The sequence below is a fragment of the Diabrotica undecimpunctata genome, chromosome 1 (assembly GCF_040954645.1).
Source record: "Diabrotica undecimpunctata isolate CICGRU chromosome 1, icDiaUnde3, whole genome shotgun sequence".
Lineage (NCBI taxonomy): Eukaryota > Metazoa > Arthropoda > Insecta > Coleoptera > Chrysomelidae > Diabrotica > Diabrotica undecimpunctata.
Window position 1 is genome coordinate 198034245 of NC_092803.1, and position 72089 is coordinate 198106333.

Below are 72089 nucleotides of genomic sequence, written 5' to 3' on the forward strand. Positions count from 1 at the left end.
ACTGCAGTATTATCAAGTTTTTAAATATTTCTTTAAAGTGGAACGGGTACATTCTGGAATTAAAATTGAAAGTTTAGTAAAAAATAAATATTTAATGATAATAATAAATAATAATGATAAGTGAGTTCTGGAGAAATCAACTTTCAACGTCAGCTACACATAACACCAATGCTGGATAGATTGAAGACACAACTGTCAACATTACAATAATATTCCTTACGAACCCTTCACCACTGAAGAAGTTTAGAATACTATCAAAGAGCTTCATAATTAAAAATCTCCTGGACCAGACGGAGTTCAGAATTTCTGGTTAAAGAAGTTTTGGATTGTTCATGAGTGTTTGTCAGTATTGATAAATCATCCTATCTCCAATCCGCGGGAAATACCATCATTTTTACACAGGGAACCAGTTGTCTAATACCAAAGGATCAAAAAAACACCCAAGATTCAGCCAAGTATCGCCCAATTACTTGTATTCCAACTTTGTGCACAGTGATCACATCCTGTGTAGCCCGGCGTATCTACCAACACTGTGCTCTAAACAATATTATAGAGCCTAAACAGAAAGGATGTGCTAAGGGTCCCATGGGTTGCAAAGAACAACTTATTATCGACTCAGTCATTGTTCACCAGGTCTTCACCAAAAAAGGAACCTTTTTACTGCCTTTATTGACTACAAGAAGGCCTTTGATTCAGTGGCACATGAATGGCTTATAGATACATTGAAAATATATAAAGTCGATGATAATCTAGTGACCTTTTTGAAGTATATAATGAAAGACTAAAAGACTAAAATTAACCTTCAAATATCTGGTGAAACCAATATCGAAACTGAAGATATCCCAATTAACCGGGGTCTTTTCCAGGAGAACTGGTTGAGTTCACTTTGCTTCTGTCAGCGATGAACCCACTATCACAGCTACTGATCTCTACGGTCTCAGATTTTAGCATGAAAAATAACAATAATGTTTTGGTGAAGCTTAATCATCTGTTGTACATCGATGATTTGAAATTAATAGCTTCCACTCGAAACCACCTAGATCAGATGCTAAAAACTGTAAAAACTTTCTCAAATAATATCAGTATGCATTTTGGATTAGACAAGTGCCGTATACTAAATATAGTCAGAGGAAAGGTACAGCCGGAAGGTTTCGATATGCAAGATGGCCAAAACATCGAGGCAATGGGTGAAAATGATATGTACAATAGTACAAATGTACAATACAAAATATCTCGAAGTGAAGCAAACGCGGAAAATCGATTACAAATAAATGAAAATTGAACTAACTTCCGAGCTAGTACGATGAGTAAGACAACTAAATCGGACAACTATCGGTTAATAGTAAAAATTTGTATAAGGCATTCAATACGTACGCTATCAATAACTAGACTCATTGATAGCATGCTGACCGACAGACCTTTCCAAGTCACAATGGGCAACTCAAAAAGTGTCCAAATGAAGCTCAGCAATGGACTGCCACAGGGATCTGTTTTGGCACCCTTACTGTTTAATTTATACATCGCGGACCTACCTAGGACAAAATCGCAGAAATCGCAAAAAACGCTGACGACTGGGCCATTGCAGCAAGACATAATAACATGGCAGTTACAGAAACAATACTAACGGATGACCTTACCATTATGGGAGAATACTTTCGCAAATGGAGGCTACGGCCTAATGCGACGAAAACCGAAGTGTGCTGTTTCCATCTAAATAATGCCCAAGCCAACAAAAAACTGTCCGTTCACGTCTGACTGAAGACAGACTACTAACTCATAACTCAACACCAAAATATCTTGGAGTGACTCTTGACAGAACTTTAAGTTTTAAAGAACACCTACAAAGAACGGCAGCAAAACTGAAAACGCGAAATAATATAATCCAAAAGCTATGTGGTACCACATGGGGGTCCTCAGCCTCCGTACTCAGATCATCTGCTATCGGACTTGTATACTCGACAGCTGAATATGCTTCCCCAGTATGGCTCAATAGCAAACACACGAAGATTATTGACACCCAATTAAACCAGACAATGCGAATGATTTCAGGTACAATTAGACCAACACCCAACTATTGGCTTCCCATCCTGAGTCACATTCCACCGCCGAAACTACGAAGAAGTCACTCCCTTCGCAGAGAATATCGAAAAATCCAGTCTAACCCTCAACAGACTGCGCTCCAGATATCCTGTCATGTTAAGGGCCACCTCCTTACATCAGGAACATTTCGACCTCACCAACGCTTGGAGAAGACAATGGGAGCGCGACTCACCACAGGAAGCACAGCAAATGGCCTGTATCGATCAGAAACCGCCAGGCTTTGAACTGACCCGGAGTACATGGACAACGCTAAACAGAATAAGAACAAGAAGCGGTAGATGTGCTGACAGCTTACATAAATGGGGAAAAGCCCTTACTCCGGAGTGTGACTGTGGTGCGCAACGACAGACCGTCCGTCACATTGTTGAAGAATGCCCCCGAAGGCGGTTCCGTGGAGTTTTTGACGAGTTCCTGAATGCGACCGAAAATGTTTTAGACTATATTAATGCATTAGATGTTCGTTTGTAATACTCCATGTAATGTTTTATATTGCTTTTTAAATACGTGTTCTTATTGTATGCCATACGATAAATAAAATGAATAAATAAATAATACGTACGCTTGTTCCGCGCTGAGCTACTCATTTGGTATTATAAAGTGGTCAAAAATGGATATAGAGAGTCTTTAGAGGAAAGTCAGAACACTTCTCACAAAGGTGCAAAAACACCATCCACGCATTGCAGTAGAGATAACATCATTACCGCCGCTTAAACTGAGGGAACAAGAAATGCGCATAAACCGCCTAAATAAGCAAGAAAAAATGCTCACCTGGATGAGTAAATCTCTGCATGGGCGACATCTCAATGAGATCAACCAAGAAGTAGACCATTCAAGTATGGTCCCACCACAACTGCGTTTTATGGTGGGAGACGCCTTCTTGAACAAGTAAGTTGGGATAGCTTTCAAGTTACTTGACGTGCTTTGCTGTTTGTTCAAGTTCTTTGTCAAGCGCTTAAATATTTGTCTACAGGACTCAAGTTACTTGCTAAGTAATTAGAAAAGCTACTCGACCCATGTAAACCTTACTTTATAGATAAAAAATGTTTTGCGCATTTTATATTTGTTAAAAGTTCCTGAACAGTGTTAGCTCTTTGTGAAAAGTTAATTTAAAAAAATTTACTAACAAAAATTACTCTAAAAACAAATTTCCGTTTTATTACCGGCTAACAAATCATGAAAAATTATCCAAAAAATAATATTTACAGTTTACTGTTGCGAAAATATATGAATTTAAATTTACTACACACCGGTAATATTTAACACGAAAACATTCAGACTATCAAATATTTAAAGTTTGATACGGATTGGGAATCATATATCTCTGAAAGCAATATGCCGTTGACAAGTAGTTGTGAATTATCGATCAGACCGGTATAACGTTCCAATAAATAAAATGAGTTGTAAAATTTGCGAAATTCTACAATACAAAAGTTATTCACTGCTCTCGAAATTCGCATATTTGAACATCTATCACTTATAGAAGATTGTCGAACAATTGGCGCATTTTATTCACTCGGGTGCAAACGTTGGCGAGGAACTATCCGCTTATTCGATTTCTTTCGCTTCATTTGGCAGCGAAGTCGATTATTAACATCAATTTGTCTGTCTATTTGGGATTTAAAGTAGCTATTAATCAATGAGAGACGACAAGTGTGGTCTTATCCTGGTTTCAGTTATAACTTTAAAAAGGAGATGTGTTATAAGAAGATTTATGTATGACTTTAAAAAAACTCAACCATGTGGGTATTTATCTACATGCTTATATTCTACTTTTGGTAAATATGCATGTATTAAGAGTAATTAAAATGCCTTCGGCGTGTTGATCTTATAAAGGCGAAGATGTATGGAGCTATGTTTCACTTCGAAATAAATAAAGATTGTACTTTCCCTTTCTTTATTGATAGACAACAATATATCATCACTGGTAGTCCAGTCGTCAGAGAGTTGACGCCTGAAAATCATACGAATAAGCTGAAATTTGCAGAGAATATTAATTTTGGGACTAAAAACAATGCAAAAAAGTTAACCATGTTTACCCCTAGGCTTTCCCCTAAAATCCCCCTCGCAGGGGAGCAAAAACGCAAAAAAATCGATTTACCAAGAATCTGTACACCATTAAGCGCGCGAAATCAATGTTCGATAAAATTTGTATCAGCGCTAATATAAAGTCTGCGATTCGCAACTTACCAATCGAAAAGCTGAAGAAATAAGGACAGAATCAGCGAGAATTCTGCATAAAGCTAAGACACCAAAAAATAACCTGAGCCACCAAGACATCCGTGCCATAAAATAATTAAACGCAGACAAAGATGTTGTAATTTTACCAGCAGACAAGGGAAACGCCACCGTCGTAATGAAGACAACCGACTACAAAACGAAAATACAAATTCTTCTAGATCCTGCGGTCTATAAGAAACTTAAAAAGATCCCACAGCAGTCACCCTACGGAAAATCAATAGACTTATGAAATCTTCGTCCATACCGGAGGATATAAAGCCAAGAATATGCAACAGCGAAGCAGTCCCACCACGCTTGTATGGCTTGCCGAAGATCCACAAAGACGATGTACCTCTACGCCCTATTGTGAGTTCCATAAAATCTCCGTCTTACAGCCTTGCTAAACATCTGGCCGATATTTTGCAATACATATAGGAAATAATAAATAGTATAATATCGTCGGTAGGTAGACTTTACGGGAAAATTATTAAAGAAAAACTAGAAACTGAAATAATAGGAAAAATTGGAGAAGACCAAGCAGGGTTCTCAGTAGGAAAATCATGCCTAGATCATACGTACACATTAGAACAACTGATAGAGAAGAAAATGGCAAAAGGTAGACCGGTCCATCTGGCCTTTGTTGATCTAAAGAAAGCATATGACTCAATACCTAGAGTCAAATTATGGGAAGCAATGAATGATCTCGGAATCCGACAAACACTAATAAAAGCAGTTAAAGCACTATACAAAGAAAACAAAGTAGCTATTAAATGTGGAAATAAAGCCTACAATCCATTTAAGACGACAAAAGGACTTCTACAAGGCTGTGCTACGTCCCCTACTCTGTTTAAAATATTCTTGGAAAAGACACTCAAACCATGGAGGAGAAAGTGCGAAGGAATGGGCATACCAGTAAGAGACGAATACCTATACACCTTAAGTTTTGCCGACGATCAAGTAGTCATCGCACAAGATGAAGAAGATCTCAGCTTTATGCTCAGAAAACTAGAAGAAGAATATAAAAACAACGGAATGGAAATAAACTTAGAGAAAACCGAATACCTAACAACAGAAAACAAGGATATGAGAAACCTAGAGATAGACGAGGGAAGACAAATAAATGGAACAGATAAATTCAAGTATTTAGGAACCATAATATCGAACCAGGGAACAACAGAAGAAGATATAAACAACAGACTGAGACAAACAAGAAACTGTATAAGACAACTAAACTCAGTGTTGTGGGATAAGAACATTACGATAAAGACAAAAAAGAGAATATATAACACCCTGACAAGAAGTATCCTGACATAAAAGTCCGAAAACTGGAAAATAAACTAGAGAAATAGAGGTAGAATAAGAGCAGTAGAAATGGAGTTCCTGAGGAGAAGCTGTAGACTTACAAAAAGAGACAGAATTGAAAACGCAGAGATTAAGCGGAGAATGGGAGTGCAATCAGACATAATCGACTATATAGAGGAGAAGAGACTATCCTGGTACGGCCACGTCAGAAGAGCGGACAGAGGACGCTGGATAAACAAAATCACAGAATGGAGCCCGATTGGAAGAAGAAAGAGAGGAAGACCCCGAAGGTCATTCAGAGATGAAATCGACGAGGCTATGGAGAAAAGAACCCTGCGAGATGGAGACTGGAATGACAAGGAAAATTGGAGAAAACGGTTGAGTGAAGGAAGACAGTGAAAACTGTGGAAATCCTTAGTAGTAGTGGTATATAGGAAAAAATGATGCCTTTGTAAAAGACTCCGCCCGTTTCATTCAGAAAATCAAAGGGATAACTTTACAGGAATCTGACATTCTTGTTAGCTTTGATGTTGTTTCCCTATTTACAAGAGTTCCCCTAGAAGACGTTCTGAATTTAATTGAGGGACTAGGATATGGTAGAATTATATCGTATTTGCCTCACTACCACCTACTTTTTATGGCAAGACCAGATTTATGAACAGATAGATGGAGTAGCAATGGGAAGCCCACTAAGCCCAGTCGTAGCCAACCTTTTCATGGAGCATTTAGAGAAGAGGGTAATGGACTCAGCATACAGGCCAAGGGTATGGTTAAGATACGTCGATGACACTTTTGTGATTTGGGGTCACGGGGTTTGGAAACAGAAAAAGATCAACAACTAGCGTTCCTAGATGTATTAGTAAATCGAAAGGAAGGTTACTTAGGACATAAAGTGTATCGAAAACCTACACACACGGACAGATACCTAAATAGGAACTCAAATCATTATCCAAGCCAAAAACAAGGTATCATCAAAACTCTGGCGAAGAGAATTTGTGAACCACAGCATCTCCAAAGTGAACTTCTTCATATTGAAAAAGCGCTTACCTCTAATGGTTATACCAGAAGAGAAATACATAAAGCGATGAACAACATCTCTAGAAGAAAGGACGAAGAAACAGAATGTAAAGGCAAAGCGTTCTTGCCTTATATATCGGGGGTAACGGACAGAATTGGGCGAATACGCACACAGCTGATTTCACACAATTGGGTGATTTAAAATTTCAAAAAAATTTTTGAGTCATGTCACACAAAGAATGTGTTATTGCCGCCATGATGAGTCCTCTCGAAGTATAAGATAAAATTATAAAAACAAGTAGGTACTTAAAGCCAGATAATAATAAAATACTGAAATATATTAAATAAAAACTATTTTATTTACTGGGTTTGTTCTGTTGTAAATAAAACTACTTAATTATTGCTTAAACATTTCCGCAAATTTGCCATTTTAAATAAGCACTTTTCTAAACATTACATTATAGAATTACACTTTATGTTTACACTTTCTAAAAGTTTAACATGCATTAAGAAATTGGTATCTGACATTGACAGATGACATCTGGCAGGTATCTTAAAATAGAAGTAGTTTAGAATCGTACCTCAAATATCTGCCATGATGCATTTAAAATCAACTCCATTTATTAAATTATGATACATATTGAAAAGATCTTTGACGTCAGTCTTATTAATGATAGAATTTAGATCTTTTTTATGTGAACTATCTCCAATATGCATCTTTTGTTGTAATTTTGTTCTTTTTCCAAAATCTGTACATTTCAAAATCAAAAGAATGGCTATTGTCTAAAGAATGTTTGCCTAGGGCTGTTGTGTTTAATGCATTGGTCTATACACTATGTTTGTGTGCAACAACTCTTCATGCAGGTATTGGTGTGTTTGCCCAATATATATTAAATTTTAGTCTTTACATTTTGTGCAGGAAAAAAACCCAGAAAATAAAAATGTTTTTATTTAAATATTCACGGTCAGGAAATAACAATTGAAAAATATTAATGTTATTTGATTTCATATATTAATTTAAGTCTGTAATGGGTGCAATATCTGTAATGATGGGAAAGAAACTGGGTTTTTGAAAGAGTGCGTCTTAAGAAGTGTTAGCCTCTAATAATGTGGATTTTAATATTGTGTTCGTGAGTCTTTTTTATTAAATAGATGTCTATATGATAGTCAATTGCTTGCAATAGTATACAAACCAAAAATATTGTGGTTTGATATATTTTGAATTACACATTTTGAAGAAAAGATGCCACAAAATATACATAAGTATGTCAAAATAATAAATCTTTAACATAAATACTTAAAGAACTTTCCTTTTAAAAGGAAAAACATCAAAAATGATGTTTTTATAGATAATGACAAAATCAGTATCTGGAAATCTATCAAAGAAAGAACAATATACTTTTAAAACAAAATGCAGAACTTAAATCCGATAGAATCTATAAAACTATAAGCTTAGAATAGTTACTGAACTTTTTATTTAACTTCCATCTGTTCCGAACAATTTTCAATCGGGAAATGCTCACAACGCTCGATTGCTTCCGTTTTTGAGGTCTTTAAAAACAAATGATCTGGAAATATTGATCTAAACAAAATTTTCATTCGGGACACACAACGTTTATCGCATGACTCATAATTCATATTTTTCTATTTCATTTTATTTGCGAAACAATAAAAATAATGACCGAGATGTTCCGAACATCTAATAAAATGAAATAAATCTCCCAAGCGGTAAACGGGAACTTGGGAATTTCTTGCCCGGTTTTTTCTTGGTGATTTTCATTTCCTGGCAACGCACCAGAAATGTGGATGTTCATTGTCTCTTTTTTTCGTCTGTATTCATAGACTGTAATAATACATTTCGTTTTATGGTCCAAGTGTCACCAAACTCGAATAATTTTAGTTACTTTACATCAATTCCTTTAAATTATGTTTTCAAAATTTGTACCACGAAATTTCATGATGCTGCAGCAAAAAGGACATTTCACTTCTACGTTGGCTTTATAAATATTGTTATACACTAACAATTTTTAATAAAAAATAATTTAAATAATCCATGTAACCTCGTAAATTCGTAATTAAAATGTATGACAAAATACCTTATTTTTAGAATACCATTTGATCTCGGCATTCGTGAACCGTTATCAATGTAATATCACAAAAATACCTGAATATATTTTTGGATATTTATTTATACCTCATTATCTATTTTAATTAATAAGAATAAACCATAATTTTAATTGAAAATACTTTTATTTTGACAAATTTAAAAAATTTTTTTATTACCTGTTAATACAAAAAATAATTAATAATTAAATTTTAAATCCGGAAACTAACTGTCGAAACCAAATTCAGATTTCTGCTTTAATCTGTGCTTTCTAAGAATTGCAAGGCAAAACAGACGTTGATAAAGATGTAATTAGAGACATGGGGAATCTAAAATTGCATTTCAAAACATATCTCCTCAACTAAGCAAAAAATCCTTAGAGAATTGGTTTCTAGTACTCATAAAAAGTATACCGAAATAAAAGGAAAGACAGTTAATATTTGATTTCACGTACAGTGCGTTCCGAAAATCAATACTTTATAACATAACATTTCTTTTGACGTGACAACGTCTTAAATTAGGTTGTGGCTCGGAGTCACTCATGAAAAAGTGTAACGCCCGCTTACGTCTGTTACGATGAGTCACCGAACGAGAGAGAGGCCCGCCGGACCGGCGAATGCCTTGCGTCTCTCTCCCAGTCAAACATGATCGGTCCGCTGAGACAAAAAAGTTGAGAAACTGAGTTTATAGGTTATGTCATACTATTGACAAATGTTGATAGTGTTAAGTAAATTATTAGTTTAAATCACTCTGCAATCAATCGTAATTCAGTCGATTGAGAAGAAACAGCGCGTTTCAACTGCAAACAACTATTGTGCAATTTAATATTATTCATATCAATAAATATTCTACCGAGAAAAAGACGTTGTCACGTAAAATCTTCGCCCGTAAAACCGACTTTACAGGCAACCGATTTTTTTTGTGTTAACAGGCAAATACGTATTTGTAAAAACAACGTCTGGTTCGTACCATTACCTTAGAGGAAAATAATAAAAAAGGCATTGTCTATAAAATATTAATTTGAAATTCTTATCTGATACAAAACCAAAACGGTTTGTTTATTAATCCTAAACTAAGATATTTTACAGAATGACGGTATTAGATTTTTGTTTTGATACAGTGCAGCGACAACCGCTGATACGTATTTCGACCTTCTTAGGTCTCTTCAGAACGGTATAGTCACTGCTCTGAACCAAAAGAAAAATCTCTCCCGTCCTAGACAATAGTTATTAAAATAACTATATACGGACGTAACTACGCCATCTAAAAACAAAAAGAGAAATCAAACGATTTCTACTTAGCGAAACCGAATTTGTTTCGCAAATTTTAGGAAACACAGTGGTTAAGATTTGAATTCGGTTTCGCTAAGTAGAAATCGTTTGATTTCTCTTTTTGTTTTTAAGATATTTTACTTAAAAGCCTGTGTATAATTATTTTTAAGTTTTTAAACAGTTTTTAGTAACTTTCTAAATAACCCGAAATGTTTTTCTACATAAATTGTTCTTAAAAACTAAATCATTATAAAAGTCCACTCTTATGCGAAACTACTTGTTAATTCTAAATCATTATATTTACAAATGTTTTACCTATACAGTGTCTTAAAAATTTATGTTCCCGTGGTATTTTGCATACAAATATTTATTCTACATATCTTTGACCTATTTTAGAACTACAACAATATATATACATTCTGTGGTTCGCGCTATCTGTCGTTACAACATCAGTCGTTCGTATTTTTTATTATATTTCTGCACAATCCTCCACTCCGTCCATAGCGCCATGTTAAAAGCAAATAAAAACATTTAAATAAAAACCTTAAGAGCAACAAAATTAAACACACTGTCTCTATTTAAATTTCCTCCAAATATTTCTCTATGACCGCTATATCTCGCTAATTATAGTGCACAAACTGTCGCTTTTAGTTTGAGTTTTCACTAAAAACATCCATTAGTTTTCAGCCCAGCTCATTGAAAGTAAAGCCTTTGAAGCGCCGACTATAGTATTAAGCATCACAGCCCTCTTCTGTGACTACTGTTATAACTTATGCAAGCCATTCGTTAAAATTATAAATGGAGATGGAAGAAATTTTTAACCATTGTCTCTAGAAAATGAAGTTGTTGCCGTTGGTGCATTTAAGCCAATTGAAAATTTCCTTTATGATGATTTTGAAGGTAATTTGGTACGTTGGTTTGAGTTATTTTAATATTACAGGATGAGTTGACGTATTAAAATTGATAATAAATTTGAACTAGGTATATTTTAAAATATATCTTCAGCATTTACTATGCCATGATTTACTTATGATTCACAAGAGAAAGAACTATGGTCCATTTCCATCATATTGATAGCACATTATGTATGCAAATCCCTAAACTGTTGATACGGGTGACTCAATGAAAAATAGATATTTGTCAACAAGTTTACAGAAGTATATAGGAAAACAATTTTAAATTGAGTATGACCACTAGGTATAAAGGTTGAAGCAGAATAGAATACAATAGTTTTGAGGGTTACTAATCCCTAAATAAAGTTGCCAGTGTCGGAGTGATGGAGATTAACAGGTACTAATGAATTTGCAAGAAATGTAAGATGTTTATTTTATTGGTTATATATAAAATAATTTGTGGCCGTAACAGGGGCCGATTTGTAAAAAAATGAATATTATTTTAATCAAATTCCATAATCAAGTTCCAGCATTGCATCAGTAATATTATCCAAATTCCACATTTTATTTTCTTGGTTGTGAGCATGACGAACAGCATTTTTCCAATTTTCTGGAGTTACTTTTGATAAGGAATGTTCTAATAATTCTTTTAATTTAAAAGTTTTGTTGTTGCGTCCGACTTCACCCTTTACTTGAGACCATATATTTTCTATCGGATTTAGATCACAGTGGTATGGGGGTAAACGTAAAATAACTACATCACGGTTTAATGCCATTTCATCAATTATATATTTTTTATAAGCTGCTTTATGTTGCCTTACAACAGGTAATAATTCCTTTTTTGTTGAATTCTCCTTGTACTCAATTGCGTGTTTATCCAACCATTCGATTATCTCTCCTTTTTTCCATGCCGTTGTTAGCAATTTTTCTGCTAGTCTTGAATGGTAACTAGCATTATCCATGACTATGACAGAATTTTTTGGAATTAAATCCAAAATTTTCTCAAAATATTCTTCAAAAACGTCAGCAGTCATTTCCTCGTGATAATCTTTGGTTGATTTTGAGGCAAAACTTAATAACCACCATTGACAAAACCGTATTCGTTTCCAATATGGGTTATTATGATATTATGAGTCTGCGTCCTTTTCTAACGGAAATATTGTTTATTCCAGTAGATACACCTTCGATGAATGCCTGACGGGAACTTTTCACATTTGTATCAACCCATAGATATGGTACAGTATGACCTTCTTTTAGCCAACTCTCGTCAAAATAAAAAATTGTTTTCCCTTCTTCTCGGTACTTTTTAATAGTTCTTAAACAATATCGTCTCCAACATACAATGTAATCTTTTTCAATTAAAACGAATTTTCTTCTATTCTTTTGCCAACGAAATCCCATCTCTCTCAATAGTCCCCATAATTTCTTGTTGCTTATGATTGGTAACTCTTCGTTTTCTCTAGTTAATGTTTGGATTTTGTCCAATGTTGGAAATTCTTTGTTAAAAAAAATGAGTGGACGCTGCGCCTTATCATGTTTTTATGTATTTCTTCAATTTCCAAGGGTTTACTCCCTCCACTCTTCTTGGGAGATGAAACAGTTCCTCCTTTTCTTTCTTTTAGGAATCTATAAATTGTTGCTTCTCCAACCCCTGTCACATTTGAACACATGTTAAGGATTTCACGAATATTACTTAAAGAGCGTTGATGTACAAGTGCATCGTGTACACTTAATATTATATTTTTCTCTCTTAGACTGAAAGCACCTTTAAAACTACAATTAACTGGGATAAAACCTGTTGTCGACGTCATTTTTAAATGCAAATAACAAAATATCGACACCAAAAACGTAGGTAGGTAAGACATAAACAATGTACATCTACAAACTAAATGGAAGATGCAAACAATTTCTAATTTATATTATTGGCATAAGCTGTAATGTGGCATAAAAACTACATAAACTATCATTAGTGAAGCCTTATCAGTAATTCCAGGTAATCGTTCAAAGAAGGTATTCTTTTTGTGTCAGGCGATAACTTGTATAGAAAACAATAATCACCTTTAAATTACTGTTTACATTAATTTATTTCGTAAAACATTGAATTCTCTCGTTAATCACCCGTGTATAATTAACAATATTTGTGTGGCATATATACCGACGTTTTTTACGCACAAAAAAGGTATAGTGAGATTAGTGGACACTTATTTTACAGAAGATTTTTTAAAAGATAATGAATTGTTGACGGTATCTTAAAATATTGATTTTTTTTTAATTATTTCAAAACAAGTATAGGGTGACGCCTATGGTTTTTTGACCTGTTGAGGATTTGCATACATAATGTGCTATCAATATGATGGAAAAGGACTTACAGTAATTAAAAACACTTATTATCAATTATCACCAAAGAGACTTATACATGGAGTGCACCACGAGATAAGAAAGATATTGTGATAAGAAACCAAATCGATTACATTCTTGTTAAAAAAAGATTTAGAAATGGGTTTGAAAGCGTGAAAACATGTCCTAGTGCTGATGTAGACTCCGACCACAATTACTTTTTGCCAATGTTAACATTAAACTGAGAAAACAACACAGAAAAAAGTCAAATTCACACTTTGATTTGTCAAAGTTTAAGGGTGAAAACTGTCAACAACAACTAATTCACGGGTTTGCCTTTTCCCCCACTATTACGGAGGCAGAAGCCATCACAAGATGAACGATTTTTTCAATTGTAGCGAAGTGCTTCGATTCAGTAGGTTTCCTGTCACCTTTTATACTGCTCGGAAAATTGTTAGGCCAAAAGGTGTGGACGCTCCGCGTAGGATGGGACAATCTAGTTACTAATATTACAGTACGGACCGAGTGGAATAATACTTTGCTTAAAGAATTGCCCCACATATATAATATCAAAATTCCTCAATACGTTCTACATCCATTTGATACTTCTACTATCGAACTGCATATCTTTTGCGATGCTAACTCGATAGTATACTTTATACTTATATGATTCTGTATCTGTACGGATGTTAACTTCACGAAACAAAGTAGCACCCTTAAAAAATCCACTAACCATTCCTCGTTTGGAGTTAAGTGTCATGCCTTTGGGAGCAGAATTAGCTAGTAAACTTATATACATTTTCAAAAATAGAACTCAATTTTTATCAGTTCATCTGTCGATGGATTCTAAAATCGCCCTACACTGGTTAAAGGGCTCACCTCATACGATGCCATTACAGAACCAAAGTTGTTCGTATCTTGCAAAACGGTCTTATTCGATTAGGAAATAATTTGCCAGTATTACAAGATTCAATTTTAGGCTACATTGTTTCCGAGATGTTCCCACTTCCAGTTTACACTCGAAGGACCACAGGGTCAAATCTTATTTCGGTAGTCTATTTCATTATAATAAAATATATATTCTCGTAACCAATTATATTTCTTATATCACTAGTTTGGCAGTTAACTAAAGTTTGGCCCTTAACTAAATTCAAATCAAACACATGTAAAACAAGTTTAAATCCAATTTCTAAAATTTCTGTGTGTCCTTATGCCACACCTAAAATGAAGAAGATTTAACATACATGATTTAAACAGAGAGACAGCAGAGCATCATAAGATATCCTCTCATCCCCACTTAATAGTAACATTGGACTTCTACTCACTAGAATCCTTCACTCATTGAAAGGGGATCGAAAACTGTGGGGTGGTATTTCACTTCGGGCCAATATTAGAGCTGGGCTAAACAAATAGGTCCATTATTTTCGTACTTGTATAACAATTTGTATTTTAAAATTATTTTCTCATTGTTCTATTTAATCAAATCTAAATCTCATATAATTTTAATAAAAAGTATTCAATTGACATTTCTATCATACGAATTTTCCAACGACGCCTTCATTTTACAACTTGGGATAAGATTCCCCTATTTACGTTTTTTTAACAATAAAATTTCAACTACCTTCGCCCCATAAATCTCAAATCTTCTTGTTACTTCCTCATCCTTATCATAAAAACTTCCAGATCAATCGAGCACTTTATGCGCTCAGCAATTTTATTACTAAAACCTTTAAACCTACTTTGAACCACATTCAAAGCTCGTAAAAAAGCGTTTCGTTTTGAATCCGTCCTTAACTAATAAAACCGCCATAAAAAATCGGAGATGTCCCAGAGGAATACGAATTGATAACGCTGATACTTAGTATTCAATCAGTGTTGGTTGAACAATTGATAGGGCATGTATCTATTATGTTTCTGACATTTTTCATTGTCTATCACAAACTATAGTTGCGTCTATAGTTCTTTACCCGTGCGTTATTATTTAACTCATACGAAATATGTCGGACATTTACTGCAGGCAACAGCAAGTGACAGAAAATGGCTAATGCTCCGATCATGGATTGTATGATAAAATTTGATGTTATTAAATAAATAGAAAGTAAAATGTTAGTTCTGCTTTCAAATTTTGGTTCAGAATTACAGCTACATTTGAAGTAGCGTAATAAATTATTTTAATATCATTAGTGATTAGTAAATAAATAAACAAGTTATAGTAAATATAATTAAATATACAATAATATGAACTGTGTGTAAATGTAATAGGTAACGGTAAAATTATTTAAAGAATGAAACATTATTTAGCTCAAATAATATTGTTGCACGATTTTGAACCTATCGTGGTATGTTTTTCGTTTCTCATATTTCATTTTAATAACCTTCAGAATCTGAACTGTTATATTCAATGTTAATTATTACAGGTTCGATATTACAATTGTAACAATGCTGGTTTTAACTAATGTTCATCAAAATTAGCATTGTATTTCTCCAACCAATATAAACTCCTGGACAAAATTAACGCACCACTCATATTTTTCTCAATAATCTTTATTTATTGATAATTTACTGTACGATAAGTTGCCTATGGACCTTGTTTGACAGTGACAGTTGTTATTAAAGCTAATAATAGTCTTATTTTAACAATAATTTGTATTAAACTTCGTTTTAGACTAAAAGTGAGTTAAATTTTTCATAATGAGTGCCGATTAACAAACTGCTTGTGAGAAACAAGCTTTTTATTGTGATATTTTTAATCACATGCATGTTTAGAAGTTCATTTGCATAAAAATCAAATAAAAGAATGAACCGCCAAAGAAATTTGTCAATGGAGGAGGCAGTGCGAGCATCGACTATCCTAGATGAAGGATATTCAATGCAATACGTTGCAGGTTTGTTAGGAAGACATCATTCCAGGATCAGTCGCAAGGTGAGGCGATTTAATGAAACAGGGTCGTACCATCGAAGACCAGGGCAAGGGCGAAAATGTTGCACTAATCACATTGATGATCGTTTTTTGACACAACGTGCTCTCAGAGATAGGAGAGTCACCAGCTATTTGCTAACAAATGAACTAGCACATGTTTGAAATGTCGCGACATCGTCTCGAACAGTTAGAAGACGTTTACATAAAGCAGAATTGAGCAACAGAAAACCGGCCAAAAAACTCTCGCTTACCAGAGAACACAGGGTTTAGAGATAGAATTTTGCAATATTGCATCAAAATTGGACTGTCGATGATTGGAAACGAGTTCTTTTCTCCGATGAGACTAGAGTAAGCCTAAAAGCTCCAGATGGTCGTGAGCGTGTCTGGCGAAGTCGAGGAAAAAGGTTTGCCAGCTGCAATATCTCTCCTAAAGTACTTTTGGTGGTGGCTCTAAAATGTTTTGGGGGGGAATTTGTTTTGAAGCTCGTACGGAATTGGTCCCCATACGTACGAGGTCTATGAATACCCATTATTACTTATACAACATTATTGTCGAACATGTAATGCCTTTTGCTCCGTTTCTTGGACGTAATTTTTTATTCATGCAAGACAACGCTCGTCCTCATGTGGCTCAACATGTTATTGGCTACCTACATGATGTTGATATTCCATTATAAGAGTGACCACCTAACAGTCCGGACATGAATCCTATAGAGCATCTATGGGACTATCTCAAAAAAAAAGATTCGAAGTCGTAGACCCACTATTGCCAATCACAACCAACTCATTGAGGCCGTTATTGAAGAATGAGAGAATATTCCGCAAGCTTTTCTTGAAAATTTGATATCAAGCAAGCCTCGATGCATAAATGCAGTCATAAGAAGTAGAGGAGGGCCTACACGGTATAAGTGTTGACCCAGATGCATTTTATTGTGTTACTTTACTGATTTTTTTCTTTTTGCAATTTGGAGTTATACTAGTATATTTACGCATTTCTGACAAAAACAAATTTTTAAAGAAACAATAAGGCAAATTAAGGTCATGATAAAGTCATGTTGGACTTATTTGTAGGTGTTTATTATTATTTCAATGTAACTTAGTTTTATTTTGTGTTCATATTGTAAATATTTAGACTAATTAAAGTGATTGATGATTTTCCTATGGTAGGGTGCGTTGTCTATGACAATAAAAGATGGGACTTCAAATTAGGAAGTAATTGTGTACTTATCCATTTAGTAAATATTGTACTTTTCATATCACCGTGATAATCTGCACTCAAGGTTTCGAAATAAAATAACAAACTGTCGTCTTAAATAAAACTTTGGATCTAAAACCATGGACTAATGTGTTGTAGTCGTATATATCATATTATCATAAAAAATTTGCTAGAATCGAGTTGCTACTCAAGGTCCGATTGCAGAGCACATCTTTGGACCAGTAATTTATGTGAGTTTACGTTGCCAGGAAGTGAATATACTTAACCCTTTAACAAGCAAGTTTATTATTATAAACTCTTTTAAAGTTTTTTTAGATAATAGTTTGAAATACTATAGTTAGTACATCAGTTACTAGATCTCGAATATATTTTTGTTTTTTTTCTATGAAAAAAATGCTGATTAACGTTGTACTAGAGTTCAATCAAGGAATAATTTTCATGTTAGTTTCTCTGGTACATAGGGTGTAAAAAATGATGATGAAAAGTGTATCAATAATAGATATAGGACTTTAAATAATTAAATAATACAAAAATACTGCAGAATATTGTAATAAACAAACAAAAATATAATATTAAAAATAATAATTCAGGCACTGCATTTCTGTAATCCCGTTACATATGTTTTTTTCTAATGTTATTTTGAATTATTTATAAAGTATGTAAGAATTTACTATAGATGCGTCAAAAAGGTAATAAAATACTATTATTCACCATCAACGACTTTTCCATGTCTGCATTTGTTGAGCAAACAGACTAACACCGCCCATATATATATATTGTATTTTACAATGGCTTAAGGATGTACCCTCTGGATGATCGATTGAAGGTTACACAAAGAACGGTACTAGGCTCGGGCTTCAGTCTGGTAGAGGTATCTTGGTCGGGGTTCTTGTTACAGCTCAAATATCACGGATCAATTAAGGAAGTACTTACGACACAAAGACAAGAAGTTAGAAGAGAAGATAAGAGATAAGAGAAGAAAAGTTATTTGGGCACCACCCTATTTTTAGAGGAACAGGGAAACCTTAAGGCATAGAGAATACGATAATGAGAAAGATAAGATACAGTTAAGATACGCGAGAATAAAATAAACCGTGAGAGGAAAGGTATCTTGATCGTGCGGTACACACTCAATATTTCGACACAGATACACTAATTATACGATAAAACAAATAACATAAATCAGTAAAAATGCCTGAAAGAGATACACCATGCACAATAATATATATTCATATCATAACATTAAAAATAAAAAGCAAAAGGTTCGTCAACAAAATTATATTGAGGTATATAAAAAAAATACACTATAACAATCTTTACGGCACAGTTAGATGACACGAGATAAGTGATTGATTAATTTATAATCGAATAAAAACAAAAAATATCTTTTTTGGGAAAATAATTCTGCATAACGTAGTATTCTCAAGAATAGAAGAAAGCAAGGGACATTATAATAGTCAATATTCGTCAAACAAATTATTATTATGCCTTGAGAACACTTAAACGTTTACCAAAAATTTTTTTATTGAATGTGATCACCTCAAATCTATATATGAAATTTAACATAAATATACCCTACATTAATATAAAAGAAATGGTCCGTAATTTATACATATATTATATCGTAGGTTCAAACTCATAATAGTTCGTTCCGTTTAACCATAAACAGCAAGGTCACTAAACTAAACGTTGTAAATCAAATTCTTACGGTTTAGGTATCAAAGTTGAGCTTTAGTCAATAAAATTTACTACTCACAATTAATATGCCACAGGTGGATACAGATAGTGGCGTTAGGCCTTCAATAGAGTCACTTGACACTTGGTCGTAGCAACAGGTAGGTACAGCAAAGAATTACGGTTTTAAATCCGTAAACCGTAAATCCCTCGGTTTGATTTCGGCAGACGAGAAGGTAAACAGCCAAACAGGAACAGCACAGATAGTAATCGGTAGTAGAGATGAATGATGAATAATGCACAATGAATAGTGAATATTGAATAATGGCTAATCGTTAATGGCTAATGGTTAATCGGCAAACAGAAGTGACCTCGTTCCTTCGAAGTGGAACACGTCTGTTGGACAAAAGAGAAAATATTTAATATAGGACTCACTGTGTAAAGATAAATAAGGGTGAATTGAAAATCCACTTACCGCCGATTGTCGAAGATAAGACCGCTTGCCACAGGAACCAACTTGGAAATGAATATCGGATTGTGAATTTAGAAGGGCTTAGACAAGCGAAGGTTGAAAATAGGGAAGGGATATTGGCTGAAGGATGCCACGCGAAATTGACATTAAATAACCGGGATATTGGGGTTCATTTTCGTAGCGTTTACCAATAGAAAGTAAAGTTTCTACGAAAAACAACTCTTCTGATTTTCTGAGAAGGTAGCTCGGAGATTTCACAATAGGTCCTTTTTCCTTTGTTATTAGGAAAGATTTTTATGTTGCAAAACAAGATAAAAAGAAGAAGAAACATTTGGCGAAGTTATTTCTTTGTTAAAAAAAGGCGTAACAAAACGAAGATATGCAGGCATGGGCGGCGTGAAAATAGTTTATTAAAGGGAATAATTTAAAGAAATTATGAACATGCTTCACAGCCCTTTCCACGATGTAAACTGGGTGTACTGAGTTTGCATCGGAACTGTGAAACAAGGAAGCATGGGAGAACTATCGTAAAGACAAGTTGAGAAAAACAAGGAAAGTTTACGTTACTACGATAACACATACGTACAATATGACCAAGTAACATTATAACATAACATAAACGATACACTAAATAGTATCTATCTAACACAATAGACAAAACATAAAAGTAATTCTACAAGTTTTACAAAAGTTATAAAGGTATATGCTTAATAATTATAATTTTTACAAAAGGTATGAAAGTACAAGCTTAATGAATTTATTTAACCTATATAATATTTTTATACAACTATGTTAATATATACACTTATGTGTCAAAAGGTATAAGAGGGTATCCGCTCGATATTGTTACAGCAAAATAGGACACGTAAGGCAAACAAGGCAATATGGAGATCGTTAAACAATGAGCGAGAGAGTGAGTTCGTCGCGAGATTGTTAACGTGAGGCACCTTGGTTTAAATAACACTGTATCAATAGATAGTCCGAGTATTTTGCTTAGATATCATCACTAGAAAGATAGACTTAACCTAGTTTCAGTGGTGTAAGAAGATAGCTAAAAATCCATATAACGGTACTTATTGAAATATAAGCGGTAATAATAGACGATTAATATGCCAACGTTTTTCGTAACCCGGCATAAAGGTAATAAGACTAATGTTAAGTTTTGGTTAGGTAGGTAGGGAGTTTGTAACTAACAAGGAGAATTGTAATGAGGATTTGCGTACTTAGTATCTCTTAATGATTATCAAAAGTCTATGCAGTATTAACAAGAGATTGAGATTTAATAGAGTTAAAAATTATATTTCAGTAATGTGGTTGCAAAAACCCGAGGTTTAGGAGCAGGGGGTACATATGGTACATAATTTTTCAGGTGCACATAGGGTATTTATTCTGGTATTGATGGGACTAACCTCTTAGGCACCAAAATTAACACTAAGAGAGTCATTTAATTGGCCTCATTCCGGTTGAAGAACGACTGAATTCTTACCACAGATGGTCAATAGAAACTAGGATCCAGATACTATTTTCGGCGAGTCAACTGGCGAACGTCCGCTAACATCAGTCCTAGCCTTCCTCAGTGCCTAGTATCTCTGGCAGATGCTGATCTCTATGACGAAAAGGGGTAGAGAAGATGTTATTTCTATGTTGGGTCTCACATCAAAAGTTAAACCAAGTAGGAAAGAGAGTACTACACGATTTGGGAATTCTAAACACGACAGAGATGTCACAGCCGGACAGTGTGTTTAGGGATTTAGGGGAAGTCTTGTTAGAAACACTGTATCAGTAAAGATAAGGTATAAGGCAATTGTACTTTTTAGAAGGTAAAGGCAAGAAAATCTTAGGTTTTCTTAAATAAGGTAGTCCTTAATTATTCCATTTGGAGTCAAGGTAGTTTTATTCAAGATACGATATGTTTCCAATTTTCTTTGGAAGGTAAGGTGTGTTTCTAACAGATAAGGTACCCTTCAATTTTCATTTGAAGGTAAGGTAAATCTTTTCCAATTTTTGTTGGAAGATAAGGTATATTTTCAACAGATAAGGTACCCTTCAATTTTCATTTGAAGGTAAGGTAAATTTTTCGTTGGAAGGTAAGGTATATTTCCAACAGGTAAGATATCCTTACATTTTTATTTGAAGATAAGGTAAAAATTTTTAAATAAAGGTAACACGATAAGATTTCTTCGCTTGTAAGGACTACAGCACAGCCTATATAATGATTATTTTATCAACGCAATGAGGTAAGGTGTGTTATAAGATAGGACGAAAAATTTAAGGTAAATCGCATGACGTCGAAAGTAAAAATAAAGACATAGATAAGTAGAAATCAAAGCAATTAAGACTAACCATGAATTATAGGGGTCTCAACAAACATCAATTTACATGGACAGGTAAGATACATCGGTAGAAAGACATGAGAGGTGTTTCACGAATCTTGTTACAACAATGTATGTATGAGTGTCAGATAAGAAATAGTAGGAAATAGTAAAATAACCGTTTTTACTACAGACGTATTATAACATATATAGATATGGGAGGTAAAAGTTCCTAGTCAATAAAGTTAGATGTGGGCGTTAGACGACAGTTACAAAAGGTATAATATATATATTTCTAGCATGGTAAATAGTTATTCTTGCTCATTTTCTGAGACTTCGGAATCAAAAGAGTCACTATAACACGGCTTTAAATCTTTTATATGCCAGCGTCCAGCATTAGTACCATCTTCGTTTTTTATTTGATACACCAGACGAGAGAATTTTTTAGATATTGTACCCTTGACATACTTGGGAGCAAGCTTAGACATGAAACGTTTTGGAGCACTACTAAGAACAATATTTTTGCGCCACACGGTATCACCAACAGAAAATTGAACATCTCGTTTGCGGAGATTATAGTATTTGGCATTTCTTTCATAGGCTTTAGATAGGTGGGTTTGGACTTCCTTGAAGACAGTTGACAATCCAGTTATTTCAGAGGCATATTCGTCTCTGTTACCGGGAGAGAATTCGATATTTTGGAGCTGGTCATAGGGACGATTATAATAATCTCCTAATAAGGGAACGTTGCGGGCAAAATTCAGAAAAGCTGGGGAGTGTTGAGTAACTTCATGGCGGGCGGTATTAATAGCTTGTTGAATTTTAAAAATTTCTCTATCCCATTCGGAATGTTCGGTAATATAGCTGCGAATAGCGGTACAAATGGTACGATTACTTCTTTCTACGAAGTTGCATTGGGGGGAATAAACGGCAGTGAACCAGATTTTTTGAACTCTGTATTCATGACAAAGATTCTTAAGAATTTTGCTATTAAAATTAGAGGCATTGTCGCATATGATGTGTTGGGGAACACCGAAAGTTAAGAAAACATTATTTTCTAGGAAGTTAGCGACATTCTGAGCGGTAGCTTTGCGTAGGGGTTGTATTAACGTATATTTAGAGAACCAGTCAGTCACGACGAGTAACCAAGAGAAACCTTTTTTACTGCGCGTGAGGGGACCGATAAAATCAATAGCAATTATTTGCCACGGGAACTCGGCTTTCTTCTGATTTCCCATTAAACCCATTTGAGGAACATTTGGAGCTTTCTGTGCTCCACAGACTTGGCAAGAACGAACGTATTTGAGGACGTCTCTCCTCATCTTCGGCCAGTAAAATCTCTCTTTGACCCGGGATAAAGTTTTAAAATAGCCTAAATGGCTACAAGTAGGAGGTTCATGACAGGATTTGAGAACGTCGTGTTTCTGGGGAGAAGGTACTAAAACTTTCCATTCTATTTCGTTAGATTTAAAAGGTAGACAGGTAGGTACATACTTATAAACATATTCATTTTCTACTTTCCATTGGGGGAAGTTATCTGGATTAGCGATAATTTTTGACCGTAAGTTATCGTACCAGGGCTCGATTCTATTTAGATCGACATCGAGAGAAGCTAATTCGGGACTTACAGGAGTTTCGTCCAGAGGGACTTGTTCGTGCATTCTACTGAGTGCATCCGGTACTTTATGGCAGGATCCCTTTCGGTGAACAAGAGTAAAGTTATGTTGTTTGAGGCGCATGGCCCAACGACAAAGACGACCAGAGGGATTTTTGAGGGTAGTCAACCAGAGAAGGGAATAGTGGTCAGTGATGACGGTGAACTTGGTTCCTTCAACGTACGGACGAAATTTTTCAATGGCGAAAAGGACGGCAAGGCACTCACGTTCTGTGACAGAGAAATTTCGCTCGGCTTTAGTCAGAGATCGACTAGCGTAACATATAACTTGTTCGCTATCATCTAATTTTTGCGTCAAAACAGCTCCAACTCCAGTATCACTGGCGTCGGCTTGAACGACGAAGGGTTTCGAAAAATCTGGTTGAACCAGTACGGGGGCAGATACTAAGGCTTGCTTGATTAAGATAAAAGACTTTTCAGCTTCAGGATTCCAAGTAATGGTTTGTTTCTTTTCTTTTCCTTTACCCTTTAGGAGATCGTTTATTGGAGAGACAAGGGTAGAGAAATTTTTAATAAAACGGCGGTACCAAGAGCAAAGTCCAATGAAGCGTTTAATTTCGGTAGTGTTTGTAGGTCTGGGATAGGTTATCATAGCAGATATTTTTTCGGGGTCCGACCGAAGAGAATTATCACCAACGATATAACCGAGAAACTTAAGGGAAGTTTTGAAGAACTCGCATTTATCTACGTTAATGGTAAGATTTGCGTCCTTTAGCTTTTCTTTAACTTTAGAAAGAAGAGAGATATGTTCTTCAAAGGTAGGGGAACATACTATTATATCGTCAAGATAACAAAAAATAAAGGGTTCGAATTCAGGTCCGAAAATTGCATCTACTAGACGTTGTTGTGTTTGTGCTGAATTACACAAACCGAAAGGCATAACGGTAAATTGGAATAACCCTCGACCTACTACGGCGAAAGCAGTTTTTTCACGAGATGATTTTTCCAAGGGGATTTGCTAGAAAGCTTTCTTAAGATCAATAGACGAGATAAATTTTGCACCTCGTAAAAGAGAGAGGATCCTATCGATATTTGGAAGCGGGTAGGTGTCATGTTTAGTGACATCGTTTAAAGTACGACCATCAAAACAAAAACGAAATTCGTCATTTTTCTTCCTAACCAACAAAACGGGTGAACACCAAGAACTACAACTGGGTTCTATCACACCTAGCTGGAGCATTGAATCTAGTTCCTTATTTAAGATATTCGACATATATGGAGACATAGGGAAAGGACGTCGCTTGAATGGTTTTGAGTCGCCTGTATCTATTGTCATTTGAATTTTATTTGTGCGGCCTATACCTTCAGCGCTACTAACTTCGTTAAAGTTATTAATAATTTTGTTCGCTAAGGTACGGTCGGTTGGACTAAGAGATTCTAACGAACAAAGATGCGGGAAGATAGCTTCTGGATTGGCCATAGGAAAAGGATGATTTGGTTTGTCGGACTTAGTATTCCATTGGTTGGTATTAAAATCAATTGAGAGACAAAATTGTTCAGCAAAATTACTTCCAAGGATAAAAGAACACGGTAAAGAAGGCACTACAAGGCATTGAATTACTCTAAAGACATTATCGGCAAGAATAGGTAAATCTATGAGACCAGTTACTTTTTTATTGGAACCGTCTGCTAGAGAAACTGTCGAGTTAACGGATTTATTTATTGGAATTTTATTTTGATTAAGAAAAGCGAGACCTTGTTGTCCGGCACACGTAATGGAACAACCGGTATCCAATAGTACAGTAAAATCTTGATTGTAGATATTTACAGATATGTAGGGTCTTTTATCAGTCTTTTTAGAGATCACAAGGGGACAGACTTTATTATGAGAAGGAAGACGATAGAAGTTTCTAACTTCCGTAAGGTAATTTTTCCACTCATTTTCGGTCAAGCGGTAGGAGTTTCTCTGCGAAAAGTCTCGGTTCTTATTCCATTGTTTTCGCTGACGGGAGTTAAAGGTACTTCGGTGAGATGTAGGAGAACGGTAATCTCGAGGTAAATTATTCTGAATTCTATTTGAAGAATAACTGGAGGATCGGGAGATATCGGACTTTTTGGGATGTCTGGGAATAGAATAGCCGATAGTATTTATTCCGTACGTTAGTTTTTTGGAGGATTACAATTTGTACATTGTGGGAAGGTAACTTGAGATTTTCCACATCGATAACAAAATATTTTCCTCGGACGACGACATTCACGGTGACTGTGTCCTTTGCCTTGGCAATTCCAACACGCAGTGGAAGAGTTTGGCTTAGAAGTTAAGGGAGGTACGTAATTCTTGCCTAAAGAACGGTTCGTGGGAAAGGTATTACTAGAAAAATTGTTTCTAGACTGAAAATGTCTCGGAGGGTTTCTCTGGGCATCCCTTTGGTTTTCTACGCTAGAAATAGAAGGAGAGTCACGTTTGAAAACTGAGGCAGCATTTATTTCGACGGTATTAATGAGAGAAGATAATTGGTCTACGGTATCCACCGTACTAGTGGCTATCATAGTAGAATATTCCGGTAGGAGATTTGAACGAATATAAGAGATTATGGTTTTTTCGGAGGGCTGTCTCGGTAATCTCTTTATTAAATTAAGTATGTCTGCTTGATACAGAACGAAAGGTTCATTTTTTCTTTGCTTACGGCTTTTGATCTGATCCCACAGTTCGTCTTCATAGCCATGCGGAAGGAATGTGAATTTAAGTAATTCGACCAGTTGTGGCCAAGAGGTAAGTTTAGATTTAACGCTGCTAAACCATTTAGCTGCGTTACCTGAGAAAAATTCCACGGCAGATCGGAAAAGTATCGCATCGGGAATATCACGCGATTCAGCAAGATTTTGAATTTTTTCCAAGACACTAAATAGATGCTTAGGATCACCGGAAAATTTAATATTCCAATCACCTACATTGACAGGAGTATTAACATGGACGATAGGGTTAATGGCTGGCATAGGAGCTTGTGAAGTTAAAGGTATATATGCAGGATTCGAGTCGGTAGTGATTATTTTATCATCTAGGTTTGCTTCTAACAGAAGGCAGGTAGAGATAGCTTCGTCTTTAAAATTCGATTCCACAGGTTTCTGTGGATCTGGGGTTAGACGTTGTAGTCTTAGGGAAAGATGCAATAAATGGGCCTTTGTTCTTTTGTAGACAGAATCACTAGGGTTTCCTTCAAATTCAGAAATAAGATTTTCGACTTCGGAAAAGATAGTTTCGATCTGGCTTGATTCATCTTCAAAGATAAGGGGATTTTCCGTTAGATCGATAATCGGAGTGGCTTTCTGAAGGGCTTTCTTAAGGATAGATTTTTTTTCGGAAAGAGTTCTATTTGACTTAATACCTCTGATTTTCAGTTCGTAATCGATCTGATTTACCTTGAGATAAGAGATAACAGAAGAATCCATTTTTAAACCCGTTTAGATAAAAAATAGTCGAGAGAAGAGAAGATACTTATATTTGAAGACTGCGTTGCGGTGCTATTTTTTACCATTTAGCTACCACATTGGACGATATTTTCTTGCTGTTAGCTACCACATTGGGCGCCATTCTTTTCTGTGTACCCTCTTGATGATCGATTGAAGGTTACACAAAGAACGGTACTAGGCTCGGGCTTCAGTCTGGTAGAGGTATCTTGGTCGGGGTTCTTGTTACAGCTCAAATATCACGGATCAATTAAGGAAGTACTTACGACACAAAGACAAGAAGTTAGAAGAGAAGATAAGAGATAAGAGAAGAAAAGTTATTTGGGCACCACCCTATTTTTAGAGGAACAGGGAAACCTTAAGGCATAGAGAATACGATAATGAGAAAGATAAGATACAGTTAAGATACGCGAGAATAAAATAAACCGTGAGAGGAAAGGTATCTTGATCGTGCGGTACACACTCAATATTTCGACACAGATACACTAATTATACGATAAAACAAATAACATAAATCAGTAAAAATGCCTGAAAGAGATACACCATGCACAATAATATATATTCATATCATAACATTAAAAATAAAAAGCAAAAGGTTCGTCAACAAAATTATATTGAGGTATATAAAAAAAATACACTATAACAATCTTTACGGCACAGTTAGATGACACGAGATAAGTGATTGATTAATTTATAATCGAATAAAAACAAAAAATATCTTTTTTGGGAAAATAATTCTGCATAACGTAGTATTCTCAAGAATAGAAGAAAGCAAGGGACATTATAATAGTCAATATTCGTCAAACAAATTATTATTATGCCTTGAGAACACTTAAACGTTTACCAAAAATTTTTTTATTGAATGTGATCACCTCAAATCTATATATGAAATTTAACATAAATATACCCTACATTAATATAAAAGAAATGGTCCGTAATTTATACATATATTATATCGTAGGTTCAAACTCATAATAGTTCGTTCCGTTTAACCATAAACAGCAAGGTCACTAAACTAAACGTTGTAAATCAAATTCTTACGGTTTAGGTATCAAAGTTGAGCTTTAGTCAATAAAATTTACTACTCACAATTAATATGCCACAGGTGGATACAGATAGTGGCGTTAGGCCTTCAATAGAGTCACTTGACACTTGGTCGTAGCAACAGGTAGGTACAGCAAAGAATTACGGTTTTAAATCCGTAAACCGTAAATCCCTCGGTTTGATTTCGGCAGACGAGAAGGTAAACAGCCAAACAGGAACAGCACAGATAGTAATCGGTAGTAGAGATGAATGATGAATAATGCACAATGAATAGTGAATATTGAATAATGGCTAATCGTTAATGGCTAATGGTTAATCGGCAAACAGAAGTGACCTCGTTCCTTCGAAGTGGAACACGTCTGTTGGACAAAAGAGAAAATATTTAATATAGGACTCACTGTGTAAAGATAAATAAGGGTGAATTGAAAATCCACTTACCGCCGATTGTCGAAGATAAGACCGCTTGCCACAGGAACCAACTTGGAAATGAATATCGGATTGTGAATTTAGAAGGGCTTAGACAAGCGAAGGTTGAAAATAGGGAAGGGATATTGGCTGAAGGATGCCACGCGAAATTGACATTAAATAACCGGGATATTGGGGTTCATTTTCGTAGCGTTTACCAATAGAAAGTAAAGTTTCTACGAAAAACAACTCTTCTGATTTTCTGAGAAGGTAGCTCGGAGATTTCACAATAGGTCCTTTTTCCTTTGTTATTAGGAAAGATTTTTATGTAGCAAAACAAGATAAAAAGAAGAAGAAACATTTGGCGAAGTTATTTCTTTGTTAAAAAAAGGCGTAACAAAACGAAGATATGCAGGCATGGGCGGCGTGAAAATAGTTTATTAAAGGGAATAATTTAAAGAAATTATGAACATGCTTCAAGGACAGCGGATGTTTACTCGTTCTTCAGTTTTTAATGTTCCCAGAACAAAACCAGTTTCTGCATGATTATGCATATTGCTGCATATGGTCACATATTTTGAGCCATGATCCTTCCACTTACTTATAGTAATATCATTGCAGACAATTTCATCAATTTCACCCAGTTTCATTTTTCTGTCATGTACTAAATCTGCTTTTAAAGAATATTTTCGTGTTTGTCTTACTGTTTCACAACCAAAATGACCTTGTTCTGATCACTTACTCATAAGAGGAAGTGTGATAAAATATTGTCAAAGTACAAGCAGTATTAAATTCAGCTAATTCTTTCCTCTAGTTAGTCTGTTGTTCGTTGTTCGTTAGTCTGTTTAGATTCTCTACCTTGATATACCTCAAAATTGATGAGGTAACCTGTTTCATCACATGCCATTGCCCAAATTTTTATACCCCTCTTAATTTGTTTCATTGGCAAGTACTGTTTCAAAGTAGTCTTTACTTTAAAGCCAACCATACTTTCATCAACCGTAATATTTCTGCTCAAAGAAAAAGATTCCATAAATGTTTTTATTTAATTTTTGAATAAGGGGTCTCACTTTGTACAAAGTGTCCGATTTACCGAGTTCCTCTTGCTGGCATTGTTTTTGTCTTCTTGATATTTATTTTCAAACCCCAAGCTTCACTTGCAAGAGTTAGATCATTTAAAAGGCATTGAAGATCTTCGATGTTATCTGCCACTATGGCTGTATCATCGGCATACCTGATGTTATTAATAAATATGCCGTTAACTTTAGCACCCTTATTAGAGTCTGCCACTGCTTCTGCGAAGGCTTTTTCTACGTATAAATTGAACAGCATTGGAGAAACTCCTTTTTTAATGGAGAAATCTTCTGTTTCGTTGAAATTTTGAAGACGTACTGTTACTGTCTGGTTCCAATACAGGTTGGCGATAATTCTTATATCCTTGTCGTCCAATCCCAACTCTTGTAGGTATTTTATCATCAATTCGTTTTTTACATTATCGAATGCTTTTTCATAATCGATGAAACAGACAAAAATATCCTTTCTTTGATCTAAACAATTCTGTATTAATGTTTGCATACTAAAGATCGCTTCTCTCGTGCCAAGTCCATTTTTGAAACCAACCTGACTCCATCCACTAACCTCTTCACATTTCTTAAACAATCTAGTGTGCAGTATTCTCAGGAAAAGTTTTAAAAAGTGACTCATCGTGTTCTAAACAGTCATAAATTGTAGAATTTTAATGTTTTCTACGTAGCGGCTTGTAGTTAGTTACTATGTCTATTTTGGCTGTACCACTTCCAGATGGAGTAGACGGTAGTATTGTAGATAAACTTCTGCTATGATCAAATTTTGAATAACAAAATAACAAAACACATTCAGCTACATCTTAATTTCAAAAAAGAAGCACACTAGAATCCTCTGGTACATATGTTATACCACTACAATGTTTACAAGTTATGTAAACATTCGGATATCAAAGCCATTTATGCATTACTGATTAAAATATAGGTATAAGTGTAAATAGGTAGAAATCTAATTTGTACAATAATATACAATAATGTACAATAACAACACTACTCATTTACTCTGGCGAAAATGTGTGGTACAAGGGTAATACCAGAGATACTTAAAGAGTTAAAATTTTAAACATCCTATAAAATTAGTACACCTTTTTTAAAGGATTTTTTTATTACATTGTTTTTTACTGAATAATTATTACTATATCCTTATATAACATTACTATGTAAGGAGTCGGCATCCAGGGGTTCATAAGCCACTACGGTGCAGCCCGCGAAAGTAAGAGCCATTTTACCTGATGCCACACCGCAGACATGAATCAATGTTTCTGTGTCATTCTTTTGTATCCGCGGAACTCGGAGATTTAGTTCAAGCGATCACAGTTTATAGATATTTTCACTCTTTTATTTGAGAATGTTGCACCGATAAACATATGGCACGAACGTTGATTCCCTATCCCAGGCACCACTATCCCTGCGCTTTCTCACTCCTCCTCTCTTACATTGTTGTCAATATTGATGCGGGTAACATATATACTTCCATTTATTTTCGTTTAATCCTCTCAATGATACCAACGCGGTGTGAAGTACATTATAAAATTTAATTGTTTTACCCTTTGAATGTGAATTTATTACTATTTATTTATCGGTTAGATTGTAGGTAAATATTGTGGCAACCCGAATAGTAAGTACTTGCAGTTTCGTCTTAGTTTTTTTTCAGAATAAAGCTGCATATGGCTTAAAAAAAAAGAAGGTCGCAGAAGCAATAAAAATATACGAAAAAATTTGGATGAATTTACATAATTTTTGGTATTCATTCCCTAAGCTTTCATGTAATCTTTTTTATAAGATTTATTGTATCTGGGCAAGTAAGTGATAATTGTAATTGAGATACATTATTTAAATAAAAAAATAAATTTAGTATTAAAAATAAATATTTCAAAGCTACTTTTTATTTATTAATTGTAATAAACTACGTATTAATTGTAATAAATACTACACATTTCATACATTACTTCAAATTTAATTAAGGCTTGCAGTATTATAAATTATGTAAATCCAATGTAGCATGTGTGGTTTATTTATATATAATTAGTATTTTGTTTTTAGTAATTTTTTTCTATGGTATTGGTATTTATGTTCATATAAATGCTTTCACTCAAATTGGTTGGTTTATTAAAATAAATGTACTTTTTGTTTTTCTCTTATTAGTAAGATTATTTTTGTAATAATGATGCATTTTTCACTTAAATTGTTTAATATTTTATAAATATTAGCATTTTTCAGACTTGTAATAAACTTGCTAAATCAAGACATAATACTACTATAGTCACAGTTTTTCAGACTAAGAGGCCAAAGTAATTTAGGAATGCTCGGTTTACTTTTGTAAATACATGTCTTCTATATGAAGCTCTTCTAGAGTTAAAGGTTGATTCTGTGATCTGTCCAGGACACGAGTAGAATTCTTCTGTGGACCCACATTTCAAAGGCTTCTTACTTCTATCAATTTTTTTAGGGTTCATGTTTCAATTGCACATATAATATTGGGAAAATAAGGGCGTTGACCAACCTGAGCTTTGTATTTATTAAAATTGTTGGGTCTTTTCCTATTTAAGTTAATTTAACTGTTGCAGTTTTGATCATTGCTAGTCTAAGCTTGATTTCTGAGGTGCTATCTCCATTGTTGTTGGTTGGTTATCAGGGAGGCTTCTTTTGCGTACATATAACGTGAAGATCCACTTCTGATTATGAAGAAATCTGTCAGATCAGTGTGTTTCACATTCGATCTCTTCCAATCATACTTAGACATTCTAGGCTAAGCAAAAAGCATCTCTTTTTATATCATGTCTTGGTGAATTACATAAAGCTATGTTTGTGTCTTCATAAGTCTGGATGAATGGTATGATATACTGTGTATCTTTTATATTTGATAAATGACTTATTGGTCAAATGTGTTTCATAAAACATCAATTTTGTTATCATCATACATTATTATTAACATTAAATTGACCAAAAAAGACTATAAAATTGGACAAAAAACTTAACGCGAACGAAAAAATTATAATACATGCACAGCAGATATTATGAAGAGAACCTTAAAATAGATCCTATAGTATATAGCTAGAATTGGAATGTTTACCGTTTATTAAACCGTTGAATACCCTTTATTAAAATGTTAAAGAAACTATTTTCAATTGTTACATATGTATTTAAAGAACACAATTTTTAATTACTAAGCACCCGATAAAGAAAGATTGTTTTTCCATTGGCCATCCAACTAGCTTTATATTCAGACATCCGTTTTTTAAAACTTGTACCCACCTGGTGATGAACAAGAACGGAAAAGCCTAAGAGAACGGGTTTATTTACCCATTTACCTAGTGCTCAGTACCGACAGTCACAGATGGAAACAATAAGACAACTTATGTTAGATAAGAGACAAGGAACTTATAGCCCAACATTACCTATAATTAAATACTTATATTCTAGCAAAGGCAAAGGCGTAATGAATGAATTACTGTCCTTTTTGCTTTGAAATTCACAATCGATATTAATCATCACTTCGGTGATCGGAGTGAACCGGAGTGACTGACATCATCGAGAAGATAGCCAGACTAAAATGGAGATGGGCAGGACACAAAGCCAGAATGACAGATGGGCGATGGACAAAAAGGTTATTGGAATGGAGGCCAAGGGAAGACAAGAGAAGCGTCGGTCGACCACCTACAAGATGGCTGACGATTTAAGAAGACTCAATAAAAACTGGATGAGAGCGGCGCAAGATAGACGGGGTTGGAAACATGAGGGAGAGGCCTATGTTCAGCAGTTGACTCTTGAGGCTGGATGATGATTAATCATCGCAAGGCGATGCGCATTAAGTGCGTGCTTTTGGTCGATAGACTAGAGCACTTGATGACATCCCCCCTCCTTTTGGGACTTTGTAAGTAGAAGGTGAAAGTTCTAGGTGAAGTTTTATTGAAAAAATAAAACAAATTACAAGTAAAAACGTAGAAAAATACGACGAAATACAATAGAATATGATATAGTAAAATATGTTAAAATGTTCATACACTAAGCACTGCCCTTTACCGTGACTCCAGGGGAAGGTGGTGCTAACATCATTTCTGTCCTCAGCAGGTTCCATCCTCGGTCGATGCACCAGCTCTCTCGACGGGTTCGTCTCCTGCTCGGCTATCGGTTGTCCTATAGCTATATCTAGGCGGCAGTAGCTTGCTCCCTATTTGGCATTCAGTTACCAGGCGAGCACTGCGTGCTACTCCAAGGGACCTTCCATTAGCTACCGGGGCCTCAAAACTCGGTTGGCTCGTCTCAGGCATCTAGTACACAGAAGGCGTTAGGTCTGCTGAGAACCTTGATGGCGAAATGTTAGGTTTTTGCTTCCTAACATCCGGTGGCTCTCCCCTTTGTGGTCTTGTAGACTGATGAGACTAATCCTGACTTCAAAGTTGTGCAAATATACACAATTTGCTTGGTGAAATGAAAGTTTTGGACAAGTGGTTGGAATCAGTGCAATGTTCACCGTCTATAGTTAAACTTGATTGTTTTACTCTGATTTGATCTCTTAGTCTTTTAAAAATCACCCCCTACGATTGTTTTGCTTTTGTCCTAAAGCTTAGTAGGTTATTACGTGGGGTTAAAAGTTACTTCAGCGCGTATAACTAAACAGCTCGTAATATAAGGGCCTAATTAAATAAAAGACAAAAAATTCCATTTTAGTTGCTTACAAATGTAACGTAAATTAAAAACACAATTAACAAAGCTCGGCGTTGCCATTTATCCCTCGGCGTCATTATTTATCTTATCAGTTACATTAGATAATGGCACTGAAAAAAGTATTTCGACTTTAAATAAAATAATCAGCGAAAGAGAAAAGAAAAACAAAACTTCGTTATATTTTTTCCAACTTGACTGGAATTTAATTTACATCGTCAACATTTGGATGGTCTGCAAAAAATGAAAACGGTTGAAAAATTTTTAATACGTTTCGCTGTTGAAACGAAGATACTGCAACCTTGTTTTAATTAATAAAGTTTTTGATCAAGATTAGGGTGGGCTGATCGAAACTTTATGATTTGCATTATGTGCTCTATCAAATAAGATAAAATTTAAAGCTTTAGGCCAAAATAATATGCGGTAAAAAATTTAACAAACGGTAAACATTTCAATTCTAGCTATATACTGTAGGATCTGTTTTAAGGTTCTCTTCGTAATGTCTACTGTGCATAAGTAACGTAATATTTTTGCCTACCACATGGGATATTATTATAAGGGGTAGAAAATTGAGGACAGAAATTATTGGGGCGGAGATAGGGCAAGGGAAATAATCGATACTTGTGCAAACGGCACTTAGGGTTTGTTTGAAAAGCTGAGGTCGTGGATAAGCAAATGGCTAGGGGTCAGATTGGGGCAACTATAAAAAATGAAACAAAGGGGTACTAACGTGAATCTCTTAGGACAAACAAAACAAAAGGAAACAGGAAATACCTCTAGCAATTTAAAAAGGACGCCGCTTCGAGGTGCGAAATTATAACCATTACAAAAGCTAGTTGTAACTATTGAAATAAATATTAAACATAAAACATATATCTTTTCAAATGAAACTAAAAAAAAGGGGTTAGAGATTTAGTCAAGATAAACAAACAAAATGGTTTACAAAAAAATAAACATTTATTGTGTCTCACCATAAACAGTTACACAAATACAGATAGCACAAAAAATACTATATTAGTTACAGAGATCCATACCAAAATAATAAAGAAAACTTACATGTGTTCTATTCATTTACGAACTAGGGAGATGTTACAAAAACTTACAAATGTTACTAAGCTATAAACTGTGGCAAATAAAAAATTATTGCAAATAAAAAATTATCTTTTTTAAATAATGAAAGCAATTATTATTTAAAAAAAAATGTCTATCTTGACTTTAAAATTTAAACACAGGAAAAGTTACCTGAACCTCACTAAATTTCACTCTGCATGTCTGGGGTCGGGAACTGGAATCATGCTGGAATTATACTGGGGGCAGATCCGGGATGACGACCAGGGATAAGAAGATGAGGGCGGAAGCCAGCACCGGCTGGAACACAAACCTTAAAAACTCGTCTCCTTCAAAGACTGGAACAGGCACAGCACAATGGCAACATGAGGCCATCTTCAAAAACTGTTGTAAAATTGCTCAATACCAAGTATCCAACTGCTACTGTCACTTCATACTGTCATTTCCATGACAAGAAAAGCGTGAACAATTTTCTTGTCGGCAAAAACTTCTCATCGATCTCAATACATGTTTATTTGAAACGCAGAATATTTAGCGGTTTCGATCAAAGAATAATACCCAAGAAATATAAACAACTCTAAAAATGGTTTATTTTACTCGGCGACGCTAAGATGAATTGGAAGAATTCGGTGTTTTATTACGTACGAATGGGAAATAAAATACACTAAAATATTCTTCGATTGCTTTAGCAAATACGAGGGGATTTCAATACATACCCAAAGAATTTTCAAATGCTACACATATATTATTGTTTTTTTCGTTTGCGTTAGGTTTTTTGTCCAATTTTAGTTTTTTTAAATCAATTCGATGTTATTAATTATGTATGATATAAAAAAATTGATGTATGTTTTATTAGTGAAACACATTTCACCAATTAGTCGCTTCATCCAGACCTATAAAGATACAATCATAGCTTTATGTAATCCACTAAGACATGATATAAAAAGAAATGCAAGTGCTTTCTGCTTAGCCTAGAATGTGTAAGTATAATTGGAGGAGATATAATGTGAAACACACCATTTGTATCTAGAGTACACTGCTAGGATGGGAAGTATTAACAGAATGCAAAGTGTAAAACACTCACAACTGGAAAACCAACATATTGGCAAAAAAGATCCAAAAAAGATTCCTGTTTCTGATCTGAGGGATTTATTTATAATTATAAGTGGATCTTCAAGTTATATGTATGCAAAATAAGCGTCCTTGATAACCAACAAACAATAATGGCCATAGTTAAAAGATAAGCATTTAAAAAAAGTAAACCGAGCATTCCTAAATTCTTTGGCTACATAGTCAGAAAAACTAGGACTATGGTAGTATTGGTAGTAAAGGGAAAGATAGAATACCAAGAGAAAGACCTCTAACACTTTGCCCTTATTTTTAGTTTCTGTAATTGTGAGAATGTTCACGTTGCATTTCTTGAGTTCTTGACAAGTTGCAAATACGTCCCTCTAACCCCCTTTCTTAGAGGACCAGTTAATTTTTTTCTGACAGGGTTTTATTTTCTCATAATGGTTGTGTTATCGAACTAAAGAGGTCAGTTTCCCCTCTTTTGCTCTGTTCGCCAAATGAGATACGCCTGTGTCCTCTTGTTCGATCACAAATTAATCCCTTAATTATCTCGCATTATTTGTAACTTCTTAATATTTTATAGTTTCACCGTTTATAATTAAAACATTGTGAAAACATATCCTGTAATATTTTAATAATTAGTTCTTCTCCTTCTTTAGGTACCGTCTCCTCTAAGGAGGTTGGTAATCATCACAGCTATTTTCACTTTTGAGACTGCATCTCTGAACAAGTCGACGGAACTGCAATTATACCACTTTCTCGATTGTTAAGCCAGGAGATGCGTCTTCTCCCAATACTTCGTTTTCCCTGTATTTTTCCCTGCATTATGGTCTGTAGCAACACATATTTATCCCCTCTCATAACGTGGCCAAGATATTGTAACTTTTTTATCTTAATCGTATTCTATAATTAGTTTATTTACCTACAACGTAATAAATTGCCGAATAATATATTTTTCAATTGAACTTCCTAAGTGTTGTAATTACGGCCTAGATTAAATTGTATTGTAAGCTCATAGTTCAAAGTTTGTTAGTATGATAAAAGCAATAACCTCTGTGCTGAGGTAAACATTATTTGTGAGATTATAAATTGGGGATTTGAGCTCATTCGAGCGCAGTCTATTGTAGAAAGTTACCTAACCATCATCTTTAGTGTAGTTATTAGTAGCTGTCAATAAAACCATAATTTTTACTCCACAACTTCAAGGTTTTATTGTATTTACCATCGCCGATAGAGAAGAAGCGGACAAAGGGGCATTATAAAACGATTCGATCCTTATCTACATTTGAATCTATCCACCTCTGCTTTTAAGTCCATTGACCATTCTTTGTCGGTAACCTAGACAGACGTCCTTACAAAGTACTGATGATTTGTGAAATTATATCAAGTTGGCTAATATATTCTGTGCAAATTAAACACCATAAACTGTTTTATAGTAGAATAATAACTTTAAAATATAACAGTTTATACGTTTAATCATTAAATACAAACTCAAAATAAATGAATAAATATGAATATTATTTTTTAACATCCTACTGAATATTTGTCAAAGTCAACGAAGCAAGGATAAATCCAATTGTCATTTGTCATGTATTAATTATTTTTACAACTAAATTATTTGAACCTTTATATTCCAAATATATGTGCATCAGTTGTACATCCCATTATTTTTGCTTTAATTTTTGTATTTTCGTTTATAGCATCACAATATATACTCGGAACACGTTTAGATAAATTCATGATCCACTATAACCAATTAGGTTAATTAGCAGATCGGCTACAAACTTTTCGTGATTGTAAAAGTTAACATTCATTATCGATTAAAACATTACACAAACGAGTTATTTGTTTTAATTGTAGCTGTGATTCGCCCATTCACTGCTCTTGTGTATCTGTTAGTTCTAAAAGTCTCATTCAATAATTTGACAAAATATTGGAATTACATTTACATTACTATTATATAATATATATATATATATATATATATATATATATATATATATATATATATATATATATATATATATATATATATATATATATATATTAACCGGACACTCGGATTTTTTCTAAAAACTGACGTTTAAAAAAGTTTAAAATGTTTCCAATTTGTACTTATTACAATGATGAATTAACAAATTCATCATTGTCTCTTTGGGAATCAGCTTTATAATCATTGTATAGATCTGTCAATGTTTTACCTCCTGTATATCTGACATTTTTAAATCAATAAATTTATTTCTTTTATTTAATGTGACACAATTTAAAAATTCTCACTGATACCGTTTAAAAATATCTAAAATTGTCTGCTATAGTGGCACAACTCCAAAGTGCCGGTTTTAAATAGAAACTTGATATCGATTTCCACTGCACAACTAGAAAGGGCCAGTACTGCAAGAAACAATTTATCTCAACCGACAACATGTCATAGCGACACTACTGACGTCTAGCAGTCATTGTTGCTATTATTATTGTGCCAGTTTTGCAGGTCATGAATAAAGCTTTTCAAGCCCTCTGGTGATGTTAACTCAGTTTTGTCATTTTTGGGTTAAGCCACTATTGCAGCTGACGATGTAATGAAACAATCTTGAGCGAAATCTAAGAAATACAGAAATAATGATGTAAGAAATTTGTACTAGGGAATAAAAAACTAAAAGTGAAGATATTGCACTAAGCCCATATTTATAAGAGATAAAAAGAGATCTGATAGATAAAAAAGATATTTTAAACATGCGGAAGGATTTTTTTTTAGCATTTGCTGAATGAACAAAAAATAAGAAAATAAACTAAAAAAACGGACAATTACAGGGTCATAGAAGTGCAGAACCTTATAAGATATTGGCAACACTTTGGTTGCCAATATCTTATACACAACAGGATTGATATATAAAGAATGTATTAAAAACAAAAATGGAGAATATCCGGCAGGTTTTAGACCTGCCTCTTTAGGAGAAAAGTCATTAATATCAAAAAGCGACGATGATGATATTTATGGATTTTAAACTAGCGTTTGACAGAGTTTAAAGGAGGAAATTGTACAGATCACGTAAAGAACTAGAGAAAGAAAGCAAAAAACTTATTAGAATGGTACAGTTAACACTAAGAAGAACAGTGAAGCAAGTAAAGATAAACAATGAGCTCTTAAATTTCTGAAAACTGAAACTGAAAACAGAAACAGACTGAATAATTCAAAAAATATATTAGAATAAAGTGACAAATAATACATGATTTGAAAGCTCTTGTCTTACTGATTATCCTTAATAAAGTAAAAGAAAACTAAAGTGAAAAAGTATATACTACCTACCACTAATACTGTGGTAGATCTTCAGATGTTATAAAAAATTCAGTTTTGTCCATTCTGATAAAATAAAAAAAGTTTTTTTATACATTTTAGAGAAAAATTGTCAAATAAAAGTTATAGATCATAAAAAGTTCATCAATATCGAGAGTTTCAAAAATAAAATACATAAAGAATTGACCTATGTAATTTCAAAAAAGCCTTATTTTTGCAGTATTTACTAATAAACAAAATTTAAAAGTCATGTTTATTACAACTCAAGAATGTTACACAGAAAAAACAATAAAAAATTCAAAAAATTTGAAAATCTGCAAAGAACCAAAAATTATTTTTTTTTTATTTTTTATGGAAAACGATATTTAGTAAATTACATCCTCGAGCCCTAATTAGAGCTTTCATTGGATCAGGCATACTTCAGATTAAGGCAGCAATGTATGTTTGAGGGATTTGCTGCCATTCGTTACGAACTGCTTGCTCCTAATCATTCATGGTTTTAAACTCACCATGGTTACGTCGAATACGTCGTCCCATCCATGCTCTGTTGGATTTAAGTCTGCATTCCTTGGGAGCAATGGTAATAAACGAATCCCAACTTCATCCAAGTAATCTCGTGTTATTCTAGCGATGTGTAGACGGGCATTATCTTGCATCCGACGAAAGTTTTCTCTAACAAATGGGGCAAATGGCACTATATGATCTTCCAAACATTGCTGAATATACCGTTGAGCGCTCAAATTGCCTCTTTGAATTGTAACAAGTTCTATATGAGCCTCTAGGGAAATACCTGCCCACCTCATTATACCACCGTCACCAAATTGAACTCTCAGAGTAAAACAACATTGCTGATAACATTCACCAGCTCTTCTCCATATCCTAGGTCGCCCATTTGATGAGTATCTGTATATCTTGATATGATGTATATCTTGAATAATCCGTGAAAAGCAGAGCACTTAAATCGTCAACACCCAAAGTAAGATGTTCGCGAGCGAAGTGTAAACGTTGCCTCCGATGATATGCTATTAATAGAGGTCCCGTGACAGGTATTCTGGACCTTAATCCATATTTATTACCGATCTTTAAACGGTATCAACGGAAACTGTATTTCTATGGACATCATTTAATCTTTGAACAAGTACTGGTGCTGATAATGTACGATCACGTAACGCTTGTAACCTAAGAAAGCGATCGTCAACTTGACTTGTGTTTCTTCGTCTACCTTAACCTGGCCTCCTGGTATATTGTCCTGTTTCCCGAAATCTTTGTATTGCATTAAATACTGTAGTTCGAGAAATTTCTAAAACATTTGAGATGTAACAAATGCTCCGCCCATCATCCTGTAAAGCAACAGCTTGTGCTATTTCTTCTGGTTTCATAACTTTTTAATGCAAATTTTAAACATGAGATAATACAAAAACTTACAGCCGAACTTATAATCAGGTACAGTACCACAATAAACTTAAATTAATACTAAGCCACTATTTTAGATAAATAACAAAACGTATGTGTAAAAGTGTTGTTGTTCGCACAAAACATCTAAACAGGTTCAAACAAAAAAAAATGTTATCGCTAATAACTTTAAAGGCATAAACTACAATTCAAGCAAATTAAACAAATTTTAATCTAAACACCAACAAAAAACGAAAAAATCTAAGTGTCCAGTTAATTTTGCAACCCAGTGTATTATTACAACAACTAATATTAAATCATCAGGCTTCCAGATTAAACCGCGTCGATTGTTGCTGTACCGAGCTTTCGACATCCCCTCTGATGTCCTCTTCAGGGCGTCCTTTAGACACAACACTGTTCACTACTTACAGTAGTCCAATGCAGTGCAAAATTACTTACAGAAATATTTAATCTTATTAGCGAATTTTCTTTCGCCCGGCCAATTAATTTAAATTAGTTGGATCCAAATAAATATCTAATATTTCTAGTTCAGGGTTATTAACAGAGTGCTCTCAGTAAAATTAGTTTTTAATTTAACCAACTAAAGTAGCCTAAATGTGACATGATTTTTTTAATTACTGATAAATGTTTAAAAGAAATTTAATCAAAATACTTATTTTTTTTTTATCTTTATTACAACATTAGCACCTACAAACTAATTAGATAATTAAAAAAGTCCTATTATGGAAATAAAATCAATTTGTAGTAAACATTTTAATATCTTTACTTTTCTCTATAAAACAAAAGATGCTAAGGAAGTCCCCAGCTTGTAAAAATTAATATATTCATAGACACGCTCAGAACTAGACGTGTCGCATGAAATTTTTAATAACTTCACTTCACTAGAAGCCCTAACGGAAATAAATTTCTAAGCCCATTGGATATCTTCCAGAATCGGGTCTGATAATATAATTTACATATATTAGAGAAATTGCTCATAGAAGTAGAAATGTAAGCCTTTGTTTGGGAATCCGTAAGGAACATTTTTTATCATATAAAATTTATTTTTATAGTTTTGCCATAATACATTTATTTTTAGTTATTGATTATGTGTTTAAATTGGAAAATAGTCTCTCATATAGAAAGGACTTTTTAAAGAAAGTTTTCAATAAAGATTAGGTATTTTTTTAAAGTTATCTTTTTTAAAAACGACTTCCAAAATGAAAAACCGAAAAGTCAAACGTTATTTAAAAAGGTAATTTTTGTTTACATATTAGTTTTGTAACATCTTCTTCTTCTACGGCACTACAGCCCAAATTGAGCCTTGGCCTCCTTTATTTTTTGCCTCCACTCTTGCTTGTCTGTGGCTGATCTTCTCCATACAAGGACTCCTAAAAGAGCTTGTGCCTCGCTGTTTACTATGTCTTCCCAGCACTTTCTTGGCTTTCCAACCGGTCTCTTTCCCTGCATTCTAGCATACAGTGCCCTTTTTGGTAGCCTATCCTCTCCCATTCTTGTCACATGTCCGGCCCATTGCAATCTTTGTATTCTAATGAAGTCTGACAGTGGCGCTTCCGTATAAAGTTGATAAAGCTCGTTGTTGTATCGACTTTTGAAGATTCCGTTTTTCCTTACAGGTTCTAGTATTCTCCTCAGTACTTTTCTTTCGAATGTATCGAGTTTGCTTTTGGATATTTCGTTCACGACCCATAGCATTCTCTTGTTCGAATTAAGGTTTTATATAATCTCATCTTTGTATTTCGGTGGACATTTTTAGACTGACATATATGGGAGAGGGCAAAATAAGCTCTGTTTGCCTGCATTATTCTCTTCCGTATTTCTCCATCTTCTGATCCGTCGTCATATATTTCTACTCCCAGGTAGTAAAATTTCCAACCGTTTCAATGCCATAGTTCTGTAACAGGGCCTCGCGAAAGTGCAGACATTCGTGTGATTCTTTTTGTGTGTCTGTAGCGAATATACAGTCTTAAAGCAACAACGCAGTCTAACAGACTTGTAAAGAAAGTATATTTTGCATACTTTGGACTAAAACTTGGTGATCAAGACAAACTTTGGACTCTTTATAAATTTTGCCAAGTATGTATGAAAGACGTTCGAAACTAGTTGAAGGGTAAAAAGAAAAGTTACCGTTTTAGAACACTTATTGTATAGTACCATAGTGACTACTGCTACCTCCACTCTTGTGATGTCAAAGGCTTCAAATCAGATTTAGAGCATTAAATTTAATAATTACATATTTCTTCAGCTGTCCTTTTTGTAAGGAGATACACAATACTCAGATAAACATAAAGCACAACCTGAAGACGATCATGACTCAAGCTCTGACTTTGAAGATGACACTAGAACACAAATGTTCTAGACCACGCTTTGTAGGAATAAAGAGATAAATGATTTGATGAGAGATATAGACTTTCCCAAAAGCTGCTGTTGAATGGCTTGAATCTCGATAACTAGATTGTCTCTTTCTTGGTTCAGATATCGTAGAAAGAATGTTGTGCGTTACTTCACCCACGAAAAAATCTCATTGTAGATTTGGTAGTTCAATTCAAAATATAATACGAATCACTCAATGACATGCCTTTATCAACTTATTAAAATGCAGCTTACGAGCAGTTTTACTCCAAAACGGATGTTTTTTACGCTTCTTTCCCTGTTGTAGTAATCTTCTATCCCTATATAAGTTATTGAAAAGTACTTTATATGTTTATGAAAAAATTGGAACTTCTGAAATGATCCTTCAAAAACTTAAATGTGAAGTTCACGGTTGGCAAATGTGCGGAAATTTAAGATCAAAGTTTGTAACGAAATATTTTGCCTACCACATGGGGTATTATTATAAGGGGTAGAAAATTGGACACAGAAATTATGGGGATCGAGATAGGGCAAGCAAAATAAATCGAAACGTATGCAAACAGCACTCAGGGTTTGTTAGGAGAGCTTTATCTTGACTTAACACAAAAAGTTACCTTTATTTTCACTAAATTTACTTACTTACTTACTAGCCAACGCCCACCCTTGGCATGTTAGCCATTTGGTGGCGCGCTGACCAGTATAGACGAGCTGTTTTCAGGGCTGGGCACTCTGGAAGGTGAGCAGCATCAACCTGGGGCTGATCACATAATGGACAGTTGTCATTTTTGCGGACGCCGATGCGATGTAGATGGAAGGCCAGGTAGTTATGCCCCGTAGTTGTTCTGAACACGGCTACACTAATGGGTCTCAACAAGTTGCGAGGGATTGGTGACTCTATTAGGTGGGCCCAAGATTTTCCAGCACCGGCTTGTATTTGCTGCTCTTTTATCTTCGCTTTGATTCCTCTTCTAATGGTGGACTTTGCTGATGTTTACGATTGGATGCTAGGGGGCTGTGGAAGAGTAGTGCCTTCTTTTGCAAGTTCATCCGCCGCTTCATTTCCTTCAACACCGACAACACCGTAAGTAAGTAAGTAAGTAAGTAAGTATTTTCACTAAATTCCTCTCTACATGTCTGGTGTCGGGAACTGGAATCATGCTGGAATTATACTGGGGGCAGATCCAGGATGACGACCAGGGATAAGAAGATGAGGGCGGAAGTCAGCACCGGCTGGAACACAAACCTTGAAAACTCGTCTCCTTCAAAAACTGGAACAGGCACAGCACAATGGCAACATGAGGCCAACTTCAAAAACTGTTGTAAAACTGCTAAATGCCAAGCATCCAACTGCTACTGTCACTTCATACTACATTTTCATGACATAAAAAGGAAAACGAAAAGATTACGAATTTGAAAATAAATTCGGACTCCAACAAAACTAAACACGCCTTTCACAGCGGCAGGCTTTACCGAGAGTGAACTAATAATCCTTTAAATTCATTCGCTTAACTTAGCATAAACAAAACATATAAACTGGAATATTTATTTGAAACGCAGAAGATCCTAAAAGAGGCTTTGATCAAAGAATACCGACAAAATACGCATCTTGTGAAATATAAACAAACTATAAAATGGTTTACATTAATTTCGGCGACGTAAAGATGAATTGGAAGAATTCGGTATTTTAATAGGTACAAATAGGAAATTAAATACACTAAAATATTCTTTGATATTTTGACAAATACGAGGGAATTTCAATACATATCCAAAGAATTTTCAAATGCTACAAGTTGGCAAATGTGCAGAGATTTGGTAAACTTGTGTATGCTACTTGGGCTGTAAGCCAGTTACACCAAATTTTCTTTTTATTCGACAGTTGAGAACGAAAAAAATAACTAGTCAATGGAGACCTAGAAGCCAAAGACGCTTATGTGAGATGTTTTAGTATATTATCGCAAATATCTAGAAAAGTATAAAATTATTGCTGTTACTTATCTGCTAATTAATAAATTTTTATGGTAGTTAAACGTATATAGGGATATTTTGAAAGATACCTTAGATCCAAAAATCATTAAAATCATTAAGATACATTATATGTATGTAAAAGTTTATATTATATTTTTGGATTTTTGTAGTTAAGAGCGTAGGCGCAAAATTTCGGGTCAATGCTTTTTAAATGCATTAATTTTTTTCGAATTTTGAGAAAACTAACAAATATTTTTGAGAAATTTAAACGCAGAATGAGAGATTACATTATTACCGAGGGCCAAAAGTCTTAGAATAAACAAAAAGTATTTTTGAATGAGGTATTTAATATTACAAATCACACTAAATTTTCTCTTTTTTTTTCACCCCTGTAACTTATTAAAATAAACATTATAGTTTTAAGGGACATTCGGCCTTCAGTAATAATATATTCTTGTATTCTGCTTTTAAATTTTTCAAAAATACTTATTAGTTTTTTTAGGATTCGAAAAAAATGAATGCATTTAAAAAGCATTGGCCCAAAATTTTGCGCCTACGCTCTTAACACTAGCTTAAAGATACAAAGCAACGTTTTTAAAATTGAAAACTCAAGAAATCTCTGTCATAACTGAACTTCTTCTCAATTCTTTTCTACTTCGAATAGTAGTATATATCACCAAGATACATGAATAGCCCCGTCTTCGTATAATATCGAGACATGTAAGATGAAAACTATTTTCTGGTAAAAATGGCAGGTATAAATAAAATTTTCACTTACAGATACATCACAAAAATGCTCTACTTTCAAACCAAACTTACAGTGTAATAAAAATAATATTAAAATGTCTCATAAATATTATGAACTTATATGACTATTAATATACCTGCCTGTGTATACCTACACTATTTCCTATGATGTACTCAATGGTGTGTGCTAGCAATGGTAACTGTAGAATAGTACAGGTAGCCAGAAGCTGTCCACAGGGAGATGACAAAAAGAATGAGTCTTTGGCGTTTAGTGAAAATAAAGTTCAAACACTTAAACAGAAGGTTACAAGAACAAAACCATAGTTACCTTCTCAGTACCAGAAGCTGTGTTGTCACAATGCTATTAAATGTAGCTTACCACTGGGAATTTTTGTGTATGAACCACACCTGTGGAGCTTTTGACATGTTGAGTTTTTAACAATGGTTTCTGTTTAATAAGTTTTTTGAAGCCTTACAGCTTGTCAATTTTAAGGTGATACTTGACAAATTTGTCCACTTGCGTAGAAAATTAAGTGAAAACGCATTCGGAGGAAAAGAAATACATAATGCGCTCGGTCTCTTCGCCTCGTTGGTACACTCCATACTACAAGTTTACAGAGAGTGGCCTTATTTATTAATGGAACTTCTATGATATGTCTATATTTTATGTAATTTTGACGTTTCAATTTTTCCTTCGGAAATTTTTCTCAAAATACAAAATATGTTGTTTTGTTACTTGGTAAAAAAATTCTTCTAATAATTATATTTTATTTGACTCATTAATATTACCATTCAGTCATGTTGAAACGGCAGTTTTTTCGAACACTTCTATAAATGTCTCGTTCTGTAATTTAATAAGAGGAATATTGGCAGAGATGAAAGCTTTACATTTGCGTTACAGTAAACTGTATAAGAATAAAAGAACAGTAGTTAATCTTATACCTGGAACATACCGACGAAACATTTATTACTTAATTTTTATACTAGAGTTGTCGTTATATTTTATTTTTTATTTTAAACTTATTTTAAACTAAAATTGTGGCTTATTCCCAATAAACATAGTAAATTACATTATTATGCCTAAGAATAATTTTTATTTTAAATAAAAACACACACACACTAGCGTACAACCCAGCTCCAACAGAGATATGTGTTCCAATGGAATAGTGGGACCCACATGTCTGAAGATCAAACCCGTCACACTCCCTTCGAGTGGTACCTATCTGACCCACAAGCTATCCTTCCACCCCTCCCCCTCGCAGAGGAGACTGTACTCATTTTTTATTTTGGAGACCCTGTTTAATAGAACATCTTCCGTATGTGGTTAAGCCACCTAATTGTAGGGGTAGCTAGAAGAGCTTTCCTCCCTTTGGATGACTAAAAACTGAATGACTACTTAGGACTCATGTTCCCTAAATGTGTTGTCCAGACAGTGGGTCATCGCCCATCGACCTGGGTTGATGTTTCGCTGTCCAAACTATGTGTGTTCGGTCACTCAGTCGTCGAATTGGCAAAATGAATTTTGTTCTCCTCGGCGACTGGGTGCCTAAAAGGCCTGTCCATACGCCAACGTCTGTCGGTACGTGACCTCGATGCCCAGTTTACGCGTCCTTCAGAAAGGTGTTTCGGTGCCGCTGGCGCTCAAACTCACTGATTAGTCTGATGTCTAATACTACTTTTATATACAAATTACTTGACTACACAAGACACTTGAGATAATTTAATTTATAACTCACCACAAAAGACACGATTAAAATTAAAGTTCGTCTTCTGTCTTCGAACTACTATTTTCTAGAGAATCCACACTATCAGTGTCACTATCTTTCTGCAAATGTATTAAATCTGCAAATGTATTAAATCTGCAAATGTATTAAATCGTCTACAATTAAGTCTAGAGCTGGTTCCTTTTCCTTATAATAACGCTCATAAGAAATAGCATGCTCGCAATATTTTTTCTACTCATCTTGGGAAAATTTGCAGAAAAACTCATCACAATATGTTTCAACATTTTTAAATTTAAAATCTACATTTTTTTGGCACATATTGTTTTAGAGCTGCCCACACTAACTCAATTGGATTTAAGTCCGGGTGGTATTGCATTGTTCATAATTTGATCTATTTCATAAGTTTTATTTCTGGGTTTGTGAATTTTTATTAGATTATATAATTCTGCTTTTATCATTTCGTCTGAAAGGGAAATGTTCTTTTGTCTTACCATTCCTTCATTTCGTCTTTTCTACACCCCATAGTGGGACATTTTTGCACTTGGACATTGTGGTATGATGCATTGTCTATAACCAATACACTACGGGCTGGTATATTAGGAATAAGTCTTTCATGAATCCATTTTTTATAATTATTATAGTTCATTTCGCTATGATAATCTCCAGACTTCGTACCAGATTTAAATGTCAAACATGCGTTTTTTATGAACCCCATTTGGCCGCCGGCGTGAACAATAATCAGCCTTTGCCCTTTGGACACTGGTTTGTGCAAACCTTCGGTGGTATTACAGTATCTGTCATGGGTATGCGAGGAATGAATATAAGTTTCATCCATGTAAATTATGGGCCGATTTTCTTCCCTATATTGTTTAATATTTCTGAGAAACTTCCTCCGGAGCAGTTGTATATCGGGTTTTTCCATTAGGATTTTCCTGTTATTCTTCGCTTTCGTCCATCGAAACCCCATATTTCTCATCACTTTTCTCAAAGTCTCATGCGACCCTGTATAAATATTGTCTTCATTAATTTTCTTTGTTATATGTCGCAATGTAGGAACTCGTTTTTCCGTAATATAATAATTTATTATTATACGCCGAAGTAAACCTTTGTCAAAATCGCCCAAGTTGGATTTTGGGGCAGATCTCATTCTTTTGTTAGGCGTCGAAAATGATGTAGAAGCACCTTCTTCTATATTTTTTATTTCACGAGAGATCCATTTCATAGTGGCTATACTTACTCCCGTTGCTAAGGAAGCACGCTCTTGAACTTTTTTAAAATTTTTAACATGCGGATTTTGCATCGCTTCTCTCGGCATAAAAATAATTACATTTGCTATTACCTCCCTCGTTTGTCCAGACAAGACTTTGCCTTCTAATTTTAAATGAAAATCCATGTTTATAATTTAAAATACTTAACAATAATTATTTAAAAAGTCAAATCTATTGTAATACGATATTTCTTCAACACACAATAACTTTAAACATAAGTAAAATAAAAAAAACTTTGTCGCAGACTATACAAGTACCTTGCACTTCGAAGGGCCAAGAAATAATAAGGACGAATTGTGTTGTGGTCGAATGCGCATCGTGGGTGGAGCCTAATTTCAAATCGGCCAAGTATCACGTTAAATTTGACAAGCAATACGTAGGATATGTTTAAGTGCGACAGAGACGCACCATACGGTCCGGCGCGCCACGGCGGCTTAAAAATCGAGTGGATATGCATAATTAACAATTAATAAACAACGGTCTTAATTGAAGTAAGCCTTGATGACTTTTTAAAAATTTGAAATTTAATATTTGAACTTCAATTCAGGACTTGGCAACCTCACAAAAATAATATACATTTGTGTTTTCAAGCCTCGAAAGTGCGTATTTTCGTATTTTTAGATATTAAATGGTTTATAACCCGAAGACTATCAACTTAAACAATTCACAAAATATTTTTTTTGTTTAAAATAACTCATAAATCCTAAAACAATGGTTTCTTGAGCAAAAAAGGTGATTTTTGGAAGCTGTTTAAAAAAAATGTTTAAACAATTTCTTTCCAATAATTTCGCACGGCACCCTTCAGATTTGTTTGAATCAGACATTTTTAAACACGAATGCACAAAGAAACCGAATCAGAAATATTTTTCCTACAAGCCCCCAGTGGAGGAGAAGCCCCACAACCTGGACTATGTTTTTTGAAAGCAAATCGCGCTAAATTCAAATTTTGCATTGCTTTTTTGATACTGTATTGATTTTACCTGTTATTAAAGAATTAAAGTAAAAAGAAAATAAAGAAGTAATATCTTTTCAATATTCGTATATTTCAGACTAAAGCAATAAAATTTAATAAATGTCCATAAATTACTCATACCTCGCGTAAAATCAAAAATCCGTGCATATTTGTGAGAGCGCAATACTTTCGGTGAGTGGTCCTTAAATCATCTCCGAAAAAATCTCCAGTTAATAAAAATGTGTTTACTGAACCGATAGCGATACCAAAAGCCCTACTCAGAGATTGGCGTGTTTACATGCCCGAGATAAATTGAAGGAATTACTTTCAAAACTTACCTCGGGATTTGTATGAAAAACCGGATGCTTCACTTTAGACCTCTTAAATAAGATTAAAACTAATGGTTGCTTAACAGAGATGTAAATGATCGCTTGAGTATAACATTCATTTTTTTAGGGAATTCAATGGGAAATTCGTTGAGGTATTTCGGGAATTATAAATAAATATTTTTTAAATATCCATGATATATAAAAATTAATTACATATTATATAGATATATCAACGAATTAATTACTTTCGACTTTCATTTAGTTAATTATTAATAAACCTCAAAATTTATCTTAGCACATTTTTTTACACTAATGCGTTAACCACGAGAGGTTATTATTTTATTGTTAGGTTAGGTATAACAATTTTGAAAATGATTTTATTAACTAATATTTAAACTTTTTGATGTCTAGGAGGGCTTAGTATAAGCTTAACCTCCCCCCTAGTCGCCCCCCTTATCTCCTGGCCATCTTAGAAAAAGGGATGCAAAGGGTTTTCGCACTGCATCTCGTCATCTAGTAATTCAACAAAACATTTTATAGGATTTTATTTGTAGCAAAATAAATTTCCTACAACTTTGTATCTATTACTTTTTATCGTAAAATGAAAAATAAAAAAGTTATCAACAAAAATAACTAAATATTTTTAAACAGATCTTTTTAGGGCGGTATAACTTCTGTTGTCATTTTACAATAGAATGAGATCAGTTTTATATGAAGTTTTTCAACGAATAATTTATTTAATTTTATTTCCGTTGACCGTCCATTTATGATCAATTTTAACACCCTCAAAATCATTGATTAATGACTCCTATTAATGAATGATTTTCTATTAATGAACGATTTCATTATAGGCAACACAACATACATTGCTTGCATAAATTAATTAAACGGTCTCTGATTGGCAGTGACCTGTGATGTAGGCAACCAAACATATACCTATTTATATTCCCACTAAAAAATTAATTTAAAATGAAGTAGCCGCTGTTAGTACTATCTGTCATTGTATGTCATTATTTACTTTATTGTTTAAAATTCTGTGTATTTGAAAAATCAAAAGATGGATATTGACGAAGAGTTTAATTTAACTCCACCAGAATTTAACTTTTTCTATTACAGAATTTACAGAGGTCCAAGAAGACTTGAATATAAATTTGTCAAAATGCTATACAGCAGATAATCATTTATCAATATCTTCCTTTAATTTCAGTACTTGTACCATTTCAAATATTAATGTTTACTATAATAAAACTACCACTAAGGAAACTTTGAATAAAGTTGAAAAAATTGTTGTTTATCGTTAAGTAAATAAATATTTAAACTAAGATATCTTTATTTCTGAAATGTACGGTCGACGGAAAAGTTTTGTAACGAACTCGTGAATTAAAATGACGATTAACAATCTCGAACATTAACGCGCTCGCTTTGCTCACGCGTTAAAATATCTCAATTGTTAATCGCCCTTATTAATACACTTGTTTGTTAAATAACTATTAAATAACTTGTTTAATTTCATTAATTGCTCTGGGTTTTTGTAGCGTTGTGAGGTTGACCGAGATCTTGAATATTCGTAAGAATATGATAAAAACGAATCATTGACTTAGATTTCTATTATATATGTTTTTATTTATATCGTATCATTTCCTTAACATTCCTATGGTATTATTAATTTATCCGCGTTTTCTTCTAAGACAGTTTCCAGGTTGTCGATGATGATGTATTTCCTTTTAAACTTACATTTATGAGCTTCTGCATTCTTCTTCTTCTTCTTAACATGCCATACACCAACGTGCGTAGGCGACTATCTCATTACTAGAATTCTGTTCTTGGCGGGGTGACACAGCTCGCCTGTATTGTGTATTCCTGTCCATTCCTTAATATTCCTTAACCAGGATAATTGTTTGCGGCCGGCTCCTCTCCTACCTTCGATCTTCCCTTGTAGGGTTAACTGTGGTATTTCATATTTTGCTCCTCTCAATATGTGCCCAAGGTAACCAATCTTGCGTTTTTTAATTAATTCAAAGAGTTCTCTTTCCACGCCGGCTCTCTTAAGGACGTCATCGTTTCGAACTCTATCCACCCAAGGTATGCGCATCATTCTTCTCAATGACCACATTTCAAATGCTTCAAGTTTGTTGATAGATGTTTTTTTCAAAGTCCACGTTTCCATGCCATAAAGCAAGATGGACCATATGTAGCACTTGACCATTCTGTAGCGTATTTCGAAATTTAGGTTTTGATTACATAGGAGCGGTCTGAATTTCACAAAAGCTTGTCTTGCCATTTGTATTCGGGTTTTTATTTCTTGTTGTGGATCCGATTGGTCATTGATTGTAGTGCCAAGGTATTCAAAAGTTTTCACGCGTTTTATGCGATCGTCACCTAAGCATATTATCGGGTTTTCTGGAGGGTTTCTGCTAATGACCATATATTTCGTTTTCAAAATGTTGATTTTGAGGCCATATTCTTTTTTGAAGCCATTTCTTCTACATTCGACCTCTTTAATATATTTATATCAGGCTTAATACGTTTATCTGCAAGTCAGATTAGATCTGCTTCTTAACCCTAGATTACCGGGCATTCGTAAATTTTACGATCCGCATACTTCTAAAGTATTTTCGGCTACTTACGATCACCACTCGGCCTTGGGCCGCTCGTTATCTTCTAATTTAGTCGTTAGCTAGATAGTGTCGTGTGCAGTTCTACCACAATACAATTTCTGCAATATAGTTTTCACACCTTCGTCGTCAATTTTACGAAGCTCCTGTATCTACGATAGTTTTATTAGTAGGTGTACATTTTTTTTGGCTATTTCCATCATATTCGAATAAATTTCATAGAAGTAAGTTGTTAGCTCATTATTTTATTTTGTATTCTTGTATTAAATATAAATTTTGGAATTTACTATTTTATTTGGGAATACGGCCAAAATTTTAGTTTGAAATTAATTTATTTGACGTTTCGAGTTCCACTTTAGAAATCGTTTTTAGGAATCGGTATTTTGATAACGATTTCCGAAGTGGAAGTCGAAACGTCAAATAAATTAATTTCAAACTAACATTTCAGTAAAATGGATTTTAAATAGGCCACTGACAGAAAAAGAACTGGAAGAAGAGACTGTGCGTATTATGAATGGTGGAGACTTTCACTCAGATCCCTTCAAAGATAGTGGCAGAGACTGGGAAGAAGATAATCTGGAGATAGAATCTTCACACTCGGATAATGAAGCTGTCGAAGATTTGATTGTTTCTCCTTGTTCTAATGAACCGACAGGGCAAGATGCCATTTCGGATATTGAAAAAGTTTCTACGTCGATATCTGGAAAATCAAAGTATGTAGTGGTCCCAACAAAAAAAAGTTTTAAGGGTAAGAATGGTCATAAGTGGTCGACCGAAGTTCCCCATAAATCAAGGACAGCTGCAAGGAATCTTATTCCCTTCGTATCAGGTCCCAGAGGTACCGCTAAAAACTGTAATACTTTTAATAAACACTTCTTACATTTCTTTCTGAACACGCTAATTGAAATTATTGTGCAACATACAAATGCAGAAATTGTAAGACAAGGTGAGAAACATAATAATCATGAAAATGTTTCTCAAATATCAATTGAAGAATTCATGCAATTCTTGTCCTTTCTGCCGCAAAAAAGATAACCATTTATCTGCAAAATATATGTTTAACACCTCCATTTCAGGAACGTTTTACAGAGCGTGTATGAGTTGTTATCGCTTTACATTTCTACTAAATTGTATAAGATGTGACGAAAAGCAAACAAGGCAAGAGAGACAAGTAAATGATCATTTCACTTATACCCGCGAAATATGGGATATTTTCACTGAAATATGACGCACTTCATATACTCCATCATCATATCTTACAATTGATGAGCAACTGCTAGGACTCCGGAGAAGCTGCCTTTTCAGGATGTACATCTCCAATAAATCTTCAAAGTACAGGATTAAGATTGTTATGTTATGTGATTCCTCCAGTAAATATATGTTGGATGCAAGTCCCTATTTGGGAAAGAAAACTAATACCAATGGTTGTTGGCCACTAGCAAAGCATTATGTCAAAGAACTAACAAAATCTGTCCATGAATGAAATCGGAACGTAACCATAGACAACTGGTTTACGTTAGGGAAACTAGTCGATGAACTGTTACAAGAGTCATATTAATTAACAGCATTAGGTACTCTTCGCAAAAACAAAAAAGAAATTCCCACAGAGATGTTGGCACTAAAGGATCGAAATGCAAACTCTTCGATGTTCTGTTTTGATCAGAAGAAAACTTTGTTATCTTACGTCCCTAAAAAACAGAAATTAGTTTAACTGTTTTCAACTTTGCACGAAATGGCAGAAGTGTCAGAAGAAATAGGCAAGCCTGTAATTATAAAAAGTATACAATAACACAAAATCAGACGTAGATACATTTGACCAAATGTGTTCCAAAATGAGCTGTAACAGGAAAACCCGAAGATGGCCGCTGTGTGTATTTTATGATAAGGTTAATATAGCCAGTATTAATTCCTATGTCATTTACAATACAATACATTAAAACGAGGTAAAAAGCCCGTCTCTCGGTAGCAGTATATAGTTGATTTGAGCCAGTCTCTTGCCGAACCATGGATGAGACGAAGATTCGCAACCGCTACTTTGCGTCGAAATATTCGCCATGATATAGCACACATTTTAAAGATACCTGCTGCAGAAGAAGTTCCCACATATGAAGAAAGAAAAAGAAAAATTTGCTTTTATTGTATAAGCCAACGGCGAATGACAACTACGTGGAAAAATCTGCACCGAGTGTTTAAAACATTAACCAATCTAATAAATCCTAAGAAAACGGAGATGGTCCTCTTTACCAGGAAAAGAAGAATCACGGGCTTAATACCCCCAAGGATTCTAAACTACAGTCTAAATTTTTCTGACGAGGTGAAGTACCTTGGTATTACCCTTTAGTAAATAAGTTAACATGGAACTCACACTTAGATGGTAGAGCTAAAAGAGCATATATTGCCTATGAGCAGTGTCGACGAACGGTCGGACGCACCTGGGGCCTCACGCCCAGGGTGATCGCCTGGGTCTACACCGCTGTCATTAGGTCAATGATAACTTACGAAGCTATTGCTTGGGTACCAAAAGTGCTACAGGCAACAGCGATTAACAAACTAAACCATATTCAGCGGATGGCTTGGATAAATATAACAGGTGCCATGAAAACAACACCAACTACTGCAACGGAGTTGATCATTGGTATCACGCCTCTAGATATATATGTCAAAGAGGTGGCTCTAGTGACATTGATACGACTGCGCTCAGCTGGTGCAAACCTTGATGTAGAAATGAGACAATTGAGAACTCGTTTCTGGCGGGGAGAGCTGGATGCGTTACCAGTACTACAGGCAGGCTGCGACTCAATTGAACCAAAGTTTGTCTTTAACAAACCCTACAAAATTGAAACAAGACAGTGTATGGAGACAAACGTGGCAAATGCCTATTGCATATACACCAATGGCTCCAAAATTAAAGAAGGCTCAGGATGCGGGATATACTCCAGATCACTGAACCTAAGAATAAAGTGGGGTATGGGCAAAAATGCCAGCGTAGTTCAAACAGAACTGACTCATATCTCCATAGCCGCAAAAGAGATAACCCAAAAAGGTATAGCAGGAAAAAGTATAATGATCTGCACAGATAGCAGACAAGCGCTACTAACCTTGAATAGACCACGTGTCACATCAGGTTTAGTAATAGAGTGTCACGAGTCACTAACTCAAGCTTCGGATGGTAATACCATCATCCTGAGGTGGGTTAAAGGACACAATAGGAATAAAAGCAACCGCATTGCTGACCAATTATCTAGGAAGGCGGCAGGCCTAAGACTCTTAGGACCTAGGGATCTTTTTGATCGGTCAACTACAACAATCGCAGAAATTGTCAAATGTCTCCCATACGCAAACCTGAAAAAGATGGGAAGATGGGAAAGGATGTAAACTTGCCAGGGTAACACTAAGTAACCTTGAAGAGTCAACATCAAAGAAGTACTTGGGAATGACCAGGAAAAATCTACGTTTGGCAGTTGGTTTTTTAACTGGTCATTGTCAACTAAGCAAACACCTCCACACACTGGGGCTAGCAGACATACCTCTATGTAGAAAGTGTGCACGAGAAGACGAAACTGTAGAGCATGTCCTATGTGAATGCCCAGAGTTATCGTTAATACGAGAGTACGCGTTCGGCGAGTCCTGGCCCACACCTGCCCACATAAGAGAGATGTCGCCTGGTGACTTGTCCACCTTCCTAGAAATGGCAGGATGGACAATGAGCTAAGGGTGACAGCTTCCTGGGAGGATGCACAATGGGTCAATTGTGGCCTAAGTGCTGTGAAACTTAACTCGCTATTTTTTATTCGTTTAAAATATGTTATTATAGTGAAAAAAACTCTCCTGTTCAGATTTTGAATATAAGTTTTGTAATTACAAGGCATTTTTTATAGATAGTAAAATTTACGATAGCCCGTTAATCACGTGCGACTAAACAAGTCCGGTAATCTAGGGTTAAGCACGTAGATCCAATAAAATAAAATAATGAGCTTCATACAGCTACATAAAGGAGCCACCGTGTATGCCATGTCGGCATGGCCCCAGTTTTCTCTAGCGTATCATTTATTAAACGCACTTGGATAGTGTTCATTAAATATATCACTCTATGTGCACTTAAAGCTTAACAACTTTCTGAGAACTTCACCTGCGGGAGTTATAAAAAAAGTAAGTTTTGCCAAAGTAATGGAGTTATTACAGAAAATAAGTTCTAAGAGGATTGAAATTAGGCTACGTCATCGGCATCAAGAAACTGTATTACGAATAACTTCGAACTTGTTAGTCCGTTAGAAGTTTTCTATCTACTTGTTGTCACTTGTGAGTTTTCATTGCTCTTAAAAGTGACATAGAGGTGTTAAAAGTTGGAAGGATTTTACTTCCTCAATATTTTGATGTTTCCTTTAATATTATCTGTAAAGATGCGTAGAATATCGTTAAAAATATAAAACATAATACACCTCTTAACAAAATTATAGACACGTTATTTTATACTTTTAAAACTATGTCATTAACCATAATACAAAAATAAAACAGCCAGACTTTTAAAAGTCTCTACTTTCTCATAATAAATTATAGTACAGGGCAAAAAGTAACAAATTTTTTTTTTAATTTTTTGTCCACCATTAAAAAGCTTATTATTAGGTAATATTACGAAACTTTATATTTTAAAACATTAATTAATTAATTTACATTTACAAATATCACTAGCATGTACAAAATTTATATGTTCCCCTATTTGTACTAAATATGTTGACGCACTTACCCCTGGACTATAACTTGGTTAATTTATGCTTTACATATATAACTTCGTTAATACTATATAGTTTTATACCACTGGATGAATTTAATTCTACAATAGAAGTTTTATTGTTAGGTTTAATTAAATGAAATCACGTTCTAGGTTTAATTTAAATAAATTCTCTGATGGACTAATACCTGTAACCGTTAATTGGTGTATTTCTATACGTAAATCAAAAATTTAACAAGATGCCTGGAATGAGTAACAACACTTCTTCCAAAATTTAATGTTTTATCCAATTCCTTTTTAACTGTTTACACAGCTTAATCATCAATGCCATTGCTTTGCGGGTGATGACTCTATTGGTATGATCCTATTGTCTTGGGAAAACTACACAAATTCACTTTTAAAGATCATCTGTCATCTTAGGCCAACAACACTAAGACCTCGTACTACTTTTAAATTCTATTCGTGAAATAGAAATAAGATATTATTATGCAAAGAATTGGGATTCCCTACTTTGTTTCCTGCTAATAAACAATTCTTTTCAACCGATAATTTATGTTTCGTTTTAAAAAAAGGTTTCAATGACACATCTGATACCGACATAATATATTTAACAGAATACTATTAATTAATAAATCAATAAACTGAAATAATAAAGAAAACTTGAGATTTCTGTTTCTGACATCATCGGAAGCCTCGATGGACCATCGGCATTTGCAATTACCTTTCTCTTTTTGTATTGGTTTTCATAACCATATTATGTAAATAGAATAATAGCCCATCGAGTGATTCTCGAATTACAGAAAAGGCCATCAAGTACAATAAACCAGCATATATATGTTTTATAGACCTGATAAACGCTTTCGATCGCATCTAAGTCGAAGACGTCGTACACCTACTGTATAAAAGAAACATACCAATCAATATTATACACACCATCGAAACCATCTACTTCCATAATCGAATACAGGCAAAGATAAATGGAAAACTAACACGGTGTATACCAGTACAAAGCGGAGTCAGACAAGGTGATTCGTTAAGTCCACTTCTCTTTAATATAACAATGGACGAAATAATACAAGCAGTACGTACAGGTCATAGTTATAGAATGAAAAACAAAGAAATCCAAATAGTATGTTACGCAGACGACGCTGCATTAATCGCCGAGACAGAAGACGAGCTCCAAAGATTAACACACATCTTCAATAGAACAGTCAAGAAATGCAATATAATAATATCAGCAGAAAAAACCAAATGTATGACAACATCTAAATACCCACCACCATGTTAAATCGAAATTGATGGAAAAATGATAAAGCAGGAAGCAAGGTTTAGATATCTAAGAAAAGATATAACTAGTTACGGAGATGTTGAAGAAGAAGTACGACAACAAAGCTTAAAAGCAAGTAAAGCGGCGGGATCTCTTAATAACATAATCTGGAAGAACAAACATCCAAGACAAGACAAAAACAAGGATCTATAAAGCAGCAATTAGACCTATATAATCTACATACACGGCGGAGACAAGACCTGATACATCTAAAAAGAGACGACAACTAGAAAGAAAAGAGATGAAAATACTTCTATAAATAAGTCTGTTGAATGAGGAGAGAAGCAAAAATATAAAAAGAGCAGGCAATATAGAAGACGTAAATGGATAGGTGACAAAACGGAAACAGGAGTAGAACGAACACATTAGTAAAATGGAAGAGGTTAGGATAGTACGAATAGCACGAGTTGTCACCAAATGGACGAAGAAGTATTGGCAGATCAAGAAAATGTAAGAGGGTAGTATTGAAAAAAAAAACAGGCTTTAAAGCCTACATATATGAAGGAAGAAGAAGAAGAAGAAATTAGCTGGGAATTAAAAAAAATCCTATTTTATATCTAATAGTCTTAGAATAACTTTCTTTTTTTTTAAATGTGTGTAAAAATCAGTTTTTCGAATATGTAAAAATATTTTATCTACTAGCAATAGTTTAAAAGTTATTCTAAATGTTTATAAATTAAAAGTAATCGTAATTTTGCACAAGAGTTTTCCGTTGTAAATTTTTTTTTACTGTTAAACTTTTTTAACTCTTAAAATTTCATTTGGTCTAAGGGTGGTACGAATTGATTCCAAAATAAGAGAGTAGTAAAGGGACTAATATTAATATTTTTCTTTAGATCTGGGCAAAAATAAGCCATTTTAACGTAAAAAACGGTCATTTTGATGCAACAACGGGTCATTTTGACGAATTTCTCCCTAGAGTTGGGGAGAAATTTCGAAAAGGTTTATTTTGCTCATTTTTGACTCTTTTTGTGGTGGGAGTAGAATAGTTTGTCGTATCGTGACTTGGTTATGTTAACCCTTAACTGGTCCGGCGTCGTCTGACAGACGATTCAATATTTTTAATTCTTTCTTATTGGCAATCGGTATCGCCCACAGACAAGTAGTCTATCTAATCCTTTAACTATTCGAGCTTGACAAGTGGGTGTATTTGAGTATTTGAGCTAAGTTTTACTCAGTTCCTAAAAAGTTGTCGCAACAGTTAGGTCCAGAGTAGTTGCTCAGACGACGCCGGACCGTATGCGTTACTTTTTGTGTGTTGTGCATTTTTAGAAGTAATGGCCGAGCCATCAGAACGGGTGCGTTTCGGCCATGACGATTATAAGAAAACTCTTTTAAAGTAGTACAATAAGGAATGCGATAGTGACAGTAATGTAGACGATATTTCGGAAGACCATAACATTGACTCTGAATACGATACATGTTCGGAATTTTCGGGATCTGGCGAGCCTGCAGATTGTGATGAATTAGCAGTTGAGTTGAGTTAAGAGCATTTTAGGGACTTATTGTTGACACTGCCATTTTCAATTCCAGCCACAAAAATATAGACCGTTTATTTGTAACAGATGGAACTGGAAGAGAAAGCAGTCATGAGTAAAAAAATATATGCTGCTCTTTTACTTGCTATCCGATTCGACAATTATGAAGACAGGGAGGAACGTAAAAAAGATGATCCAACTGCAGCTATTTCATTTATATTCAATACTTTCAAAGAAAATTGTCAAAGTGTATATGGACTTGGTCAATCTGCCACAATTGATGAAATAATTGTAAGTTTTCGGGGTAGATGCCGGTTTAAAATCTACATGCCTAATAAACCGGCTAATATAAGACAGATGGATTTGGTATCAGTGACGAGTGCAAAAAACTTCTAAAGCCTACACAATCTGTGTTGCGCTTAGCTGAACCGCTTTTTCGTAGCAACCGAAATATCACAGCTGATAATTGTTATTCTTTTATTCAATTAGTGGACATTTTGCGGAAGAAAAATTTCACTAATGTAGGCACATTAAAAAAAAATAAAGATAAAATACCTTCATCTTTTCTGTACAAGAGAAACAGATCTGAAGGGTCAACAATTTATGGATTTAGGGAAGAATGTACCTTAATTTTTCATGTAGGAAAAATGGGAAAGGCTACAATACTTAGATCTTCAATGCATAATAGACGTTATAGTGATGCCTCTACCAATAAACCAGAAATTATTTCTTATCATAATGAGAATAAAAGAGGTGTGGATTCCTTAGATGAGAAATGCTCCCAAAAGCACCCCAAACCATCGAACCCAAAGATGGCCCTTCACTATTTTTTTTCGTTATAGCAAATTCATATATTCTACATCAGTGCTATAAAAACAATCCAGTAATAAAAAAAAGTGTTTTTGTTTTTGATCTGTTGGTTCTTTGGAGGAGTAGGAGAGGCAGCTGATCCCGCATCTGGATAAAGGCAAAAAGAATATTATCTTTTTCTTGAATATTTTTAGGAAGTTTAAAAATTTTTTACTTTAATATATATTTATTTACTATAAAAAATGTGTTTTTGAGAATTTGAAGATTTTGGTTGTATATTATTTTTACTAAAAAACATATCAAGGCAAAAATAAGTATCTTGCTGCTTATGTTGAGCAGTATATTTACTTAATGTAAGTGTAAAGATCTAAATCCATACTGCTTGATTAAACAGCAAGTACTAAAACATTTATGAAGCAAGTTTGACAATAAAAACAATAATTTACATCCTTCTCATCCATTTATATTTTTAATATGTTCATAAAAATGAGGTGAAAATTTATTAAAAACATAAAATGCACGAAGTAATGCTTGCTCATGTTATTATAAACTTGGCAATAACTCAAAACTAATTTGAATAAATTTTAACAAAAACCTCCACACATTAAAATTCCGTTTGTCATTCCATTCAAGAGAAAAGCACTTCACAGTCTAATAATACGGTACCATTTTAGTCAGAAACACTAGTTGTAAGTAACCGACAAAAAAGTTGGGTTATGCTTTGCGCTGTTGCCCCGTTCGGAAACGGAAGTGCATTTAGTCGGCGTCGGATTTGTTGGATGAGTTTAAACATAGGAAGAAAAAAGGGCGTCTAAGATGTGATGGTGGTTAAGTATTGGGAAATGTGAGAAAAGTTCATCTGTATTATTTGTTTTTTGGTCACAGTTAACTTCTGTGTTTGTGTGCAAAAAAATACGCATTACAACAACTTAAAAGCAAAAAGTTTAAATAAAAGATTGATATAGAAGATGGACGATACATTTAAATATGTGCTAAATATTTATTCCATTATTCGTTCATAATATAAATATAGTCTCGTTCTCTTGTCTTTCCAATTTTTGACTTTCAGTTTGCATAATATAATCGCTGCAACTGATTTATGATCAATGTCTTGCTGAACATAATCCCTAACGATCAATATCTTCATTTTACTCTGTATATTTTTCGTTTTGTTTAGGCCATCTTCCTCTTACTTTTAAAGGATTTAAATGGCTCAGTAAGTTTTTCCACAACCATTTTTTTATTAACAATTTTGATAGAATGTTGAAGCATTTTTAATACATCTTAAATTGAAGCCACAAAGAATCAATTGCGTTTTGCTAACTTATTTTAAAGTTACTGTTTGGCTAAGTAAAGTTGTTTAAATAACCGCTCTCCGGGATAAACAAATTGAATATCTTATAAACTACTTAGTTGTTGTAGGTGAGATTTAGCAATCTGCAGTAATTCATGAATTGCCATCATCATCATCCAGCCTCAAGAGTCCACTGCTGAACATAGGCCTCTTCCTCATGTTTCTTGTATTGAGTCTTCTTAAATCGTCAGTCCATCTTGTAGGTGGTCGACCGACGCTTCTCTTGTCTTCCCTTGGCCTCCATTCCAATAACCTCTTTGTCCATCGCCCATCTGTCATTCTGGCTATGTGTCCTGCCCATCTCCATTTTAGTCTGGCTATCTTCTCGATGATGTCAGTCACTCCGATTCTTCTCCTGATGTCTTCGTTGGTTATTCTGTCTCGCAGAGTTATTCCTAACATGGACTGCTCCATTCTTCTCTGCGTGACTCTCAGTTTGGTAGCTGCTGCTTTTGTTAAGGTAAGTGTTTCTGCTCCGTACGTTAAGACTGGGAGGACGCACTGATCAAATACCTTTCTCTTTAGGCATGTGGGCAGCTCACTTTTAAAAGTTTCTCTCAGTTTTCCAAATGCTGCCCACCCAAGGCCGATTCTTCTCTTCAGTTCATGAGTCTGGTTATCCCTGCCAATGATAATTTCATGTCCCAGGTATTTATATCTATCTACGAGTTCTATTTCTTTTCCACCAATACTGATGTTCTGGTTGGGTACCAAATTGGTCATGATTTTTGTTTTCGAGATATTTATATTTAAACCTACACTTTCTGTAGCCACAACGAGTTCCTGTACCATCTCTCTTGCCATACCTAGATCTTCAGCGATTATAAGTATATCATAGGCGAAACGTAAGTTGTTTAGATATTCTCCATCTATTTTTATTCCCTTTGTCATCCAATCCAAATTCTTAAAAGCATGTTCTAGCACCGTATTAAAAAGTTTAGGTGACATTGGGTCTCCTTGTTCTATTTTTATGCGATTACTGTTAGTATGTAATCTGACAGTGGTTGTTGCCTGCAGATATATTTTGTATAATAATTTAGTATATCTATAATCTAGCCTGCATTCTTTAAGCGCCTGTAATATTTTGCTTAGCTCAACTGTGTCAAAGGCTTTGTGAAAATCGATAAATATTAGAACTAGAGGTTTATTGTATTCCACTGCTTTCTCTATTAGGGTTTTTATACTTTGTAGATAGTCATTTGTTCCGTAACTTTTTCGGAATCCTGCCTGTTCCCTTGGTTGATAAGTCTCTAATTTTCTTTCCATTCTCTTAACTAGTATTCGCGTAAACAACTTATATATATATATATATATGGCTGAGGAGGCTAATCGGTCTGTAATTCTCTAAATTTGCTTTATCTCCTGCTTTGTGTAATAGAATCATAGTAGCGTTGTTCCAGTCTGTTGGAATATTGGCGCTGTGAAGGCAGATATTAAAAAGTTGTTTAATTTTTTCAAGTAATACATCCCCTCCAATTTTTAGTGCTTCTGATACTATTCCATCTTCACCCGGGGTTTCTATTATTTTTCATTTTCTTCAGGACTTCTTTGATTTCTGATTTTGTTATATCGGGCATTAAATCTGATCCTTGGTTTAATACCCCAGTTTTTAGTGTAATTGGAGGTTCCGTATTGTTATCTTTTTTTCTTGATCTATATAACTCTGTGTAGAACTCTTCGACTATTCTTAATATTTCATCTCTGTTCGTTGTCTCTTCTCCAGTGCTGTTTCTCAGTTTGTTAATTTCTATTTTCCCCTTTTGTACGTTCCTCTTCAAAACTTTCATGTTCTTATTTTGCTCTATTGCCTGTTTTGTTTTTTCTGAATTGCCATAGTCTTAAGTAATTGTATTACATGTCGTTATTCAAAAAGTAGAGTTATTAACATTTATACATTACTGCAAAGATAAGGGTTTGTTTGCAATTATCTCAGTAATTTTTTATATATTCTATTTATAAATTTTGCAAATTAAAGAACTTCTTAAGATCTACAACTCTTATTTTAACCATTTTTCTCTAAAATGCATAAGAAACGTTGATGATTTTTTCAAAAAGGCAAAAAGTGATTTTTCACATTTTATGATAAAATAAACAAAGCATAATTAATTGTAGGTCTTCAAGGATTTGTCAAGCTATCCCTTATATATGTTTTAGAACCCTTAAAAACCCGTATAAAATTTTTTTAGCTTTTTTTCTTTGGGCTAGATGATAAATCCTCTCTCTTACACTTAATCATGCAAGGAAGAATGAGTCGACGAAAAGACGAAAAAGCGTGGAAGAAAAAGAAAAACTTTGTTGAGTAATATCAAAAATTGAACTAATCTAAGTGTAGACGAGATATTTCACTTTTTAAAAGATAGGAAATCGTTTAAAAAAGTGATCGCCAAACTACGTCAGAATATGGCACCAGAGCAAGAAGATAGTTGATTGGTCTTCCCCAGGTTTGTGTCCTCTAGACCAAACTGATTTAACTTCTATATCGTCAGTTCGTGTGTAATATTATTAAAAGCCTTGTATTAATCCATACAGCAATTAAAGGTATCATATCTCTGTCCAAAAGTTAACAGGTTCACTTGTTAGGTGTTAGTTTTCAAAAAATAAATTGCACCACTAACTATATGTTGCTACATAACATTTTTCAGTCTGTTAAATTCCACTAAGTTGAAAACTACAGAAGTATTTACACGAACTGGGGAGTATATCGGATAAAGTCTTAAAAATTACATTATTCATTGCACAGTTCTTCTTTACTTCGTAATCCGGTTTTGTGATGGAAAAATAAATAAATTTCAATTTGCGAAGAAGCTTTAGTGCCGTCACTGCCATCGACAAATTTATTAACGTAGCGTTTTTATCCCAGCGAGAAAATTGTCTTTTCAATTAGATTCGAAGATTAAGGCTGGTTATTATCAGTGGCGTGGCTTGTCACATTAAAGACATGAAACTTCAGTTTCATTATGAAATCTACTGAAATGTGACTGACAGTAATCTGGATTTTTCTGAAGCTTTGTTTTAGAGCAAACAGCTAAATATGAAAATAGTTTCTTTAAATTTAAGATAAGTTATGATTGGATTTCAATAATTAAGTGCACAAATTATTACTTCCAGGAAATCGAAATCAGAATTAAAAAAGCTAGAGCAAATTTCAACAAGACAAGAAGATAGCTGTGCACAAGAGATTTAAAGTTAAAGATGGTAGGACTAATTTATGTACTATAATTGTCTTCACTATGTGGAGTTGGTCTTCTGTATTTGTTTCTATTTTGGGCCGCACCTACTAGTTCATTGATACAAGCACAGACATATTTTTTTAACCTTTCGCTTGTACTTCACCAATAATTTTATCATGATTTCCTAGCATATTAAGTATATAAGTCCCGAATATATGCATCCCCAAGTTCTTTCCAATTTTCGTGCTCTAAAATTCTCATTTAATCCATCAAATCAGGAGATCGGATGTTAAAATCGCTCTTAATAAATAAATATCTTTAACTACAAAGACTACGTGCTTTAAAAAGCAAATATTAAAAAAAATGGCAGTGCATTTAATGGCTAACGAGAAATCTTGGGTGATAACAGCTATTTTTACAGAATGGTTCAATAATTGCTTCGTGCCAGAGGTAGAAGCCCATGTAAAGGAAAAATCTCTGAATTTTAAGGTTTTATTAATTATTGACACAGCAGGTCATCCACATTTAGAACATCCAAAAGTTCAAATAGTATTTCTTCCACCCAATACCAGCAATTAGATCAAGGCATAACTGAAACGTTTAAAAAATATTACATAAAGGCAAATTACAAATCAATCGTGAGTAAACTGTAAAATGGGCCCTTAATGGTAAAAGACGTGTGGAAGCAATATTCTTTTTTTAATTGTTTGATTCATGTTGCATCTGTTCCCGCTCAAATAAGACCAAGATTTTTAAATGCCTGTTGGAAAAAGGTTTGGCCAGCATGTGTAACAAGCAATGCAACCATTCAAACATCGACACTATCAGATGAAATAATTAATTTTGCACATGAAATTAGCAGAGATAATTTTAGTACCTTCAACCACGATGATTATAGATAAATTGTTTGTGGATGATGCATGAAATGAACATGATATAATTGATCCAAATTTAGATCTAACTTTAGGTGGTGTCAGAAGTCTAGAAAATGATAATAATGATAAAGAAAAACCAACCCTTTACTGCCAAATTAATTGAAGGAGGTCTTCAACTTTGCAAACCATTATCAGCTGGCGATAATGATTAAAAATGTAAATGTAAAACTATGTGTACCAATTACTTTCCCATAAAGGAAAATTAATTAAACGTGTTAGAAACCCTAAAAGTCTTACACAAGATGAGCTTAGAGCTATAGCTGAAGCATTGTTCGAAGAAGAACCTGAGGAAGAAGTTAGGGGAGAAGAGGATGCTAGTTCGTCAGAAGAAGAGGAAGAAATTACGGAAGACAATGATTATAACACTGAGTCGAAGATAGAACTAAATGATAAAGAGTCTTCTGATTCAGATAACAAGAGCGATGGTGAGAGTTTAGAAAGCGATGAAGATGAGTATTTTATAATAAAAATATTGTAAAAATACTTCCTGGGCCAAAGCTGAGTGCTAGAGATATTACCAATGAATGAAGTGCTTTCAAAAAAGTTTTTAGTGACGACATTATTGAGAATATAGTTGAGTGGACAAACTTGAAAATTGCAAATATGCGAAAAAAGTATAACCGGGCGAGACGGGCTAAAGACAAAACAAAAACAGAAATTATGGCATTTATCGGACTACTACTTCTTGCAGGAAATAAAAAGCAAAACCATACACATTTTCTTGAATTGTGGAATAAAGACGGAACCGGCTCAGATATATTTAGAGCGTGCACGAGTGCTGATCGATTTTTATTTTTGCTTGCTGCTCTAAGATTTGATGACAAAAATAGTAGAGGGATACGCAAGGAAACTGATAAGCTTGCTGCTATTCGTGTTACACTGGATCGTTTTGTGGAGAACTGCAACAATAACTACTGTTTAGGAGAAGAAGTAACAATTGAAGAAATGTTAATACTTTTCAGAGGTAGATGCAGTTTTATTCAATATATCCCGTCCAAGCCTGCAAAGTATGGGTTAAAAGTATTTATATTGTGTGATGCCCAGACATTTTATGTTCCAAATTTAGAGGTGTATTATGGTAATCAGCCACAAGGACCTTACAACAAATCAAATAAACCTGCTGATATTGTACATCGTTTACTTCAAGACTGGAAAGGGAAAAACCGGAACTTGACATGTGATAATTGGTACACAAGTTACTCATTGGCCAATGATCTTTTAAAAGATAAAGTAAGAATGGTTGGCACACTAAAGAAAAATAATCGGGAGCTGCCTTTGGAGTTCCTACCACATAAAGAAAGAGAAGTTGGATCGTCCCTTTTCGGATTTCAAAAAGAGGTAACTATAGTGTCATATTTCCCTGCAAAAAATAAAGGTGTGCCTTTGATATCAACCATGCATAATGATTCTGCAGTAGATCCGGAGAAAAAGAAGCCAAATATAATTTTAGATTATAATTCTCACAAAGGAGGTGTCAGTAGTATAATGTGCGGTACATACTCGGTATCAAGGAGAACGCAAAGGTGGTCGATGGTTATATTTTTTTAACTCCTAAACATCGCAGGAATTAACAGCCAAATCCTGTATAATGCTGCAAATATAAACAATCCTCAAAAATATAGAAGGATATTTTTAAAGGAATTATCTTTGTTGAGACCACACCTTTCAGAATGAGCTGAAATACAGAGTTTGCCCTTAGATTTAAAACTATTCCTGAAGAAATATAAAGCTACTATAGTGGAACAAGAAGAAGAAGAACCACCAGCAAAAATACGAGGAAGGTGCTATTGCTGTGGAAGGCGTAAAAATAGAGTGACAGCCATTTCGTGTCGGACATGCAGGAGAATGGTTTGCAAAGAACATTCCACCATTATTTGTCCTGAGTGTATTAACTAAAATAACCAGGAAGAAGACGAAAGTAAATAAAGACTTGTATGTGTTTATTTTTCTACCTAGTTAAAAATTTAAAAATGTTCGCATATTTTTTAGGTTGGTGTTTCAATATGTAATAAATTACTGTTTTCGTTTTTTCTCACTGGTTTACCATTTTGAATTAATTTTTAGTTTTATTTTTTATTATATAATAACTAATTATTGATTAAACACAAGTTGTGCAATTTAATCTAATTCTAATTATTAAGGAAATTTTGTTTCTGTAGCTATTTGTAACTGTTGTATAGATTACACCGCGCCCGTATTTGAGATTCATGGTTGGGCGCCCGTAGTTAAAGGTTAAATACCAGTTTTTTAAAGCTATTGTATATTATTCTTTCAGATATTCGAAGCGATTTATCATGAAGCCTATTTTTTTTTTAATTTCTGCAAATTTTTTTCTTTTTGTCTTTGTTTTATATAATTTTAGAACGTCTTCCTACTTTTTCAAAGCAAGAAATATCTTTTTCTATGAGATTTTTTTATATGCGCTTTTCTGTGGAACCTATCCACCGCATAAACGAGACCTTAATGTAATTATATTTATATGAAATTATTTTAAAACGAGTGTAGTAACACAAATTTAAATAAATGATTTAATATGGTTTTGGACAATCGTTACGAATCGAATTTTTACTGACAAATATTCGTTTAAGTTATTGTTTTTATGCAGTTATATGATAACAAAAAATGAATTATTCGAGAGTAGTGAATCGATGTAAAAAACCGCTATTTCGCGACGCTGCCTATGACGCCTTCTCGTGGCGCTAGTTCTGTGACGCTCGCCTTAGCATTTTACTACAGAAAAAAAGAAATACAACGCCAGTGTAGAAGCTTCGCTTCAAAAAACCGAATGAAACTTTATTCTTTGTAAAGACTAGGAGTAAAGACTATATCTGAGAAATAAAAGTTTATGTAACTAGAAACCATAACCGCTAGTCTACATCAAAAATAATTGTAAATGTACACGTAAAACAACGATTCCAACCCTTTTTAACATACCGTTTTATTAAAAGAAATAAACATGTTACCGCGAAATCTCCAACAAGTATTTTATAGGTACATAAAACATTTACAGCGCTCTACGTACGCCACTGTTTATTGCGATTCATCCAAACAATCTTTAGTGAGGACTTATCTGGGCCAAAACTCACCGTATTCAATTAGAACTGAACTTCACTTTGATTTTTATTTTAAACTTTTAAGACCGCCGAGTGATCTATTATCATAAAGAAGTTATTATCGCTTAGATTGAATTTTCGTAGTGTCTTTGTTTGCGTCCTAATACTGACTGATTTATATCAATATATTTATTAGGCAGGTGACTAAACAATCTTTAATTTAGGCTCTGTGATCTAGGGGTCACAAAAATGTATTTAAAAAACAGGATTTTAATTAAAAAAATAAAAAAGAAAACAAAAATATATTTTAATATTTATGTTAGCTAGTCCTCACATATACAAAGTTTTCATCATCTGTTTTTATCTGTATGACTTAATTTTTGTGTAGTCCCTTTTTATCAATTTGGAACCTGAGACATTTTTTATTTATTTAGATACAAATAAACCCGCTGCTGTAATTATTATTGAATGATAATTGTGAATTTTTTTAATTTTAAAAGTTTTAACGAAACTGTACTTTCACGTTAACCCCATATGTAGATATTATTTTTATAGCTCTGAATACGTCAAGTATGTGTACTTAAAAGTTCACCTTTTCTTAAGTTACGTTGGGGTTAGAATATGCATATCTTGCATGGTTATTTTTTAATACTTTATTTAAGTGTTAAACTTATATAATCTTAATATTTAATTAGTTTTGGCTGTCATTAAAATAAATTGGTACAATATTCTCATGGAAACCAATACTATGCTAATATTACTATATATCCTTCTCCAAAAATTAGGCGAGAAGTTATAAAAGAGGTAAAATACAAGTTTAGTCTCAGTTGTCAGTCTGTTTTTAGTCTCCCAGCAAAATACATTCTGACGGTAATACAGTTCAGTTGTGATCGAGAAATCACATATTATGATGGTATTATATTATTATGGTAAGTTGATCATCCTCTGATTTTTTATTTGCAATATTAAGAAATACTTGTTTTTTTCGTATATTATAGAGTGTAACGGGCAATTCACTTTTAATGTCACTATGCACTCCCAGACTACTTCTACCATCTGATTTCTGCCGACGGAATTGACGACACTACAATTTGATGTATTTTGGTTTATTAGAAAAGAAATTCCGACCGGGTATGCACAAGTATGCATCATGGACCGAGCATGTAACAAACAACGAAGTCATGAGAAGAATCAACAAAAGAATGGAAGTATTGGAAACCATCAAGACACGAAAGCTGCAATACCTGGGGCATGTTATGCGTAATGACAGATACAACCTACGACAGATACAAGAAGAAGAATCTCATGATTGCGTAACTTGAGGGAATGGTACGGATGCACATCAATTGAACTATTCAGAGCAGCAGCATCTAAGATCAGAATAGCCATGATGATTGCCAACCTCCGTCGCGGAGATGGCACGTGAAGAAGAAAAATGCACAAGTTCCTTTGGTTCCGACCTCTGTTATTCTCTAGGCCAATGGTCCTGTCTACGAATGTCATAGAACTGTAATGTAAGTGTTGACTAGTTTACTGACTATTTTTTTGCGTTATCCTTTGAATATAAATTTCACATTCAGTATCGATATTGATAGAATATAATTTTTTATGAATTATGTATAGGAATTGTAGAAACGCCTGTGTTTTTTGTAGCATAATTTTAAGATAAACGAAACAATGGCTTATTGGATTTGCTTCCAAGTAAAAGACTCAAATCTTTGTATTTATCATTTTTTGGTATTGGGAAACTTTAAGTATTAATTAAATTAACTTTATGATAATGGGATGATGATCTGTGTCATTATCTATTTTTTTTTTATTAAGTTAATATCATCAACTCTATAGCCTCCCTTATATATTCATTCTTCATATCTGCCCACGATTGTCTACAATTCGCTTTTCTGCCATGTTGTACTGGCTTCTAAGATTTTTCATGCCTGTTAAGATTTTCCAGGTTTTATTGCCAGCGTATTTAAGCCGTTCCACTATTATACCATCTATTTCAGCTGCTTTACCGCTTTTTATTTTTGCAATTGTCGATTCTACTTCTTCCGGAAGGACTTGTAGTACATCTTTTTGGTTATTGATTACTTCTTCAAGTGTGTTAGTGGCTTTGTATAGTTCGTTATAGAATTAAGTAACGAGTTGTATTATTTCATTTCTGTCTTTAATTCTGAAGTTTTCGTTTGTTGTTGTCGATTACATTTTCTACCAGTCTTTCATTGTATTTTCTTATATTTTCCTTAATACTTTTCCTTATTGTCTTACAAAGTTCTGTGTATTGTATTCTCTGTACGTTGCTGCTTACTTTCATTTCCCTTCT